The sequence below is a fragment of the Giraffa tippelskirchi genome, chromosome 12 (assembly GCF_054371585.1).
Source record: "Giraffa tippelskirchi isolate mGirTip1 chromosome 12, T2T-mGirTip1v1.2.pri, whole genome shotgun sequence".
NCBI classification, from domain to species: Eukaryota; Metazoa; Chordata; class Mammalia; order Artiodactyla; family Giraffidae; genus Giraffa; species Giraffa tippelskirchi.
In genome coordinates this window covers 39542786-39603733 of record NC_137286.1, presented here as the reverse complement: position 1 = coordinate 39603733, position 60948 = coordinate 39542786, and the positions used below count along the sequence as shown (strand labels likewise).

General features: G+C 51.4%; 3 long non-coding RNA genes across 3 annotated transcripts in view; 2 read left to right on the top strand and 1 right to left on the bottom strand.

Annotated features, from left to right (window-relative positions):
• The first annotated feature begins 9396 nt into the window (after positions 1–9396).
• On the top strand, positions 9397–52081 carry LOC145528361 (uncharacterized). Its single transcript, XR_014070340.1, has 3 exons — positions 9397–9675; positions 10573–10629; positions 49067–52081. It is a non-coding gene; the product is annotated as an uncharacterized LOC145528361 (long non-coding RNA).
• Positions 52082–55312: 3231 nt separating this feature from the next.
• LOC145528359 (uncharacterized) lies at positions 55313–60181 on the bottom strand. The gene is made up of 2 exons (XR_014070338.1): positions 56108–60181; positions 55313–55463 (listed from the first exon to the last, which is right to left on the bottom strand). It is a non-coding gene; the product is annotated as an uncharacterized LOC145528359 (long non-coding RNA).
• Positions 60182–60935: 754 nt separating this feature from the next.
• LOC145528360 (uncharacterized) overlaps positions 60936–60948 on the top strand; it is a 2105-nt gene continuing 2092 nt past the window's right edge. Inside the window, exon 1 of the long non-coding RNA XR_014070339.1 lies at positions 60936–60948. This exon is cut by the window's right edge and continues 188 nt beyond it. This is a non-coding gene — a long non-coding RNA (uncharacterized LOC145528360).

The following is a 60948-nucleotide window of genomic DNA, read 5'->3' as shown; positions in this document are numbered from 1 at the left end:
TTAAGTCAGCAGTGTGTCCCTTGGCTTGTCAGGACTCAGGAAGTCTTCTCTGGCTTGGGGCCAAAGAGGGAAAATGTCTTCTCATGGCAGCACCCAAAGGATGGTCAAGGCTGCGAGTCTGGCAAGACAGCTCCTCCCAGGTGGCAGCAGGCTGGGAATGGCCGGGAAACCTGCTACTAACACAGAGCCTGGGAGAGTCCATGTCCTTACATGTGCTGGGAGACACCTGTGCTTTCCGAGATCTCCAGACCCTAAAGAGTGGAAAGAATTAACTTCCCTCTAAGCCCAAATGTTATTACTCCTGCCCCATTCACCAGGCTTAAGCATCCTGCATTGGGGTGCGTCCTAAATCGGGATTAAAGGCAAGAGTGCAGGGCCAGGCGAAGCTGAGACCCTAAACCGAAGCCCAGATGATCACCTGTATTGAGAGTGCAGCCCAGGACGGCGGGGTGACTTTTGTCCTCCCTGTGGCCCATCTGGCCACCCTCCTGCCCATGTGTCACAGTAAAGACAGGTGGCTCTGCCCTCTGCCAAAGCCTGCCTGCTTCTCGACAGAAGACCTGGCAGCTGTGAGGCTTTGGGAATGTTTATTTCCCAAGCGGGAAAAGCCCCAGCAGTTCCCAGTCCCTTGTAAGTGGCAGAATGCTCCACCATGCAGGGCCTGAGTTCTGGCTGCTGTGATGGGGTTTTTAGGGTGACAAGTGGGGACCATAATCACCCATAAACACAGCCTCCTTCACTCTGCTGTTTTCAATGTCTATTTGTTGAGCATCTGAAATCTGCAAAGGACTGAGCACATTTGCTGGTTATGGGTAGAAAGCAGAGAGGAAGAACAAGGTGAATTTTAAAGTGTCCCCAAAGCCAATGACAATATGGTGTGGACAGGGCTGACGTTTATGAACAAGACAGGGAAAGATCAGCCAAGGAGTCTGGGGGACCCCGGGGAGCAGCAGAGGTGAAGCTGCAGACAGAACTCTGCGTTGGGGTTCTGTCCTCTGTTGGGCCCATGAGGTTACTGTGATGTATCTTTCTGTTGGGAAGGGGATGCTGCCCAAGGGGCCGGTGGTGCAGAACCAACAGACGAGGCCCCTGGATGGCTTCAGTTACAGGCCGGGAGAGGGGGGCGGGGCGGGGTGGAGTAGGGGGTGGCCCAATGTGTCAAGAGATCATCCAGGAACTAGAATTATCTGCTATGGCCGAGTATACTATACTATAGTATAGTTGTGGGGAAAGGCTGAGCAGCCTGGAGAGACATCCAGAGTTCAAGGTCTGTATGAATTCCTTAACTGACAAATTCCAAGATGATCATCGGACTTACTTCTGGGAGGTGGAGTCGATGGTAGAAATTTCTCTTTTGTATCCTGATATGCTTCTGCATGGGCTTCCCTGGTGGCTCAGTGGTAAAGAATCTGCTTGCAGTGCAGGAGACTCGGGTTTGATCCCTAGTTTGGGAAGATTTCCCAGAGGAGGGCATGGCATCCCACTCCAGTTTTCTTGCCTGGAGAATCTCTTGGACAGAGGAGACTGGTGGGCTACAGTCCATGGGGTCACAACGAGTTGGACACAACTGAAGCGACTTAGCACACATGCACGCATGCTTCTAAATGTTTACAATAAATGTGTGTGTTTTTTTAAAGTAAAAACAACTCATAAACATGATAAACGATCAAACATCAAGGAAGGATTTAAATTGGAAAGCACCCCTCCCCCGAGGCACCCACTATGCCTGTCTGTGCGTGAATCCTTCGGGAAATGTTTGCCGCTTATGCAAGCTTCTTGTTTGTAGAGCTGCCTGGACGGGATTATGAGCTTCCAGGTGAAGCCAGCTTTCTTCACTTATCCAGATTGTTCTGACATCTTCATCCTGTCAATCAACATAATTGTGCAATTCTCTTTAATTACATGTGCAATGATATTTTTGCAATTTTCACACTTTGGTGGCCTTTTTCACTGTGCTGTTTGAAAGAATGTTTAAACTACTGCACTATTGCACTCATCTCACACACTAGCAAAGTAATGCTCAAAATTCTCCAAGCTAGGCTTCAACACCTGGCTATATGAACCGTGAACTTCCAGGGGTTCAAGCTGATTTTAGAAAAGCCAGAAGAACCTGAGATCAAATTGCCAACATCTGTTGGATCATCGAAAAACCAAGCGAGTTCCAAAAAAACATCTATTTATGCTTTATTGACTATGCCAAAATCTTTGACTGTGTGGATCACAGAAGACTGTAGAAAATTCTTAAATAGATGGGATTACCAGACCACCAGACCTGCCTCCTGAGAAATCTGTATGCAGGTCAAGAAGCAACAGTTAGAACTGGACATGGAACAACAGACTGGTTCCAAATCGGGAAAGGAGTTCGTCAAGGCTGTATATTGTCACCCTGCTTATTTAACTTATATGAAGAGCACATCATGTGAAATGCCGGGCTGGATGAAGCATAAGCTGGAATCAAGATTGCTGGGAGAAATATCAATAACCTCAGATATGCAGATGATACCACCCTTATGGCAGAAAGTGAAGAACTAAAGAGCCTCTTGATGAAAGTGAAAGAGAAGAATGAAGAAGTTGGCTTAAAACTCGACATTCAGAAAATTAAGATGATGGCATCCGGTCCCATCAATTCATGGCAAATAGATGGGGAAACAACGGAAACAGTGACAGACTTTATCTTGGGGGGCTCCAAAATCACTGCCGATGGTGACTGCAGCCGTGAAATTAAAAGACACTTGCTCCTTGGAAGAAAAGCTATGACCAAACTAGACAGCATATTTAAAAGCAGAGACATTACTTTGCCAACAAAGGTCCGTCTAGTCAAAGCTATGGTTTTTCCAGTAGTCATGTACGGATGTGAGAGTTGGACCATAAAGAAGTTTGAGTGCCGAAGAATTGATGCTTTTGAGCTGTAGTGTTGGAGAAGCCTCTTGAGAGTCCCTTGGACTGCAAGGAGATCCAGCCAGTCAATCCTAAAGGAAATCAGACCTGAATATTCATTGGAAGGACTGATGCTGAAGCTGACGCTCCAATACTCTTCCCACCTGATGGGAAGAACTGACTCAATGGAAAAGACCCTGATGCTGGGAAAGATTAAAGGTGGGAGGAGAAGGCGACGACAGAGGATGAGTTGGTTGGATGGTATCACTGACTTGACGGACATGAATATGAGTAAGCTCCAGGAGTTGGTGATGGTCAGGGAAGCCTGGTGTGCTCCAGTCCCTGGGGTCACAAAGAGTCGGACGTGACTGAGCAACTAAACTGAACTGAACTTCAAAAGAGTTCACCAGTTCACTGCTGCTGCTGCTGCTGCTAAGCCCGACTCTGTGCGACCCCATAGACGGCAGTCCACCAGGCTCCGCCGTCCCCGGGATTCTCCAGGCAAGAACGCTGGAGTGGGTTGCCATTTCCTTCTTCAGTGCATGAAAGGGAAAAGTGAAAGTGAAGTCGCTCAGTCGTGTCCAACTCTTAGCGACCCCATGGACTGTAGCCTACCAGACTCCTCCATCCATGGGATTTTCCAGGCAAGAGTACTGGAGTGGAGTGCCATTGCCTTCTCCAGTTCACAGGGACCAACATATTCTTGTCTAAAGAGATAAGTTGTTGTTGCTGCTGTGTTGTTTCAGTTGCTAAGTCATGTCCAACTCTTTGGGACCCCGTGGACTGTAGCCCACCAGGCGCCTCTGTCCATGGCATTTCCCAGGCAAGAATACTGGAGTGGGTTGCCATTTCCTTCTCCAGAGGATCTTCCTGATGAGGTCTGCCAGTTTCTTTCTCAGGAGCTTGTAGTCTTGCTCCCTCTGGTGCCTGCTTGTAGTACTGCAAGTTCTCTGAAAACAGTGTCGAGCTGCTGAGCTTTCTCCGGCCCCCGGTATCTGAGCTCTGCTAGTTCCATCACTGCTCTGAGTCAGCAAAGACAGAAACCAGTCTCTTGGGCAGCCCCCTGAAAAGTTGAAACATTGGACGTATGTTCTGCTCTCTTCCTCTCAAAGGAGAAGCTGGGAGTTGCACTTTCTCCTGATAGCAAGCTGTGCCTGCTTGGGGAAAGGGTTGACGTGGTTTAAATGAAATGGATGTTTGTTCCTTGTTTCAGTGCAGCTCTTCTTAGCTTTCAGCTTCCTGGGATGTTATGACTTCCTAAGTGGCTTATGGAGTTCTCCGAAACACTTTTTTGAACTATTATTATTGTTAACCTCTGTACTTGTGTCTTCCTATTACACCATCTTGCTGTCACTTCCTGGGTTGGCACCTATTTACGTAAAGTGTTATTGGAACATAGTCATGTTGCTTTGTACATCATCTAAGACAGCTTCCATGCTGCAGCGGCAGGGTTGAGTAGTCGTGACAAACATAGCCTATGGCCATGAAACCTGATGCATTTACTGATAGATCTTTTACAGGAGAAGTTAGCTGATCTCTGTGCTATATAAAAGAGATCATCTTTTAGGGCTTCCCTGATGGCTCAGATAGTAAAGAGTCTGCCTGCAGTGTGGGAGACCCGGGTTTGATCTCTGGGTTGGGAAGATCCCCTGGAGAAGGAAATGGCAACCCACTCCAGTATTCTTGCCTGGGGAATTCCATGGACCGAGGAGCCTGACAGGCTTATAGTCCACAGGGTCACAAAGAGTCGGACACGACTTCACTTTCACTTTCTAATCATCTTTTAAACACTTTATAAAAATATATGACAAAAGAACGGCCATATAAGAAAGTCTAGCCAAAAATGTACAAAAACAAGTACTATATAATTATGTCAGGAAGTTAATTTTTTTAATGTTATGTTATATTTCTGGATTTACAGTGTTTGGGGCATTTTTCAGCACTTTAAAGTTTCTGATTTGTTGTGATTTATTTTCTCATTCTAAATATTCCCTTTTATACCTGATTTGGTTTTTGCAACATCTAATTCTTATAGGAGTCTCACAAGTCTATTATCTTCAGACCTCACAGAATCCAGATCCACCCTGTCTAAATGGCTCTTAAGACCTAAGAATGTGCAGTTACATTTTAGAGAATAAAACCTATATTACATCAGGGAAAATTGTGTATTTCAACTGATCTTGCTTGTAAGGACTTGAGTGTCTTATTACTGCACTTATGACAACACCTGAGAGATTTAAAGTTGGTGAAATGTGAAAGTAGCTGCTCAAGTGACAATGAATGACAATAAAGCCATAGTGGGGTGTAGCTGCTCAGACCCAAGCCAAAAGTCCTCAGAACTGTTACAACTGCCTGTCATTTCTTGAGAACTCCATCCCCTCTGCTACTGACAAAATAAGCAATCTTTGGGTTTGTAGAATATTTTTAATAACAGAGATATATTTTATGCTATGAGTGCACACAGTCATAAAAAACTTAATAGCAGTTACACACAAACAATACTCCATTTTATTCTGTTTTCCACTGTGGCTGCACCGTATTATTCATCAGTTCTGCACAAAAGTTCCCATTTCTTCACATTTATGTGAAAATGGGGGAACTCTGGATATCGTCCATATCAAAGATTTGTAGTCAGTTTGGTAGGCTTTTATAACAGAATTGTGGTTATATGAAAAAGGCAGAGGGCTTAGGTTTTAGGAGTATATCCTTATGGTAGATTGCTGCAGTAACAGCCCCCAGTGAATTACTTCCCCTGTTTCTCCCTCCTTCTACATCTCTCTTCCCCTCCCATGTTGATTCTGGACAGGGCTACACAAGACGTGTTTTGGCAAATGGGACTTTAGCAAACATGACACAAGCAGCAGGCTTGGAAAGTAACTTCCCATTGAGGTTTGTCTTCTCTTGCCACTGGAAACTCATGGAATGCCACCACCATGACAGCAAGCCCGAGCTAGCCTAACTGGAGGGGCCACGTGGACAATGGAGGCACCCAGGCCAGCTGTCAGACGCATAAAGCCATCACAGACTGTCTGGCCACAACCAAGACACCAGCTAACTGCTTTTATATAAGAGAACCAGGCAGAATCAACAGAGGAACAGTCCAGTTGGTCCCAGGCAAAACTGTCAAGCCACAGCATCTTAATCTAATAGAGTAGTGCTGTTTCAAGCAACCAGATTGCAGTGATAAATCAGATAATCCTGAAACATGTATAGATGAAATTACTGATGTTTAGGGATTTGCTTCCCAATAAGCTGGGGGGTATGGAAGTCCGAATGGTTCATAGGTAAAGAACCGGCCTACCAATGCAGGAGACGTGGGCTCAAATCCTGGGTTGGGAAGATCCCCTGGAAGAAGAAATGGCAACCCACCCCAGTATTCTTGTTTGGAGAATCCCATGGGCAGAAGAGCCTGGCAGGCTACCATCCATGGAGTAGTAAAGAGTCAGACATGACTCAGTGACTGAACAGACATGCACCAGCTGGGGATAGGGGGTTGAGTGGAGTAAAGATGAAACAAGATGGGTTCTATGATGGTCACTGTTGAAGCTGGTGAGGGGGTACATGACGGCTTACTATTTCCTCACTGTTCTCTCTACAATTGGTTATGTTTGAAATGAAAAGTTTCCATAATGAAAAATCACAGGAGGACTTCCCCCATGCTCCAGTGGTTGGGAATCCTCCTGACAGTGAAAGGGATACAGGTTCAATTTTTGGTCTGGGAAGATCCCACATGCCGAGGGGCAACTAAGCCCACGTGCTGCAACTACTGAGCCTGCATGCCCTAGAACCTGGGCTCCACAACAAGAGAAGCCAATGCAATGAGAAGCCCAAGCACTATAACAAGAGAGTAGCCCCCACTCACTAGAGAAAGTTTGTGCAGCAATGACAAGGACCCAGTGCAGCCAAGAAAACCCAGAAACAAACAAACCAACCCCCCAAAACTGGAAAACAAGGAAGGGGAGGGAAGTGAAGGAGGGAAGGAGAAAGAGAGGGAGGAAGGGAGCTTACTCTCCTGTCTATTAACATATAATGCAATTGAGACCAGAGAAGGACAGTGATTTCTGCAATGTAACACAGCCAGCTCACAGCCAAATTCATCACTGAACAGACTCCTGACTCCTCGGCCAGGCTCTTTCCATTCTCCTCACAGAGTCAGAGGCAGGAAAGTTCCATAGGAGAAGCAGTACAGGTAGGCATATTTTCTCCTTTTACTTGAGAAAAAAGCCTTGTGGCAGGTCCAAGACATTAGTCACACTGAGATCTTTAATGACAAAGGATCCTCATTTATGGTTTATGTTGTTTATCTAGTGTTTGAGGAAGAAATATGTCCTGCTGTTGTGTGTAAAGTTACATATAAGGCAGGCTGGGAATACCTCCCTCCACACCCCATCCTACGTCTGGCACCAAAAATCTATTCTGTTTTCAAAGATATATAGTAACCGTTGCAGGGGCAACCCACACTGTATCACACTCTCAGGACAACAACACCAACAAGTTTTCAAATCCAAATACTAACATTGTCTCTTTCCCACACATACAAAATGAGCAAAGCTTTCCTTAATCATCACATGGGAAAACAAAGCACTGCAATTATGTGTCTCTAGCCCCGGGATATGCTGGGCATTTAATCAGACGTTGCTACGTGGAGCCAGAGATGGAGTCCGGCAGTAAACAGACATGAAAGGAGGGTTACTTCATGAAAAAAAAAAAAAAACCCTTCCAAGTTTTATTAACCAGTGTCTGTTCCCTTGAGAATTTCAGAGCCTCAGAACTCAGCAGGAGTTGATGGGAAGGAAGATCCTCGACGGTGATAACCTGCCCGTGACCAAAGCGGTGAATAAAAACAAAACTAAACTGAATCCAAATGTTTCCTAACTGAGTGGGAAAGGCCCAGCCTGGCTTTTTCTGAGCGCTGTTTACCAAGCAATCCACAGGGCTCTGGGTTTGTGTCTGGTGATTTGTCTGAAGGTGGCGCAGTGGTAAAGAACCTGCCTAACAATGCAGCAGACAGAGGTTCCATCCCTGGGTCTGGAAGATGCCCTGGAGAAGGAAATAGCAACCCACTCCAGGATTCTTGCCTGGAGAATCCCATGGACAGAGGAGCCTGGCGGGCTACAGTCCTTGGGGTCGAAAAGAGTCTGACATGACTGAGGACGCCAGGCAAAGTCTTTCCAACCTGGAGCTCTGTGGGGCGGGGGGTGGAGGGTGGGGGGTAAAGGTGGGGGGTTGGACTCTGGCAGCCTCTGACTGGGGCATGCCTCCTGCTTCCTATATGAGAAGCTCATCTTGCTGGGGTTCACAGACACCAGCCTCCCTGACGGGCCAGCACTCAGCCTGGTCACTGACAGATGCAAACTGTGGATCCTGGGAACCAGGGCAGGAAGCAGCATTCTGGCAAGAGGGTTTGGAATGGTTCTGGGCTAAGGTGGCCCACTGGTCAGGTGAACAAGGGGTAGGGCTTTCCAGGATCAGGCTTACGTCCAGGAGGAATCCCAAAGCCTAGGCTGGAGAGAGTTCACAATCAGTGTACTAGGAGGCTGTAGAGCTGCGATGCCCACCCGAGAAGTCCCAGGGCAGTACAGGAGTCAGCGAGGCCCAGGGTGGGAGACTGCTACGGAGAGACCCCAGGGCTGATGCCTGGGAGGCCTTGTCACCTCCATGGTCCCATAACTGGTCCCTGTCACAGGGCAATGACCTGGATCTGCAACGGGACTTAGGGATGCTGGGCTAGGGTGCGGCTGGACAGCGCTCAGCCGGGCTACAGGCGGGAGCACCACCCGGGGTAGAGGCGAGAGGGCCGCTTGGGGGCCCCGCACACCTGGGCAGAAGGGCTGGGGTCTGGGGGCATCAGACAGACGCTCACAGGGGCGTGCTCCAGGGCTGGGCTCCAGGCTAAGCAGTCCGGGGACTGACACTAAGGGGCAGGGAGGGGTAGCGGGAACCACGTCCTGGAGGGGAGACCCTCCGACCCGCCAGATGAAGTGCGGGCGCGCTGGGCGCAGCGGCCGGGGCATCGCGGAGGGAGGCAGCATCGCGGAGGGAGGCAGCCTCCCCACGGGCTGGGGGGGCAGGAGGGGCCAGCGGGCCCTCATCCTCGGCTACGCAAGCGACCGCCTCCTGCTCCCGCCCCGGCAGAGGCCCCGGGTCCCCGGGCTGCTCCCAAGCACAGGCGCAGCGGCTCCGCGTTGACCCACATTCACTCTAGCCGGCGGTGCCCGGGGCGGGGAATCCACGCGGCCGCGGAGCAGGTGCGAGCGCAGGGCGGGGCCCGAGCCCGGGGCCGCCCAGCCCGCCCGCCTCTGCCTGGGGGAGGCGGTGGGGGGTGGGCGGACAGGAGAGGGAGGAGGATAAAAGATAAAGGCGAAGGAGGGTCGGGGAGAGGAGAGGGAGGGGGGTTGGGAGGGACAAGAAAGGGGAGAAGAAGCAAGGGGACGGGAGCGGGGAGTGGGGAGGAGGAGAAAGGAATTTGAAGGGAAAGGAGAGGGAGGGAGGGTTGGAAAGGGCAGGAGGGGGAGGGGAGGGGAGGGGAGGGGAGGGGAGGGGAGGGGCGGGAGGAAGAAGGAGGCAAGAGGCCGCACCCCTGCCTCTTCCCGGGGCCCTAGGCCAGCCCTGCAGGAAAGTATGAAATGAGTGAACGGTGTACCTGCCTTCCAGGTCTAAGGGGTGCAGGGTACAGGCTGTACTACCTGCCTCGTGCCTTGACCCCCGTCCCCCGCCTGGGGTCAGCCAGCACCAGTCCCCAACAGTGCCTACACCGCTTCTCCCACTAAGCTGGGACCCTGGACCTTCAGGAAGGCTGTGAGTTTTCCGATGAGATCACTGCCCACTCACTGACTGTGTCCACTGGGGGGACTTGAGCCCTGGGACCTGGTGGATCGAAGAGCGGAGCAGAAAGGAGAGTGGCGGATGATGAATGTCATGGCCTGGCTCTGTGCAGTGCCCCTTCTCCAGGGTCCACCCCCAGCTACCCGCCCCCCCCCCCAATTCCTGGGTGCCTCTCAGGGACCTAGAGAGGTCTCAGGGCTCTGCCTGCGTTGTCCTGTTACATCCATTTGAGTACCTGTCACCTGTATACTTACTTGCCTACCTACAGGAGTTAGTACTTTTCAGAGGAAATTGAAAGGATTTATCCATAGACCGTACTCTTGCCTGGAAAATCCCATGGATGGTGAAGCCTGGTAGGCTACAGTCCATGGGGTCGCTGAGAGTCGGACATGACTGAGCGACTTCACTTTCACTTTTCACTTTCACGCATTGGAGAAGGAAATGGCAACCCACTCCAGTGTTCTTGCCTGGAGAATCCCAGGGACGGAGGAGCCTGGTGGGCTTCCGTCTATGGGGTCGCACAGAGTCGGCCACGACTGCAGCGACTTAGCAGCAGCAGCAGCATCCATAGACCATAGACCAACAGACACCATATTGACCCCCTTCCTCCCTCCTCACCCCCACTTCCAGGTAACCGCTGTTCATGGCCAATGATGTACAGCTGGATCAATCAGCATTGATGTGTTTTAATGTGCTTGGTGTAGAAATGAGATCAGGATAGTATAAGACCTACTGGGCAGTGACTGGTCCCCAAATGCCAAGCATTGCTCTGAGCGTTTTGCATGCAGTAACTCATTTGATCCTGTAGACTTAAAAAATATTCACAACGTAAAGTTTGAGAGTTATGTTTTATTTGGTGGGAATTTTTAGGACTTCAAGCCAGGGAGGCCGCATTTCAAGTGACCCCGAGAGAACTGCTTCGAGGAGGTGAGTGGGGGAGGAGTCAGGTTATATAGAAGTTTTGCAACAAAGGGCAGGTGGTCTGAACATCAAAAGTGAAAGTAGCTCGGTCATATCTTGCGACCCCATGGACTGTAGAATTCTCCAGGCTAGAATACTGGAGTGGGTAGCCTTTCCCTTTTCCAGCATATCTTCCCAACCCAGGAATCAAGAACCAGGGTCTCCTGCATTGCAGGTGGATTCTTTACCAGTTGAGCTACCAGGGAAGCCCTGAACATCAAAAGATGATTGTTAATTAAAGAAAACCAGATATCCCAAGTTAAGGAATTCGGTGCTTTTCTGTGTATGGGAAGATATGCAAGAGTCTGGGCTCACTGAAATCATTCCTTTGATGTCCACCTTAGCTACCTGGGGCCAGCATCCTGTGTTTTCTTTTTCTGGGGGGGAGGGGCGGACCTATAGAGTATTTATCGGGGGTGGAGAGGGCTAGGAGAGGAGCTACCCTTCCTTTCTGGCTGCATCCCCCACCCCTAAGGGCCACGCCTTGAGGTAGCCTGTTGGGGCTGTGGATCTAGGCTGTGGATCTCCCACAGAACCTGCTCTCAGACCAACACATGGGAGCCAGAATGCTGGGAGGGGGCCACTTTGAAGAGACAAATCCTCAAACCTTTTGTTCCCAGGCTGAGAAGGCCTCTGACGCAGGGACATTCTGCCTCTCATTTTGCTACAGTTAAGGGACAGTGGCCCTGCTCCCTCTCTGGAGTGCCCTTTGCAGCCCCCTGTCCTGTTGTAAAGCTGTCTTCTTTTTTTATTACTATTGACTTTTGGCTGCGCTGGGTCTTCATTGTTGCTTGGGCTTTTCTCTAGTTGTGGCGAGCTGGGGCTACTGTTCATTGTGATGCTTGGTCTCGTTGTGATGGGCTTATTGCTGAGCATGGGCTCTAGGCACAGGCTTCAGTAGTTGCAGCATGCAAGCTCAATAGTTGTGGCACACAGGCGTAGTTGCCTTGCAGCTTGTGGAATCTTCCCAGACCAGGGATTAAGCCTCTGTTCACCCCCATTGATAGACTTCCCTCCAGGGAAATCTCTAAAGCTGTCTTCTGACTTTATCCCTCAGGCAAACAGGAAACCAGCTCAGCTGCCTGGGTGGCCCTTCAGGTAACTCTCCCTGTAGATGTCCATGGCCCTGCACCTCTTCTCACTTTCAGAAGGTGGTCCAGCCTTGTGGGTCCTCAGGGATGTTAGGTTTCACCACTAATCTAACATCTTCTGCTTTTTCTCTTCTGCAAATTCTCCCATGTTCTGGTCTACCAGTGGCACTTTTTCTAGTTTTCCAAGGCATCTGGGTGTTTTTTTTTTTCTTATTTTTATTGGAGTGCAGTTGCTTTACAATGTTGTATCAGTTTCTGCTGTACACTAGAATGAATCAGCTATATGCATACATGTATCTCTTTTTTGGATTTCCTTCCCATTCAGGTCACCACAGAGCAGTGAGTAGAATTCCCTGTGCTATGCTGTAGGTTCTCCTTAATTATCTACTTTACACATAGTAGTGTATACATGTCAATCCTAATCTCCCCGTTCATCCCACCCCTTTCCCCCTTTGGTGTCCATGTTTGTTCTGTACCCCTTGTATCTCTATTTCTGTTTTGTAAATAAGATCATCTATACGAAGGATTTGTTTTTATACTTATCCTGCTATTTCAGAGGGTCTGAGGAGGGAGAGTTGGATGTTGAATGAGTCATCTTGAGCCCAGTGCATGAATGAATGAATGAGCAAGGGCTCCTGGAGGAGTGGGAGGGTCAGGAAGGGCCAGGGTCTGTGCAGACACTCCTCTGAGGCAGGGATGTCATGAGGGTCAGAGGGCATGTGGTTTGGATAGGAAATCCCACCTGTGTAAGAGCACCTGTACCTCAGGTGAGGCCAGGGTGTGCCCTGACCCTGTTGTCATCCAGGAGCTCAGCGATTGGTGGAAATGCTACAGGTCCCTGTGGGGGGGGGGGGGCGGGGGCGTCAGCACACTGAATGCTATACAGACGGCCCCTCCCTTTGGGCTTAATTTAAAAGATGTGTTTAAGCCAGGGGAAGGCAGACAGAAATAATCGCTAGAAGACAAGAAAAGGTGATTCCCACAGGAGATGGTGAAGAACAGGAAAGCCTGGCGTGCTACAGTCCACGGGGTGGCAGAGTTGGACATGACTGAGTGACTGAACAGGAACACCCTGGTTTTGGTCCAGACTCTTCAGGAAAGGTCCGGCTGTGTCTCTTGGGCGCCAGGCCCAACATGAAGAGGGAGGAACGAGAAAGCTGGGGGCAGGTCAGAGACCCATCTGACCACATTCGGGGGATGCTGAGTGGAGGCTGGGAGCAGCCCCTCCCCCCACATACACACACACACACACACACACACACACACGCACGCACGCTTACACACTTGCCCTGGGCCTGATTGCTTGTTAACACCCAGTAGGTCCCAGCTGCCTCCTCAGGAAAAACAAACCTTTAAAGATGTGGTCCCGGCAGCTGCAGGGGGCCGGCGTGGCCACGGAGCAGATCAGGGAAGGAACCTTAGATTGGCTCATGTTTTATTTCAAACAAAACCCTTTTCTCCTGAAGCTGGAGTGCTCTGTGCCTCGGCAAACTCATAAAACCAAAGCTAACGCTGTGAGGCTTCATGGGGGACTCTGGCCACACCCTCCGGATACGGGAAAGACTTTCTTCTCTATTTCAAATGACCTTGTTTTGCCACTTTTAGATGCAAATGTTTATTTGGTCTGACTTTGAAATACCTCGGTGCAGCTGAAATAATTCGAGGCAGCCCTGTGAAAAGGACCACTGCCTGATCTCCTAAATACAGACTCTTTGCAGGGACCACAGAGGGGCAGGCGAGACACCAGAGGGGCGGCACCAGCCCCCTCCCATCCCGTCTCTCAGCAAACACAGCGGTCAATGAGTGGCTTATGCAGTTGGGCTCTCCTGCAGGCAAGCAGTTTCAGTCCCAAGGGAGTCAGCATTTGTCAGGCACCTGATACACTTGTGCATGTCACCACCTCTAGGAAATGGGCAAGGGATTCACCTTTCTGGTGGTGAACAGGTGCAATTTGACTTTTACCCCTAGTCCTAGAGCATCCTCCAGGAGAAGGGGCACTTGGTTCCTGGTGGCCCAGGTAAATCGTGGAGGTTCAGTTGTCGTTCAGTTTCAGTCGTGTTCGACTCTTTTCGACCCCGTGGGCTGCAGCACGCCAGGCTCCTCTGTCCTTCACCATTTCCCAGAGTTTGCTCAAACTCATGCCCATTGAGTTGGTGATGCCATCCAACCATCTCATCCTCTGTCGCCCCCTTCTCCTCTTGCCCTCAGTCTTTCCCAGCATAGATGGTAGCTGTGCTGAAATCTGTGATGGAGAGTTTCTCCATTTGCAGAGAAAATGTGATCCTGGATGAGTGTGTGTGGGAGGGGTGTACACGACTGGGCTGGTAAGTGGGCTCAGCTCCGCCCTCCATCTACACTCACTGAACAGTGCTCACAGATCCGAGGATTCACGTGGGTCACTCCTCACCCATCTCAGGGGTTGCCATAGCATTACACGCTCTTTGTAGATGAGAAAACTGAGCATCAGCATTAAGTCAGAACCAGAGGCTGAGCTGCCAGCCTGCAGAGCCTGGCTGGTCCCCAAAGGCATTGGGGTCGTTGGGGTCCTGGATGGGCACTGCCTTCCGGGGTGGTGGGGCATCCTTGCTGGTCTTGCCTGGGGGTGTGGGGTGCCTCCAGCTTGGTTTGGTTGGGGGGTGTTGACCCTCTGGGGTCTCTGCAGTGTGTCCCCGTGGGGAGCAGCTCGGGCTCTGGTCCCCGGGTCTGGCCTCATCTGCTGCCACCTGCCTCCTGTCAGCTTTCCCTCCCAGATTCCGGGCAGCGCTCAGTGCAAGCCGCTGCTTCCCCCAGCTAAGCAGGGCCCTAACCCGGTGCCGGGAGCCTGTCTTCCGTGGACCACCAGTCTCCACAGTGCAATCATCCCAGCCCCCAGGGCATGCCCTGACACAAAGAAGCGGCTCACTACAGTGTTTGGCGGTGTCCCGTGGGGAAGGGTAAAGAATGCTGGGCAGGAAAGGCCAGGGACAAGCAGCTGGGGTGGCCGCGGCACTTCCAGCCTTGGTGGAGAGTGTGTGGGACCCACCCACCTGGCCTCCCACCCCTCCCTCCGCCTTGGGCCTTTCTTCCTCAGCTGCAGGGGTGCTTGAAGCTGGCCTGGGCCCCTGCTCTGAGACAGTCACACCCATGACCGGAGAAGGTGGGGATGCTTCCATATGGATCAGACACTTTTCTATGTGGCAACTTTCCCATCTTAGGGACACCACTTCACAGGGATACATTGGCCACCGCCATGTCTTGAAAGGGGCTTCTGGGCTTGGAGGCTTGTATTACAAAACCCTAGGCCATAAATCACATCATTGATACCAGATAAGAGCCAGATATTTCTGCCTGGCAGAAAACATGTGATTAAAGTAGAAAGGCAACTTTCAACTAAGAATAAAATGATGGGTCATCCCTAAAATGAAATTATCATGCAGTCATTAAATGAACAAAGTATATTTATGTCCGTAATATGAAAACAGTATCATCTGCATAATAATATATGCAATTTATGTCACAAGTACGGGACTGCTATAAATCAATACAAAAACAAAACCCAGGGACAGAATTGAAAAATGGATAGAAATCCCTCACAGGAAGGGAAAAGGCTTCTAAACCTTTGAAGAGGCTTAATCTCGTGGTAAAAGAGTGCAAACTGAAACACCTGGGAACCTTACTCTAGACCTAAATCAAATTGGCCAAGCTCCAGAAACTGATAACCGCAACGCCAGAGGGACAGGACCTGGAAAGTTTGGGCCCTTATGTCAGAACCACCGGCCCAGCAAGCTCGCTTTCAGACTTTGTCCTGTATGTGTTCTCAAGTACGTTTGCAAGGATGTTGATCACAGGCTCATGGAAGCATTGCTTATGATTGTAAAAGGTTATGGTTCATTCGCTCAGTCATGTCCGACTCTTTACATCCACATGGACTGCAGCACGCCAGGCTTCCCTATGCTTCACTATCTCCCGGAGTTTGTTCAAACTCATATCCATTGAGTTGGTGATGCTATCTAACCATCTCATCCTCCTCATTTAGGAAAGAACCTAAATACTAGCAATAGTAATATTAATGAAATTATGGCACATCCATAGTATGGAATTATCAGTTTTTTTGTTGTTTTTTTTTAAGGTGTGTATATAGCCTAGCCTGCTGCTGTCTGTGGGGTCACAAAGAGTTAGACACGACTTAGCAACTAAACAACAGCAAATATATAGGTCTGTGATATGGACCAGTCTTCAAAGCATATAAAAGTATACTCATGAAAAAGAGGAAGCTAGAGAGAGTGTGTGTAGAATCTTTTCATGTGTGTGTATGTGTGTGTAGAAGCATAGAAATTAATTCCTGGAAGGATACATAAAACATGGACACTGGCATCATGGGTTTCTCTGATATCTTGGGCTAACTGTTTTTGCCCCACTCTCCCATTCATATACTGAAATCCTAACTCACCAGTGTGAAAGTGAAAGGGTTAGTCACTCAGTAGCGTCCAGCTTTTTGTGACCCCATGGACTGTAGCCCTCCAGGCTCCTCTGTCCATGGGGATTCTCCAGGTAAGAATACTGGAGTGGGTTGCCATGCTCTCCTCTAGGGAATCTTTCCGACCCAGGGATCAAACCCAAGTCTCCTGCATTGGCAGGCAGGTTCTTTACCACTGAGCCACCAGGAAACCTCCTGCCTTAGGAGGAGGGCATCACAACTAACAAATGCTTTTCTTCTATCAGCTGATGTAGGTTAAGTTTGTATTTTCCTAAATTAGCCTCTGACAATGTCCAGGTCATCAAACGAATGACCGCAAAGCCTAATGACTTTCCTGAAATACACATGTGCACTGTGACCATATACTAGGGAACAAGACGAGCTTGTCCATGTGTCTGGCCAGGCCTCTGGGCATCAAAGGCTCCAAGCAAGGCTTCCTGCCTCAACAGCCCTTGCCAGCGACGGGAGGCCGGCCACCCTGGGTCACAGGAGCAGACCCAACCTGAAACACCCTGTGTCATCACCCCCTAGTGCCCGTGCTCTGCCAGGAGCCGGCTGCTGCAGACAGGTTAGATGCCCACAGAACAGAACTTGGACTGCTCTGCGAGCTTGCCTTGCCCTGCAAGGGAGAGACACACATCTTTCCCACTCTGGCAATCATTCTTCCTAAAGTCAGACACCATTTCGAAGGTGGGTGAAGGTAATTTGAGGAGTAGGTGGGCAGATGGCACAGAGCCGGCTCATCCTTCTTTCAGATTGTCATTAGCCGTGCAGGTCTCAGCTGCCAGCTCACGTTCTTTTCATGGTGACTTTGCACTTGTGCACATTTCTGTCTGTGGGTGTGGAGGGAGGGGGCTGAAAGGAGGCTCTGGGGAGGCCGTGAAACAGCCAACACGGTGTCACTGGGTAGCACACTTGGCTGGGGGCTGGACCTGCGTGGATGGGTGGGGGTGGGGGCGCGTGGAAGGGGCAGTTTTCTTGGCTCTGTGCTTCCTATGGTCCCTACATGTGGCTCCTCTTCCTGGGCCTGTGTGGGAGAAACAGAATGTGTGCCAGGGACAGAGCTCACCCGAGGGGCTGCCTTCATGGTCATGGTGTTTGTAGGAAGGGGAACCCCTTCCAGGGCCTGAGAGGGGGCTCTTGGCTTTCACTCAGAAATGAATTGTCCAAGGAGACACACGTGCTGACTAAGCAAGAGACTTTATTGGAAAGGGTGGAGAGCAGCAGGGTAAGAGAACCCCGGAGGACTGCTCTGCCATGTTGCCCACAGTCTCAGTTTTACGGCGATGGGGTGAGTTTCCAGGTTGTCTCTGGCCAGTCATATGACTCAGGGTCCTTGCTGGTGCTGCGTGCATCACTCAGCCAAGATGGATGCCAGCGAGGAGGATTCTGGGAGGCGGTAGGACACATGGCGTCTCCTTTTGACCTTCCCCAAATTCTTCCGATTGGTGGTGGCCTGTTAGTTCCTCATTCTTTACCAGGACCTCCTGTTGTAAAATAACTCACGCAAACGGTTACTATGGTGCCTGGCCAGGGTGGGCTGTTTCAATCAGTCTGCTTCCCCTAACAGTGGCACCATGGTGACCTCATTTCTGCCTTGCAACAGCATTGGGGAGGGATCCATAGCTGCCTCTGCTTTCCCGATGAGCAGGCTGAAATGTGAGGGGGTAGGATGGAGAGGAGGTAAGCTAAGATGCGAGAGGGTAGGATGGAGAAGAGGAAGTCAGGACCTAAGGATCTGTGGGGGTAGGGTGGAGTCCACTGCCAAGGATCAGGTCTGTCCACTCTGGAACCCAGGAGCCTGGGCAGTGGGTAGCAGCTGGCATCACAAGAGGTGGATGATGTAAGGGTGGTCAAGGCAAGAAAAAAAGGGAGGGGTTGATTCAGACTTTGTCCAGGAAGCGGGTGGGACTCCAGGTTTCCTCCTCTGCAGTCTCCAGACAAGCCTGAAGTTTTGCTCTTTGGAGAAGGTGAAGAGGGGTGGCTCTGATCTCAGGGACTCCAGGGACAGAAGGAGGTGAGGGTGGGATTCTGGACTGAGAAGGGCGAGGGTAGAAGAAGAAAGACTTCACACTAACAGAACCCACAAAGCACCTTCCCAGCTCTGCACCCAGGAAGATGGCAGCAGGACCTCCATGCCTCAGGGAGAGCACACGTCCCTAGAGAAGAGATCTGGAAACGCTCACCTATAAGGTTACCCCACAAGAAATCTGCTCTTCCCACCAGCGTAAAGCCCCCTCCCCCGAAGAAATCTTCAGAGAGCACTTTAATGCTACTCTCTTGACTCTGAACAGATTGCCCAGAATCCCTGACCTCGTGAATGAATGTGCCAGTCTGGAACCAAACAGAAAACAGGCATCAGAGGACTTAGAGAGAAAGGAGCAGAAGAGAAGCTCTAATGAAACTGTCATTAATATTCTCAGGGATGTGAGAGAGGATATTGCATCCAAGAGACAAGGAAGAGGTCATCCAAGCACTTGGATTCCTAATAGATGAGGTTGAAGGCAAGGTGGAGGAAACGTCTAGAAAAAGAGATTGACAGAGAGAAAAGACAACTAGAAGGTTGGTCCAGACGATTCAGTATCCTACTCTTTGGAGTTGCAAAAGGAGAGAACAGGGAAAGGAGAGACGTTTGCAAAGAAATAAGATGACAAAATTGCTGGCAGAAGAGTGGAAGCCTCCAACTGGAGAGGACTCATCAAGTGCCCACCAAGGAGCTCTGAAAATTCCACTCTAAGCTGTGCTCCCAGGGGCAGCAGTCCTGGCCTGGGCAGCCGGTGGGAATTCTTCCCTTGTCTTTTCTGCAGGGACTCTCAGCAAATGATGGCAGTTGATAGTGGAATATAGCTTCCTGAGGAATACTGGTCTCTGGTGCTGGGACACAGGGAAGAGATCAGGACTGAACCAGGAAAGTGATGGTCCTCAGGCAGTTTGGAAAAGGAAGTGGCTGCTTGGGTCCTCTGCAGTGGGATCAGCAGGATGGAGGGGAAGAGATTTCGGTGTCGGGAAGAATTAAATAAGCCATGTGGGCGGAGGGGAGATCCAACCAGTCAACCCTAAAGGAAATCAGTCCTGAATATTCATGGGAAGGACTGATGTTGAAGTTGAAACTCCAACACTTTGGCCACCTGATGTGAAGAACTGACTCATTTGAAAAGACCATGATGCTAGGAAAGATTGAAGGCAGATGGAGGAGGGGACGACAGAGAATGAGATGGTTGGATGGCATCACTGATTCAATGGACATGAGTTTGAGTAAACTCTGGGAGTTGGTGATGGACAGGGAGGCCTGGTGTGCTGCAATCTATGGGGTTGCAAAGAGTCGGACACAACTGAGTGACTGAACTGAACTGATACCACTTTTCTATATTCGACACATATGCATTAATACACAATATTTGTTTTTCTCTTTCTGACGTACTTTATTCTATGTGACAGACTCAAGGTCCATCCATATCTCTGCAAATGGTACACTTTCATCTTTTTCTTGATTGAGTAATATTCCATTGTATTCCATATGTGCCACGTCTCTTTTATCCATTCCTCTGTCAGTGGATATTTAGTACAGTGCCTTTTATGACCTTTTCCTGGAAATGTCATACCCTCACTTCTGCTGTGTTCTGTTGGTCCTGGCACAGTGCAGATGGATCCCACATGAGGGTGTGGCCACCAGGGAAAGGATCCTGAGGGCCATCTCAGAGGCTGCTCCCATGGGCAGTCATGGGCACCTACTGTACAGGAGACCCTGAGCTTCGGGCTGTGGCTATGACCAGGTCTTGAAGGGTCCACCAGCTCCCAGGAAACTGACACTGTTAGTTTCTGATTCCCTCTCTCCCCTGCCCCAACCCTAGTTTCAATAGTAGGATCACCAGCTCATATCACCTTCTCCCTTTTCAGGCTTACCTCATTCACATCCCATACTAAAGTCTTATGATGCTTCTCCCACAAGCTGGTTGGATTTGTAAATTGCTTGTCACTGCACAGAGAGGACTTCCCAGGTGGTGCTAGTGGTAAAGAACACAACTGCCAATGCAGGAGACATAAGAGATACAGGTTTGATCCCTAGGTCAGGAAGATCCCCTGGAGGAGAGCATGGCAACCCACTCCAGTATTCGTGCCTGGAGAATCCCATGGACAGAGGAGCCTGGTGGATTACAGTCCGTAGGGTTGCAAAGAGTCAGACACGACTGAAGTGGCTTAGCACACACACATGCACTCACAGAGATGTCCATGCAGTGAGCCTGTAGATGGGGGACAGTGAGCACAGCTGGGGGCTGTGGGTTCCCCACACACCTGACTCTGATGGTGGCATTTCACTGATGTCACCATCGTAGGCTCTGGGGACAGGGCAGAGAGCTACAGTCCTTTCCAAATGGAGTTTATGGTCCAGCAGAGGAACAGACATTAGTCCAAGTGCCTCAGAGATAAATTCGAGGTCACAAATGACAAACACTGATATGAGAGAGACTTCGGGGTGGAAGGAGGTAAGGAGCTGGGCTTGGCTGGGGGCCCAGGAAGTACCTCTGAGGAGGAGGGCGGGCTGTGAGGGATAATTCCCAGTTGTCAGCAGGATCGCAGAACAAAAGAGGGCCCAACCCTCTCATTTATGCTCTGGCTAATATTAGCCTGAGAGACAGGCAAATGATTTACCTTTTCTCAGAAATGCTGTGAATCCTTAAGGGTAAAGAGTAAAAGATGGAGCCCCCAGTTGAACAATAAAGACAACTCTCAGGGCTGTGTTTCTGCAGCAGGCGAGATGTCTTCTCATGGGAAGAGCAGAATCACCCAGAAACAAGCATCTAATTATAGCAATGCCTTCTGCAGCACCAAAATAGGGGCGATCATCAACACTATCTTTCAGGGTTTTCACTAAGTCAGAACAATTTGCTAAAAATAGTCTGTACTGTATCCGCAACGCCCCCAAACAGTGTGTGTTTTCCCATCACTGCCGCCGGCCCACTGCTCCTGGCCCACTGTTCCCCAAGGACCGGGGCCCAGGGATGGGAGATGCTGCCAGCAGCCCTGTCCTTTGATTGGCTGGCTTTTGCCCCAGGCGTGGCCACTGGGGCAGTGGATGCCGGGGTGGATGGGGTGGACGGAAGTTAAAACTGGGTCACAACCAGCAAGGGAGAGTCACTCAGACACTAGGATTGCAGGAGGACTTGGCAGGAGGGAGCCTGTGCATCTCCCGAGGGCCTGCGGGGGCTTCAGGGCCTAGGATCAGTCCTCAGTTCCTGGAATCTTACTGGGTCCAGGGAGGCCGACCCCCTCCCCCAACACACACACTTAAGGGCTACAAGTATAGTGAGTAGTGAAAGTAGCTCAGTCGTGTCCGACTCTTTGCCACCCCATGGACTGTAGCCTGCCAGGCTCCTCTGTCCATGGGATTCTCCAGGCAAGAATACTGCAGTGGGTTGCCATGCCCTCCTCCAGGGGATCTTCCCAACCCAGGGATTGAACTCAGGTCTCCTGCACTGCAGGCAAACTCTTCACCATCTGAGCCACCAGGTAAGAGCCCAAGGGATGTAAGTCAGACACCAATTCACTTGTCCATGGGGAGGTTCCCTTCTACATCTCCGTGCCTCTTCCAGATCTCCTTGCTCCTGGTCCATCCAATCACCTCCTACCACCAGCCCTGGCCGCCCTTCTGATGACAGCCACCACCCAGCTTCTTAACTAGGCCAGTGCCTCCTCTCTTGCCATGAATTCCTTACCATCTCGGCAAGTATCCTCCAGACCTTCTGAGGAGCAGAGTCAGATGCTGGGTTTTCCAGTCTTGTAGAGCAGACCAATTCTTTTTTCTTTTTATTAAAGCATAATTGATTTACAATGTTGTATTAGTTTCAGGCATTCAGCAAAGTGATTCAGTTACACACACATGCAAATATATATATATATGTATATATATATTCTTTTTCAGATTCTTTTTCATTATAGGTTATAGTTCCCTGTGCTGTAGAGTAGATCCTTGTTGTTTATCTGTTTTATATATAGTAGTGTATATCTGTTAATCCAAAACTACCCCCCTCCCCGCCCCCCTCTGCCTCTTTGGTGACCGCAAGATTGTTTTCTGTGTTTGTGAGTCCTACAGGCTGCTTCTCTGAGGCACTGATGTTTCCTCCACAGTCTGCTTTGCAAGTTCTGGCATTCCTTTACCATTGCCATTCTCTTAAAAACTAGGCCATTCACTGATTTTTTTCAAGCTTCCAAGAGCCACCCAAGAAGGAATCCTCCTAGGACATGTTCCAAGATGCTGCATTCTGTGTGAGGACCGAATACCCACATATCAACAGGTCTCTCTTACCTGCCTACGTGTCTATCCCCCTTGGCTGAAGCCCTAGGCAGGTCCAATGGCAACTTGGGCGTGGAATTTCTCTCCTTCCTGCGCAAGCCGGAAAACCTCAAGGCCCAGATCAAGAAGGGTGGCCTAGGATGGAGAGATTGGGACTTGAGAGCTTTGAGCCCCAGGACCCCTGAGCCCTTCCAGGGCTCCCTCAGGTTTCACTCCCTCTCACTGAAGACAGAGCCCCCATCCACTGCTTGAAGACTGCCTGCACCTCGCAAGTGCCTTCTAAGAATAGGCCGGCTTCCTGGAGACCAGCCCCATCTCCCGTCCTGGGCATCAGACAAATAGAGAGCCTGGCAGCAGGCAACACAGACCAGCTAGGATGACTCAGCAGAAAGGGCCTTAACTTGAAGGACACTAGGCAGCAGAGCCAAGCTTGGAAACCACCCAGGAGCCAAGAGGGCACAGGGCAGGCACACGTGTGTGGCTGAACCTCCAGCACCAGCCAGTCAGGGACCTGCCACTGCTCTAAGTTCGGGGCAGCCACTGCCCTCCCAGGTGGGAGATCTAGCCGTTCCTTCTCACTGCCTCCTCTCACAGGAGCCCAGGAGCATCCGTCAGGTCACAGGCCCATGCTGGGTGGGTGGACTGCTGAGGAAGGACAGTCTTGGTACTTTAGCTTCAAAAGCCATCTCCCACCAAACTCCCACCATGGTGGTTCCCTGCCAGTGCAGGAGATTTGGGTCGTGATTAGGTAAAAACAGATGTCCCTTACCAAAGTTTAGGTGTATGCATCTTCCCATACATAGAAAATCGATAAATTCCTTACTTGAACTATCCGGTTTTCTCTAATTAGCGGTAATCTTTTGATAAAGAAAATGAAGAAAATCTGAGCGCCAAAGAATTGATGCTTTTGAACTGTGGTGTTGGAGAAGACTCTTGAGAGTCCCTTGGACTGCAAGGAGATCCAACCAGTCCATCCTAAAGGAAATCAGTCCTGAATATTCATTGGAAGGACTGATGCTGAAGCTGAAACTCCAATACTTTGGCCACCTGATACGAAAAACTGTCTCATTTGAAAAGACCCTGATTCTGGGGAAGATTGAAGGCAGGAGAAGGGGACGACAGAGGATGAGATGGTTGGATGGCATCACCGACTCTATGGACATGAGTTTGAGTAAGCTCCAGGAGTTGGTAATGGACAAGGAAGCCTGGCATGCTGCAGTCCATGGGGTTGCAAAGAGTCAGACACAACTGAGCAACTGAACTGAACTGACTGAATCTTTTGATGTTCTGACTACCTGATCTTTTTAAAAAATATTTTATTTGTTATTTTATTTTTGGCTACATTGCTATATGAGAGCTCTCTCTAGTTGAAGTGAACAGGGGCTACTCTTCGTGTCGGTGCGCGGGCTTTTTATTGCGGTGGCTTCTCTTGTTGTGGGGCACAGGCTCTCTTCTAGGGAGCACAGGCTTCAGTAGTTTAGGCACACAGGCTCAGTAGTTGTAGCACACAGGAATGTGGAATCTTCCCAGACCAGGGATCAAACCTGTGTCCCCTGCATTGGCAGGCAGATTCTTATCCACTGTGCTACCAGGAAAGTCCCTGACTACCTGATGTTTGTTGCAAAAACTCTGCTATATCCTGGCTCCACCCCCACCCCACCCTTGCATCTCAGGAGGATCCCCTCAGAGCTGTCAGAGATGCTATGTCCTAGGCTTAAATCCTCAGTTTTGTCTGCCGAATGACACAGTACTTTTAAGTCATGAATACAATTTTAATCGACAGCACTAAAGTATTCTCAGCACCTGGAATCACCCCACAGTTGGGAGTGGGGCGGGGACTCCTTACCCTCTTTGAGCTTGAGGCTGGTCCCTCTGGACACCTTGCTATTGGGTTAGATGTAAGCAGACACACACCGCCCTTGGGGGCTCCCGTAGCTGGGGGTTTAAGAACACTTCTATGTGGGGTGTCCAGATGCACCCCCTTTGCTTTTGGTGTCAGATGAAATCAGCCAGGTGTCAGCACAGAGTAGGCTGGAGACTGGAGCTCTATACTGGGTGGATAGGCACTTTTCTCTAGGTTAGTAAAGTGGAAGTGACAACATCACTGAAATTTAGGAGAGTGTCTGCCTTCAAGACACCACCAACCCCAAGCACTGTGGGCTTTGCTGGGGAAGCATCAACAGGGCGGCAGTTCCTGCATCCTAGAGGAACACTGGATTCTCTCTGTGAAATCTCCTCCCTGCACAACCGACAGATCTGCACTAAGGCTGCTCCAGGCTCTCTCGGAGAGTCACTGAGGAGAAGACAGGCCGAGAGCGCACGTCCTCTGACTCCCTCCAGAGCCTGTGTCCGCCTCACCACGCTGAGAAGGAGAAGGTGACTTTCACTCTGTCCAGTGCTTTGTACGGTTGGCTGGCGTCACCGACTCAATGGACATGAGTTTGAGCAAGCTCTGGGAGATGGTGGAAGACAGGGAAGACTGGCGTGCTGCAGTCCATGGAGGCACAAAGAGTTGGATATGACTGAGTGACTGAACAACAACAACACTTAATTTAAACTTATAACTATGTTAATAATCCAAACAACACACCCTGCCTGCAGCACGCTGAGCCTGCCAGGATCTCGCTGAACTTGATGGTCCGCGACATGCGACATGGCCTCCTCTGCAGAGCCCATGGATGGGCGCCTGCATGATCTTGCCTGCTTGGATCAGGTTTCCCCTCCACCTTTTCCCTAATAAAGGGACTGAATGCAGCACCACTAGGCTGGCAGAAGGGAGACTGGTGCCCAGAAGGCTGCCTGATGCCTGCTTTGTGGGAGCCAGGGGTGTGCTTGTTCAGTGAGTGTCTGGGGCACCCACTAAGGCTTCAGCTGGGAGGCAGGGGGTGTGCTCTGCTGGGGAAGTTGGCAAAGAGAGGTCCTCAGAGGAGAAATGAAGAAAGTGGAGTGCATGAGGCCTCTGTGCCCTGGGGGCACCCCCAGCTGTCCCCTCCTCATCTGCTGCTTAGTTGCTCTGCCAAATTTCTAAGGGAGGCCTTTCTCCCTACTCCTTCATCACTACCCCTCCTTCCCCTTGCCTGTTCCTACCCCAAGCACTCCAGCGTGCATGCTCAGACACTTCAGTCATGTCTGACTCTGTGTGATCCCGTGGACTGCAGCTCACCAGGCTCCTCTGTCCATGGGATTCTCCAGGCAAGAATACTGGAGCAGGTTGCCATGCCCTCCTCCAGGGGCTCTTAACAACTCAGGAACTGAACTCTCATCTTTTGTGTCTCCTGCATTGGCAGGCAGGCTCTTTATCACTAGTGCCACCTGGGAAGCCCCTCCTCCCCTGAGCACTCCAAGCAAAGCACCGAACAGTGTGCTGAGTAGAGAAGCTTCTGGAATGCCTCACCTGCCCTTGACCATTCCAAATTGACCTTGCATGCCCAGACAGAGGCACAGGCTGGCTGCACCTGGGCTGCTCTTGTGTAGCCCCTATAGTCTATAAATTAGCTAGAAATCAGACGTTTCCATATTGAAGAAAATTGACTTTCTAGGCTGTCTAGAAAAACTGGAAAATTTGGTGTTCCCTTGGGCAGCCACTGGCAGAAACCCCAGAACAGAAGTCCCAGATTCACCAGCAGAGTAAGTGATATTTTGAATTTTATGCAGTTGTTTTGAGGTGGTTTATTATGTGGTGATAAATAAATGTTACAACCACCAAAGCTGTCTAGAACTATCTTCCCCCAATTTCTTGGCAGGTCAGTGGTGATCCCTCAAATTGCTCTATTCATGTTGGGGTCTGCCCAGCTCCCCATGCAGCAAAGAAGCAAGGACAGCGTCTACCTTGTGATCTACTGGCCTAGACAGAAGGAGATTAGGGCATGCGGTCCCCAAGCAGAGTCCCAGCTACTGCTGGGCTTCTAACTGGGCATGGGTCCCTGTCCTCCCATGTGCGGGCTCTGGCGGTCAGTAACCCGGGACCACCTACACCCTTTCTCTCCCCCTCCCCCCAAGCCTGCTTTGCCAGTTCCCAACGGGGCTCCTGTGTTTGATCCAGTTCCAGGAACTGGCAGGCACTCTCCTGTCTCTCCTTCTCGTCTGTGATCCCTTCTCTAGCAGCACCATCAAGCCCTGCAACCCAAACCGTTGGCGGTTTCCCGGCCCTAAATTGATCTTAAGAGGATTTGGTCCAAAGATGTGTCCACCTTTAGGCTTTGCTGTACTGCCCCCTGCTGGAGGGTCTTACGTGGCCAGCCCACCAGCTGAAGGAATGTGGAGGTGAAAAGCAGCAGAGCCCAGTGTGTGGGTCCTGAGGTCCGAATGCTGGACCCATTGGGCCTTATTTGGACCGGTGCTTCTTGCCCTCTGATTCTAGCAAGCGCCACACCTGCGGGACTCATGGGTCTGGTGTGCATCCAGTGAGGCAGAGATTGTGCTTAGTCGCTCAGTCATGTCTGACTCTTTGCGGCCCCACAGACTGTAGCCCCCCAGGCTCCTCTGTCCATGGGATTTTCCCAGGCAAGAATACTGGAATGGGTTGCCATTTCCTTCTCCAGAGACAGAGCTTAGAGGACACCAAAAAGTGAGAACCAGTCAATGGCCTTCACTTCCCTCTTTTCCTGCAATGGCTGGAGGCAAATATTCTCCCCCAGCCCCAGCTTCTCCCCCAGCCTCAGCTTCTCCTCCAGCCCATTGAGTTGAGTGAAGCCAGCTCCTACCTTAGAGTATAGCGTGCGTGAGGCCATGCTCGTATTCAAAATCGGCAAAGTTCTTTAGTAACGGTAGTTACTTTGCAGGGAGTGGGCCTCGGCAAAGTGTCTGGGGTGCTGGTCATGTTCTGTGTCTTTTTAAAAAATTAATTTTTATTGAAATATAGTTGATTTACAGTGTTGTTAGTTACAGGAGTATGGCAAAGTAATTCAATCATACATACAAATACATTCAAAATAGATCTGTTTTCTCAGATTCTTTTACCTTTTGACAAGTTGTTATGAAATACTGAGTGTAGTTCCCTATGCTAAACCGTAGGTCCTTGTTCATTTTATATATAGTAGTGTGTATCTGTTAGTCCAGAGCTCCAAATTCATCCTTTCCTACCACGTTCTGTGTCTTGATCTGTGTGTGGATACAAAGACATCTTCACCTGTGTGCCTCTGGCTGTACACTTTGCATTTGTGTACTTTTCTGTGTTTCTGTTATAATTCAATAACAAGTTTATCAACATTTTTGAAATAGGGAAGGCAAGGGGGGAAATAGCCTATACACAGCAAATATTAATGAGAAAGAGTATGTGAGTAGATTTTCATTTCTATAACTAATCTTGAGATCTGTGGCCAATTAGGACCACCGCCAGGGCTCCGAAGCCTCCCAGATCCACATGGCAGCTGATGGGGCCCTTCACCCAGGAAGGCTTGTCTCCTGCTATGGTTGTTGTTGGACTTTCTCCCTGACTCTGTGGTTGGACAGGAGGCCCTTAGAGGTGCCCCTGTCCCAGACCAGTCCTGCCCACCTCTCTGTGTGATGGGAGTGGATGACCCCAGAGAGTAGCAAGTCCCCCCTTCCTCCCATTGTCTCAGGAGCCTGAGGAATCCAACACATTAGTTAGTGTCAGTCTCCATTTCCACTCAAGAGGACTCTGGTCCTCCACCTTGGAGGAGGTGTCCCCTCACCCCCAGGGACCAAGACTATCAAACCAATGATGATCCAAGTTGCAGGGGTGGGCAGCAGACACTTGGTAAGGTGGGTGTTTCTGGCATTACACTTTGAGGAGCCCCCCTCCCATGCCCACTCCCACTCTGAGTCCTGGACTTGGAGGAGAAGCAGGAGTATATTAATACACCAGCTGCAGGGTAACCTCAGGACAGATGTGCGCTCCTGCCGGCGCCAAAACTATGTCTTCGGCAGATTGTCACCATTCTTCCTGGCCAGCAGCTTCTGCAGTTTTCTCTGCATTTGCCTGGCACTTTCTTTCAGAAGTCATGACTCCTGGAACCCTCTCAGTCCCAGCAGACCAGATGGACAGTCAACCCAGATGCCTTCCAAGCCAGAGTCCCCCGGGGGTAAGACCAGATCTCGGTGGTCTCTGTGTGCCCCTTCGCTGGCCCAGTGAAGGCTCCCAGGCTCCATCCAGACTGCAGCAGAGCAGCTCAGCCGCAGGCTCTGAAGAGTTGGGTGGACCCGCACTGATGTGACCCCAAGAACTGGCAGCCATAACACATGTCTTTGCAGGACTCACAAAGCTGGACACCATCCATCTCTCAGGTTTCATTGTCATATTCTGTGCATTTTGCTAACTTGAGTGGCTGCTCTAACAGGGCGAGCGTGGGAGTAGGATGAATATTTGAAAGGTGATCTGCAGACTCGGCTCCGCGGTAGAGAATCTGCCTGCAATTCAGGAGACCTGGATTCGATCCCTGGGTTGAGAAGATCCCCTGGAGGAGGGCATGGCAACCCACTCCAGTATTCTTGCCTGGGAAGTCTCATGGACAGAGGAACCTGGCGGGCTACAGTCCATGGGGTCGCAAAGAGTCGGACACAACTGAAAGACTAACATTTCTTTTATAGACTTTTTAGGGCTTTCCTCGGCATTGTCTGGTTGGCTGTTACCCAGCTCTGTGAGACGAGCAGTGTTGAGGCCAAGAGTGGTGACTCAGTCTTTCCAAGGACCCCAAAGCCCCTGGTGTTGGAACATGCTCCACCCCCTTCTCCCAGCCTTGGCTCAGAGCCCTTCCCCACCTTGTGTGCCCCAGACTCCTGCACACAGACCTTCTAAATACCTTTCTGTGTACAAGTCCACCAGGGCTGCCATAACAAAGTGCCACAGGCTGGGTGGATTCACCAACAGAAATTTATTTTCTCGCAATTTTGGAGGCCAGAAGTTAAGGTTAAAGTGTCAGCAGGGTTGGTTTCCTTGGCTTCTCAGAGATGGCCCATCATCTCCCTGCGTCCTCACGTGGTCATCTGGCTGCATGTGTCTGTGTCCTAATCTCTCCTCCTCATAAAGACACTAGTCAGAGTAGATAAGGCCCACTGCGGTGACCTCATTTAACCTTAATTTCTGCTGATGGCTCAGTGGTAAAGAATCCGCCTGTCAATGCAGGAGATGCAGGAGATTCAAGTTCAATCCCCTGGGTCAGGAAGATCCCCTGGAGGAGGAAATGGCAACTGACTCCAGTATTCTTGCCTAGGAAATCCCATGGATGGAGGAGCCTGATGGGCTACAGACCATAGGATTGCTGAGTCAGACACATCTGAGTTACCGAGCACACACAATCCTGTTAAAAGTCCCTGTTCTCAAATACAGTCATGTCCTGAGGTCCTGGGGGTTGGGACTTCAACTTCAACAGATGAATTGGGAGGGCACATAATTCAGCCCATCACAACTCGTTTGTCCTATAACAGGTCTGGGTACCAGGCAAGCTCAGAGGAATTAGGCATAGCTGGAGTGGCAGAAGGGGAAGGGCCTTCTGGGAAGAGGAAAGACAAGGCATAGGGTCTTAGGGGGAGTTCATCTTGGGGTGGTGGGGAGGGATGAGCTCAGTTTAAGGGCATGTGCTGTGCAGAACTGACTCAGCTGTGAAGATAGTAGGTAGGCCCTGGACAAACAGCACAGACATGGCATCTGGGGCCCAACCTCCCTGCCTAGGCATGTGGCATGTTTGCACAGCACAATGGCTCTTGTGGGATTCCCAGGAGCTAGAGACATGGTTAGAATCAGCTAAACTGGAGGACTTGCTCGACTGTGAGAGCCTGGAGACCGTGGATGAGACCCAGGGCTTGGATCTTCCACTGGCCACCCACAATTCATGCCATTCTGGATGCAGTGCTGCAGAAAGTGAGGGCATTAGAGTCTTTTTTATTAAGTCACTAAGTTGTATCTGACTTATTTGAGACCCTGTGGACTATAGCCCTGTCCATGGGATTTCCCAGGCAAGTATACTAGAGTGGGTTGCCATGCCCTCCTCCAGGGTATCTTCCCAACCCAGGGATCAAGCCTGCATCTCCTGCATTGGCAGGCAGATTCTTTACCACTGAGCCACCAGGGAAATCTGTTAGAGTCTTAGGCATCTGGTTTAAATGTCCTGCTCAGCAGTCTACCAGCTGTGTGACCTTGGGGACTTGACCAGCTCCAGGCTCTGGCCTCTTGGTTCATAAAGATGCTGATTATTATAGGGATTCTTTGGTTAATGTAAGTGAGCTGACACATACCAGAAGCACTGGTCCCATTTGCCTTCTTTTCCTTTTGCTTCTCTGTAAGTTGTTTCCTCAGTAAAACTGCTGGGACGTAAGAAGACCTGCATGGGCCAGAGGTAGTGGGAAACCAGGGGGACTGTGGTCTGTGCAGCTGGCCCAGGGAGGGGTGAGCTCTGGGCCCCCAACCTGCATGGGTCCAGGCAGAAGGAGGCTTCTGGCAGGGGCAGGACTGGAGGTGCTGTGAGCTATCATGGTGGGCATGCCCTTGACCCCAGTCATCACCAGCCCTTCCATGTGCCTCCCAGAGCTGCCATTTCCAAGCTCCTGCTCCTGGTACTTAAGATCCTTGCAGACCCCAGGGAGGCTGGGGTGCATCCTGGGACCCAGGAGACATGTGTTGTTGAGAAAGAGGTGGTAGCAGCTGGGGCAAGAGGGAGGAAAAGCTCTCATGGGAACAGGAAGACCTGTTTATTTCTCAAACGGGCTCTGAAGGTTTATTCAGGATTCATGGAGGGAAGGAGGAGTGCATGGTGGACCCTGGACTCCTAGGGACCATCTGCCTGCTGTTTCCAAGCATGCCCCTGGCATATTTAGAGTTTCAGGTTAGCATTTTGTTTCAGGGATGAAAATAGTTCTGCTGTGAGGACAGTAACATCCCCTACTGTATAGCACAGGGAACTATGCTCAATGTTATGCGGCAGCCTGGATGGGAGGGGAGTTTGGGGGAGAATGGATACATGTATATGTATGGCTGAGTCCCTTTGCTGTCCACCTGAAACTATCACAGCATTGTTAATCGGCCATACCCCAATACAAAATAAAAAGCTAGAACAACAACAACAAAAAGACAGTAATATCCCCAGGGTGACTTTGTCCCCACACCAGCCATACTGATTGGCCTGGGGACAGGCGCCAGACCCAAGCCAGGACCACCAAAGCCCCCTCTTTGGGACGATGGAGCCGGCCTCGGGGGACCACAGCATGATTTGCAGAAATGTAGACATGAAGGTGGTCATTTTCCGTGGTGGGGTGTGGGCAGGCCAGACCGATGCAAAGAGATCCCAGAAGGGATAAGGGGACCCTGTACCACGCGATGCCCCAGACCCCAGTCCAGAGCCCACCATACCCTGCCCTCGGGCTCTTGAAAACTCCAGTGCAGATTTCCTGCTCTGAATTCCTCTTTTTTTGTGTGTAAAGCCAGATAGAATTGGTTGTTTGCAAAAGATCTAAATCGAGCACAGACTTTTTTGCAGAATTTCTCTTGCTCTGGAAAACCTGGCCTAAGCACAAAGACCTCGGGGCTGTGGAAATGTTTACCCTGCAGCACGTTCTAGAGTGTCGGCTATATCCCTTACCCAGTGATCGTGAAAGCCTAGGACTGCGTTCCTACCTCTCTATTAGCCGACTATCCTCCCTGGATCTCTTCATGCAGCTCCACACTGACTCCACACTGACTCCACCACTCAGAAGGGCCATGTGAATCCCCCTGGAAGGCAATCCCACCTTCAGCTCCCTGCTTCCATGTGCTGGCTACTGTAAACACGGCTGCCGTGAACGTAGGGGGCATGTTTCTGAGAGAGTCCCTTTGTACATAATGCTCAGACTCCTGCCCTGCGCTCTCTGAGCTGCAGCCCGGCCTGCCCCACCCTCTGTACTCCCTCCATTCCCTCCCAAGGCCTCGGCTCCCAGAAGCTCCCTGTGCCCTCAGCTTCCAGCTGACGGGTGGCACACTGGGGATCCAGGGAACCACCACATCCCAGCAGCATCCGGCTCCTGTTCCTCTTGGCACCTCCCCAGGGTGAGTGCTGTCCTGACACGGAGCCGGGGTTCCCTAAATGCTGGCTGAACTGAAACTCCACTGCGGTTGCTGGTTCCAACTCCCTGTCATGGGTAGGGGCAGAGGGTGCCCAGCCTCCCTTGATGGTGGCCCAGGTGGAGTCCTCCCAAAGGGGTCCATCTGGGCAGCCCTCTCTTGGCCCACTCCCATGGCTGTCTTAGGAACCATGCATGCGGCCTGAAGCTTAAATTCTGTTGTGGGCTTAGGATCACAGGAAGAACCCTGAGGGAAGGACCCAGAACACTTGGCTTTGAAAAGGAGGGTGGGCGTGGCTTGGGGGGGGCCACCTAGGGAGGGAGGGGCCACCTAGGGAGGGAGTGGCATGACTTCAGGAAGCCCCTCTCAGTGTCCCCAGCCTCCAACAGGGGCGCCCCACCCTGGATGGAGCACGTGGTGGGGCCTCTGAGTGCTGCAGTGCAGCGAGAAGCCTCTGGTGACCCTGTGTGACCCTGGGGGAGGGAAACCGTTCAGGAAGTGCCCCGCACCGTGCTGTGCGGCGCTTAGTCTCTCAGTCATGTCCGACTCTTTGTGACCCCATGGACTGTAGCCCACCGGGCTTCTCTGTTGATGGGATTCTCCAGGCAGAAATACTGGAGTGGATTGCCAAGCCCTTCTCCAGGGGATCTTCCCAATCCAGAAATGGAACCTAGGTCTCCCGCATTGCAGTGGCTTCTTTACCAGCTGAGCTCCCAGGGAAGCCCACCCCGTGCTGTGGCTGGTTACCAGTAACCAATCCTGAAAACTCCAGCCCCTTTGACTGCTGCAGACCCACCAGAAGCCCAGATCCTACCTATTCTCATCCTTACTTTGTAGACTCTGGGCCAGAGGGGTTGACAGGGAGTGGGTGGCAAAGGGGCTGTCAGAGGCCCGCACAGGCTCAGAGAAGACCCCGCTCAGATCACAGCTGGTGGGCTGTTCACACCCTCAGGAGGGAAGTGCATTCTTGAGGCCGTGGGAGCAGGGGAGCGGAGTCAGAGGACCCAGGCCCCCTACTCTGCACTCCTGGGGCTCTGAGTAGTCAGCACAGCATCACCTGCAGGGACAGATGACCAGGCGGAGGCTGAAGGAAGCTGTTTACCTCGTAAAAGGAGGCAGAGGCAGGCACCATGGTGGTGGTCCAGGCTTCCAGTTTCTGAGCATCCCCGGGCCTTCCTCGCCCACCAGTGAGGGCTCCAGAACAGGCTCCCAATTGAGGAGTAATGGAGGGGTCAGGGCTGGTCAGCTTCAGGGCTCTGGTTCTATCAGGAGAGCAAAAGACCACAGAGTCCGGGCTTAGGGTCCCAGGGCCACGCACTGTAGGGGAGGCTGGGAAACTGGAACCAATCTGAGCATGGCTACCCTCAAACAATGCCTGGCCAAGGGCCAGGATGCGGGGGGCACAGCCAGGCAGGGAGGGGTCTAGTCGTGGAGCTGGAGGACCTAGAGAGCCCTAGGGACCTGCGGTGGGGGATGGGGGGACTAGGGCAGCCTCAGGGAGCCTGTATGAAGGCTGGGTCAAGGTCAGGAGATGCCGCTTGGGCTAAGGGGCACATTCTCCTGGTGTGGGGTGCAGGAGTCCAGGGCCATCCTCAGACGATGCCAGGACGCTCATCAGACCTGGGCAACGGTCCGTCTTCACAGCTTCCCGTCACCCTGCAGTGACCTCCTCAGGCTCAGAAATGAGTCCACAGGTTGGGGGAGCATCTGGCACCTGGAGGGCCTCCCTGAGGACCCTCAAGGAGGGGGTGGGGTGAAGGATGGGAAGAGGAATGGGGCGGCGCCGACTTCCAGGAAACCAGGATGGGGCCCTGGGCAACCCAGCCAGGCTGGAGGAGAGGGGCTGCCCACTAAGAGCTCAGGGACCTTCTTTCATCAAGGTGCTGGTCTCTCCCAGGAGCGCTGGCACTGTGTTTGGCATTCACTGTGTCCTAATCTTTCTAGAACACGCCTTCAGCAGCCTCTCCCTCCACTCAGAGGCTTCGAAGGACACTGAGGGAGGGTCTCTTATTCCTTCACTGTGAACAGGCTCAGAGAAGCCCAGAAACCCAAGGGCTGGTGTGGAGCCCCTCCCCCCTCCCCATCAGACTGTGTTGATAATGCAGAGAGAGAGGCCCTGGTCGGTTGTTGTGCTGAGAAATGAAACATTGCTTAACCCCGAGGAGAAACCACAAGAAGAGAAAAACACCTCTCAGTTGCAGCTGGGCCTGAGGCTTCAGCCTTCATCTTGCTTACTGCCTGCACAGCGGGTTTGTTTACATTACAGGCCAGGAGGGAAGGTTTGCCAGAGTGGGACTGCCTTGCAAGTCCCCAAAGACCCCCTCTGACAGAGAGGAATGTGGTTTAGGGACGGTGGCTGGGCCAACACCTGTGCTGAAGCCAGAGGTGGGTGAGGGGCAGAGCAACCCCCGGGGCGGGCTGCTGCCGTTTCACCACAGGGCTTATGGGTGCACTGGGGACCCAAGGCTGCTGTTCTTGAGGGCAGACCAGGGCTCCCAAGAGACAGGAGAGACCCCGCTGGTGGAGAGGTGGGTGAGGTGACTGCAGAGGGAGCTCCAGAATTCAGGGGGTCTCAGAAGGAGCTGCTGGTACTTCCGCAGAGGTGCCTGTTTTGTGTTTGTCATTTGTCGTGGGGAGCCCCCACGATGAGTACTCGTTACATTGTCTTAAACAATATCTACCATCAGTGATTAGTTCCTCTTATAAAATACTGTTCTCTTTCTAAAGGCATAGTGATGGAGGCACATTCTGGGGACTGGGGCTGCTTGACACAGCAGGCCAAGACAGCAAACACAGTACCATGGACAAGCACTGACATGGGTAGGACACTGCAGAATGCCAGTTTCTGAAATGGCCCCCAACATTCCTGAGCCTTTCCTGTCTTTTACCCTGGAGGTCCATAGGTTTCCTGCCTTTTACCCTGGAGGTCCGTAGGTTTCCACTGTTGGGGTCAGTGGGCCAGGCCACCTATCACAGGCTCGGGTCTGGCTCCCCTTCCTCTAGGAGGAGGCCTTCTGGTCCACCCTCCTGCCCACTACCACCCTCCACCCCAGACGTGGAACCACTCTTGTTCTCCGCAGGAGGCAATGTTTCAGGTAGCAGGGGCACTGGTGGGGTGGGTGCTGCAGGTGTGCTGAGGGCCCGCCTCTGCCAGAATCAGGAGGTCAGCCCCAGCCTCTCAGAGAGGAGTGGGACCTCTAGAAGGGCCATGCCCCCAGGGCTCCTCACGTCCCCCTCCGACCTCTCAGAGATGTCAGAGCAGCTGTCCCCATTCCCACGGCCCTGTCTGCGGATATCACTCCTCTCTCAGCCTCACCCAGATCCCTGAGACCAGCAGCCACCTGCCAGGCAGAAGCTACCCAGCCCCCCACGTGAATGTCCACGTAACTGCACACACAGGCACACACACGCCAACATGTATACACCCAATATGCACACACATGTCTGCACATACCACACCAGGGCTTTCCCTCCCCAGAGCTATCTGTGCCCACCCCACAGGAGATGGGGCTGCACCCTTGCTTCCATAGTGAGCATCTCGTGTCCACAGTCACTTAAGATCACAGTCCCTGAGAGTGGTGGCCACCAGGTCCCCACCCAAGTTTGATCGGATTGACCCCCTGCTCTCGGCCCCAGGTCCCATCTCCACTGGGCATCTTCAGGCTGAAGCCCAGGAAGTGGGGCTGGGGGCAGTGAGGACCTGTCTATTCAGGTCTTGGACATCCTGGCCCCAAGTCCAGCTGCCTTGCGTATATGAAGGTGGCCCTGGCCTAAACCCATGCCTTGAGCGACAGGCCTGGGAAAACCACACGAGTTCAGGAGAATCTGGTCAAATGTCTGCTCCATGACCGTTTTGTGCCTAGAGGGGTGGAGTCCAGTCCTAAAGAATGTTTCCCTCGGCAAAAAAAAATGTCAAAGGAAGAGTTGCATTTTAGTTTCAGAAGCATTTTGCAAGAGTACAAGGGTCCCGCGCGGTCTGAGCCTCACTGCACTTCCTTGGGCTGTGCCGGGGAAGCTCAGTTCTGTGAAACCACGCCGATGACAAAGCAGAGTTCTATGTGTCACCAACCCATGTGCAGAGGTTCCGTAAAGATGAGCCCAAGGGACACCCTTAGAACATGTGCAAAAAACAGTGTGAGCAAGAACCCAGCCCTAGCATCCAGCAAAGATAAACGAAGCCAGAGACCAGCTGAAGTCTAGGCGTGGATAGACTGTATTCAGGAGTAACTATTGCTAGAACTTCCCTGGTGGTCCAGTGGTTAAGGATTTGCACTTCCAATGCAGGGAGTGTAGGTTCAATCTCTGGTTGGGGAACTAAGATCCCACATGCCACACTGCAAGGCCAAAAATAAAAATAAAAAAGGAATAACCGTTGCAGAAGACAAGAGGACTCAGTGCAAATTCAACTCAACTTTGAAGAGACACAGGCAGGAGACTGTGTAAAGGCTGGAGGGTGCTGGCGGGAGGGCTCAGGCCACTGGGTTTGTCAGTTGGTGCTTCTGTGAGCAGGAAAGGATCTCTTGTGTCTTCAGGAGGAAGAGGCAGTTAGAGGAAGGTGACCACCCACTGCCCTTACCCTCCTGGGGTGGGGGACCTGGCCGGGTGAGGAGACTCCCAGAATGCTTGCATTTCCAAGAGACAGCTCCCAGGTCCTGGAGGGTACAGTCCTAAGTGGTGGGTGATAGACATCTCAAAGAGCAGAGGATGTTCTGAAGTAACTGGTCTCACAGAGTTCAGGGTCTTTCTGCCTGTCACCAGGGTTTGACCTGGAGAGACAGATTCTCCCAGGGACGCTGAGCGAAAGCTGGAACTTGAGACCTCATCTTAGGGTTGCAGCCTTGAGCTGTTAGGAACTAGCTGAGGTTTAGTCAAGACTTCCTCTCTCTCTCTTTTTTAAAAACATATTTATTTATTTATTTGGCTCTGCCAGGCCTTAGTTGCAGCACACGGGATGTTAGATGTTCGTTGCACCATGTGGGATCTTTAGCTGAGGCATACAGAGTCTTGTGTTGGGACATGAACTTGCTGCGGGCTGAAAGCTGGTTTAGCCCTCCCAGAAGACACTAAAACCATTTAAGTCATGGGAGTCGATCTTCAGAAATAGAGTATATTTAAGAACTCAAAACTGAAGCTGAAGCTCCAATATTTTGGCCACCTGATGCCAACAGCCAACTCATTGGAAAAGACACTGGTGCTGGGAAAGATTGAAGGCAGAAGAAGAGGGTGACAGAGGGTGAGATGGTTGGATGGCATCACCAACTCAATGCACATGAACTTGGGCAAACTCCGGGAGATAGTGAGGGACAGGGAAGCCTGGCATGCTACAGTTGATGGGGTTGCAACGAGTCGGACGTGACTGAGTGACTAAACAACAACAAAGAATTCTAAGGTCCTTAATTTTGGGGAGAGTAGGCTGCTGAGAAAACGAACGAGTGATCTGGGCAAGGCCGAGGCATGGCTCAGGTGGACGGTTGAGCACCACACAAGGCTGTCCCCAGATCAAAGGCAGCAGGTAGCTGTCTGGGGTGTCCTGCTGGGCAGGGCTGGTGCTGATGCTGGCTTTAGGGTCTTGGAAAAGAGGCAGGCAAGCTGGTTCTTGACAGGACCAGATGCTTCATCCACCAGGGCTGTCCAGGGCTGTCCAGGGCTGAGGCCTGCATGCTTTCCTCCTGTTGATGGTCTGATTCACGGGTATTAAAGCACTGCCGCTTGCATGGCCCTGGCATCTACCCTAAGGCAGGGGTGGGGGTAAAGGTAACCTCTCCAGAACACCTGGCTCCAGTCTGGAGGTCCAGATGTGGCCGGGCTGGCCCAAGAACAAGGGGACGGTGGACTGCTCACCTGCTCCACCCGCCCAGGTTTCAATCCAGCTCTGGTGTTCCTAGTTTCTTGCTTCACTGTCTCTTGCTCTGTTCCCAAAAGAAATCGATAGAAATATGTTTATTATCCTCATATCTGGCACTGGAATTCCCCACTGGAAGATGCAAAGACTGGATAAGCCCCAGGCTGCAAGGTGGGGGCTGGGCCAGGCTCTTGGGTGCTCTGAGCCACCTGCAGAGTGCTTGTGTTGGGGAGGGTGGGTGAAGGAGAGGCTGTCCCCCCACCCCATCCCAAAGGCCCAGGACACAGACAGGTGGGGCTAGGAGGCTGGGAGCCTGGGCAGAGGTGGGGCAGAAGTGCTGGGCAGGTCTATCACACCACCCTACCTGGGGCTGTCAGGTGAGCGCTTGCAGAGCAGAGGGGCTACAGTGACAAGACAGCAGAGACAAGGCTGGGCTGTCGGCAGAGGCCCCTCAGAACAGGGGCCAAGAATCTCAGGAATGTCTCAGAGTCAGCAGCAAGTTCTAGGCCATGCCCTTGTGTGGGGGCTCCTGGCGTGGATCCTGGGAGCCACTGTACTAGTTGAATCCTACAGGGAGTCTGCCTGTGGGGTCTGTGCTCTGAGATCAGGCCCTGGGTGCGGGGCTCCGTCCAGATATCATGTTCAAGGCTTCCCCACACAGACCTGTCTGCAGATCCCCCAGACTCTACCCAGCAGGTGTGCAAAGTGATTCCACCTGTGCCCAGGCCTGGACCAGCGCCTGCCTGCTCCCTAGCCCTGCCCATCACAGATGCCCTGTCTTCAGACCCTGGCCTGGGGATCCTCTCCAGTCCCGCCATCAACCCCACCCCACCCAATCCCACCCTCCCAACCTGTGTTCTCTCTCCCAACCTGGGGCTACTTTCCTGTCGCCACCTCCAGCAAGCAGGCCACCTGGACCCCCTCTCCCTTTCTGCAGTCTCAGCATGCCTCCCCTCTCTGCCAGCTCCCACCCACCTCGGAGCATGAGTGATTCTTATCTGTTTTTTAGATTAGCCAAGAATGACCAAGTCTGTGACCAACCTGGAAGACAAGTCGTTTGCAGGAAGAACTTAATGTATATGGATTGTCTGTTCATGACCAGACAGTCCAGGCCTCTTTGAATAAATGTGTGATGCTGTGGTGGAGCTAATGGTAGAGAACCTGCCAAAGCAGGAGCCATAAGAGACATGGGTTCAATCCCTGGGTTGGAAAGATCCCCTGGATGAGGGCATGGAGATCCACTCCAGTATTCTTGCCTGGAGAATCCCATGGACAGAGGAGCCTGGTGGGCTACAGCCCCTGTGGTTGCAAAGAGTCAGACACGTCTGAAGTGACCGAGCACACATACACACACACTGTCCACCCAACACGAATGCAAACTGCTTCTAAGCGCCCTCATGCAGCGATGGAAAGGACCACCTTCCAGGTACTTGAACCATGTCAGTCTGCTCTATATGAGACGGGGCGTCTGACCTGCCACTGCTTAAAGAAGTCGGTGTGGTACACTACTCCAGCTGCCCTAACAGAGTGGCATAGACTCTTGGCTTAAACAAGAGCAATGTGTGGTCTCACATTCCGGAGGCTGAAAGTCCAAGATCAAGGTGCTGCCGGGTTGGTTTCCCCTGAGGTTCTTGGGCTTGCAGGTGGCTCCTGGCATCATTGACTCAATGCAGGAGTCTGAGCAAACTCCAGGGGATAGTGGAGGACAGGGAAGTGTGGCCATACCATAGTCCATAGGATCGCAAAGAGTTGGACACAATAGAGCTACTGAACAACAGCAACAACCCTTCTCACTGGGCCTTCCCAGGTGGTGAAGTGTAAAGAACCTGCCTACCAATGCAGGTTCCATCCCTGGGTTGGGAAGATCCCCTGGAGGAGGGCATGGCAACCCACTCCAGTATTCTTGCCTGGAGAATTCCATGGACAGAGGAACCTGGCAGGCTACAATACATGGGGTCACAAGAGTCAGACATGAATGAGCGACTGAACATACACAGATGTGCATCTTCTCACTCAGTCCCACAAGGCCCTGCTCTGAGCACAGGCAGAGACAGAGAAACCACCGGTGTCTCTTCTTATAAAAATACCAGCCCTCGTTCAACCTCAACTCCCTTCTTAAAGGGCCCTCTCCAAGCAGTCACATGGGTGGTTAGGGCTTCTATATATGAAGTTGGGTGGGGGGACACAATTTAGTCCTTAATATGGCAATAATCTACCATCAGATCTAGTTTTCCTAGGCTCAAGGTCTATGAACTAATGGGTATATGACGACACCCCCACCCCTGGGTTACTGGATGACTCATCTCTGCCATCCCCTTAGGATGGGGTGTTGTTTTTGATCTCGTATCCTGACCAGGGAAGGGCAAGGGCCAGACACTTCCCCTTGGCTCTCTCCTCTCTCGTAGCTCTTTCCCAAGAGGTTAAGGAGCCCATGTGGAGGTTCTGCTGATAGCCAAGAGGCTCCATCCCAGTGACCCCATTGGAAAGTGGAACACGGGTCACTGACACGGGGGCCATACCTAAGCCCTGATCCCATCTGCTCCTCCCCCCTAGGGGGCTGTGGTGACCCCTGGGTTCCACTTATTGGTATCAATTCAGAGACTGTGTCCAGTAGTCCTGAAGTCTCCGTGTTCCCCTCCCCTGTATGGAGTCCCCCAGTGAAAGGCCGAGCTTCCTTCCAGGAGACCTACACCCACCATGGGGTGGCCAGGCTTCCCATTCAGAGCTGGTATCTTGAGTCTGACCGCTGGCTCAGTTATCATGATGTGGCTACTCCAAGCTTCTTGATCTTCTGCCCCCAGTGTTATTTACTCTAGAAATGAATCAGGACCCTTGCTGACTGCCCATCTTGCTGGCCTCAATGGATCCAGGTCCCAGGAGCCGTCTACTCGACAGATAGGCCCCCAGCTGCCACTCAGATCTTGGAATCACTGAGATCACTGCCTTCCCCTTGCTCTGACCCCACCATCTGTCTTCAGTTCCACGGAGACCCTGCTGTTCCCATTGCTATAAGGTCCCGTAGCAGCCTCTACCACCAACCCTGACCTGCCAGGAACACGCACAGAAATGCACTGTGCCCCTTGCCAGCTGTGTCATGTGGGTAAGCAGGGCTCCGCCAGCCCTTCCTGGGTTTTCCAGCCTCTATCTGAGCCTTTGATCCCTCTGTCGTTTTCCCTCCCTCCCTGCCTTGTAAGAGCCAGACCAAGGGCACAATGTAGCACCGGTCTTCTGGATGGTCCCCCCAGGACGTGAAATGTGAATCACAGACAGTATGCTCGAGTGGATGGCTCTCCTTATCCGAGTTCCGCCTCCTCACTCCCGCATCCTGAGGACCCAGCCCTGCCAGGTCCCACCTGAGCCCAACTTTGGCAGAAAGCCCCTTCTGCCCGTTCTGACACCTGCTCCAAATCAGGTGAATCTGGAAGACCTCATGCTTAGCAGAGATAAGCCAGGCACGAACAGACAAACAGCGGCCGCTTCCACTTTATGCGAGGTCCCTAGAGCAGTCTAATTTATAGCAGAGAGTAGCGGGTGGTTTCCAGGGGCCAAGGGCGGGGGCGGGGAGCTGGTGTTTGATGGGGGCAGGGTTTTTGGTTTTGCAAGATGAAAAGTGTTCTGGAGAGGGCGGTGGTGACGGTTTCACAACAGTGTGAACCTACATCACATGGCTGAATTACACGCTTAAGGATGGTTCAGATGGTAACTTTGTGCTGTGTGTGTTTTACCACAATAAAAAACAACAATTTAAAAGCTCTCCCCTCCCTCAGTGGGTCCACGCCTCCCCAGCTGGCTGTGCTGGGATTTAAAGCCAGTCAGGCTGCCAGAGGGAGGGAGGGAGGGTGGAGGGTGGAGGTGGGTCCCCAGGGAGCCACTGTCTGGTCAGACACCTGCCACGCAGTGTGAGCCTCAAGCAGGATGCAGGTGGGGGACCACTAGAGCCTGTAAGGGGAGCAGTCATCCACACAGTCCTTCAAGTTCACGGGATCTGAAGTTCCAAGTTCTCATCTGCATCTACCCAGACCTCCCCCAGGCCCCTCACCAGGATCCCACCCTTTCAGGGCCCTGACCTTGTGGAAGTCTCTCTCCAAGGTCGAGAGCTCCACCACTCCTAGGAAAAAAAACCCAGCCTCATTTACGCCTCCTTTATCCTCCAAACCTCACCACCCACCAGAGATCAGGGTTCCTGAGATGCCCCAGGGAGGCCTGCTGGCCTTCATGTCTTGGGCTGAATTTGTCTGTCATGTCTCTCTTCCACAACCAGCAATCTCAGAGCAGCCAGCCCCCACCCCAATCCCAGGTCCCTGACACCTCCCCCAGGCAGTCGCCAGGTCCCTGTCTATCCACTGTGTCTGGGCTCAACCTGGTGAAAAGGCTGAGCCCCCCTCGGCTATGTCACGCTCCACCTACTGCCTGTGCTCAGACCCTCTGTGCCAGCCAGTGGCAAGTGATTCCGTGCAGGAGACGCACCCCAAAAGTGTCAGAAAGGGAAGAGGGCAGGACAGGGCAGAGGGGGGAGGGACCCAGGATGTCACTGCCTCTGAGGCCTCGGCTAGCCCTATAGGTGCCCCAGGGCCTCTGGAGCCGCCCTAGAACAGAAGGGTGCCAGCTTCTGTACCCATGTGGCAGCAGGTCTTTGGCGGGATGGGGGGGCACACATGGTCTTGGGTGGTCTTTTTCACAGGGGATGGGTGGAGGTGGGGGCTCTCCAGAAGGGATCTGAACAGAACTCTCTGCTGTCTGTTTCCAGGTCAGCACCTCTTTCCCTCTGCCTTGAACTTGACTCTCCCTGCTGGTGTGGCTGTCTCGGGCTGCCTGGGGTGAAGGCTTGACCCAGACCCCCCTAGTTCTGCAATGGCTCCCCAGGCAGGGTGCCCAGCACTCTTAGTCTTAGAAAGGCCCCAGTAGACATAGCCAGTTGGGTGTGTGCCACCCCTGCATGGGCCCAGAGCTCAGAAGGGGCCACACTTGGGGTGCAAGTTTCTGCAGTCATCTTCTTGAAATTCTTGAAGTTTTATTCTTGAATTTGTGTTTTGTGAGTGAAGTCAGTGGAGGATGTCAGATGCTCATGCCCTGGGGGGCCCAGGCGGGGTGTGGGAAGGGTGAGGCACACACACCCCACACATAGATGTGCAGAGTCAGGGCACCTATGAGGGTCTGCACTCCCCCTACAAGTGCAAGGTCCGAGGGAGACCAATATTAAAGAGAAAACGCTTAACCATGACAAATTGACAGAGAGACTGTGGAAGAAAGGAAAACATATTTTCCACTGCTTTTTTTTTTTTTTTTTTTCCACTGCTTTTTGAACAAAGGGCCTGCACTTGGAGATGGCGGTTATTTTTGTGTGTGTTTTGTCCTTTTTTTTTTAACGTCTCCACCTAGGTACCAATTACTTATTAGGTCAATACATTTTTGTTTTTAATTGGAGTATAGGTGCTTTACAATGTCTTGTTGGTTTCTGTTGTACAAGGAAGTGAATCAGCTATACATATACGTATATACCCTCCCTCCCTCCCTCCCATCCTCCCATCCCACCCTTTTGGGTCATCACAGAGCACCAAGCTGAGCTCCCTGTGTTATACAGCAGCTTCCCACTAGCCATCTATTTTATACATGGTACTGCATGTATGTCAATCCTAATCTCCCAATTCATCCCACTCTCACATACCCACACCATATCCATACGTCCATTCTCAGGACCTGCACTTTGATTTCTCGCTGGCCCCTGCTCTGAGCTCTGCACCCAGGTCTGGAAGCCCACACAGCCTTCCTCACCACCCAGGCTCGGTCTGCAAGCTACCAGAGGCAGCCAGCACAGCCCCCACACCTGGCCAGAGAATCTTACCTTCTTTCCAGGATGTTCTCTTATTCATCCAGAAAATGTATGGAGCATGTTTATCCTCTGAGCCCCAAACTTACAAAAATGATTCCAGGACCCCATGCTCTTCACCTGGGCAGAGTGGGGCTTAACTTGGGCTCACCAAGGATTTCTGAGCTTTTCTGATATTAATAGTACAGATGACTGATCTGAGAAGACTTGCAGGAACCCAGCCACATCCCACCCCGCCAGTCACATTCCTGCAGCTTCAACGGTGACCAGATCGACCAGATCATCGTTGATGCACACAGGTGCATCAACACTCATGTGCAAACTCCACCCCCACCCCAGCCCAGAAGTGCTGTCAGGGCCGTGAGTGCCAGCTCACAAAAGGTCTATCGTTGGCTGCCTGTTCTTGGAACGGTGTGTTTGGAGTTCATTGACTGTAGCTTTTCCTTCAGGGTGTGACAAATGAGATGTGGCCCCCAGTACCAGAAGTCAAAACAGGGTTGGACTGGGGGCTTAGGGTGTCCTGAGGATGCCCCACCCTCTTCCCCATGTACTCAGAGCCCCTGGGGCCCCATGTTTGTTTGGGTGAGAGTTCTGTGTCTGTCAGGCAGTGCAACAGCTCTGAGCAGAGAAGGCGGTGCCAAGCGGGTAGCCAGCAACAGCTGGACACACGCTCCAGATGACACATGCCAGGCGGGCGTGGGGGCGGGAAGCCCTCCCCCGCTGCCGTCCTGTCCTGGGGGAGCTGCCTCCCTGATAATCCCTCCTGCAGCTCCCCCGGGAGGTGGGAGAACACAGGACGATTGTCACAGATCATGTGCTGGGGAGAGAGCCACGCAGACCTGAGGCGGGGGAAAGGGGGTGATGAAAACAGCCTTTGTCCTGTGCCCGTTCCCTGCACACTGGGCTTGTGTTTCTTGCTTTATGACAATTGGGTGAAACATTAGACCCAGGCATCAATTATTCAGATTTCACCGCGAGGTCAGAACAGCAGCCCTGTCCTGCCCCTTACTCAGAGCAATGAGATGGGAAAGCACAGGCAGTTGGTTCCAGGAGGGAGGCTGTGGGGCTTCAGATAGACTCAGGTTGAGGGCCTGAGCCCCTGCACCCCCAGGTCTCAGCCGGCCACCCCTATCCCCTCTAACCCTCCTCTGCCGACTCCAGTCAAACTGCCGGTCAGGCTTTTCTAGGCATTTGGGTGGCAGTGAACTCCAGAAAGCATGACTCCATCCTCAGATGCCAGGGGCTCAGGCCCCACCCCCGCCCACCAGCAGGCACCGGCTCACCTATCTGGCTCCTCCATTTGCTCAGGACCCTCCGTATCGAACCCCTCACTCTGCCCATCCTGTGTCATCCTTACTCTCTCCCAAAGTTTCAGGAATACAGGTGTCACCCACCCATCTCCTTTCTTTTTTTTTTAACTTTTTAATTTAATTTTTTTTGGCTGTGCCTTTTGACAAGTGGGATTTTAGTTCCCCAACCAGAGGCTGAACCCTCGCCCCCTGCAGTGGAGGCGTGGAGTCTTAACCACTGGACCACCGGGGAAGTCCCCACCTGTCTCCTTTCTATTTATCTGTCTCCTAAGATTTCTGATAGGTTGTGTTTTCACTATCACGCTATCCAAATGACTTTTTAATCCTCTTCTTATTTCTTCTTTTTCCAGTGGAAATGTTAGGAGTGTCCTGTGAAACTTTCAAATTTTGAAACTATCCAGACCCTTTCAAGTCATTGATTTCTAGTTGAATTCCACTGTGGTCAGAGTACTGTTGTACTACCTTACTATTTTCAGCTGTTTTAAATGTACTGAGATCTGGTTCATGACCCAAAACACCATCTCTTTTGGTGAATGTCCCAGGCGCACACAAAAATAATGTGCCTTCTCCAGTCAAATGATTAAATGTCAATTAGGTCAAGTAGGTCGATAGCGCTGTTCCAGTGTTCTGTATCTTTAATGCTTTTCTGTGCAGGTGGTGATGAAATCTCCCACGAATAAGAGATTTGTCTGTCTCTTTTCAGTTCTATCTGTGTTTGCCTAGTATAGTTTGAGTCACTCAGTGTGTTGAAGTCTGCCTTAGTCTGCTGGGGCTACATCACAAAAAGCACAGACTTGGTGCTTTAAACAACAGACATTAAATCTGGAGGCTGGAAAGGCCAAGATCAAACTTCACCAGGGTTTGGTTTCTGGCAAAGACTCTCTCTGCTCAGTCGTGTCCAACTCCTTGTGACCCCATGGTCTGTAGCCTGTCAGGCTCCTCTGTCCATGGGATTTCCCAGGCAGGGATCTGAAGTGGGTTACCATTTCCCTTCTCCAGGCTGACCCAGGAATCGAACTCACGTCTCCTGCAAATTTCCTGCATTGCAGGAGGATTCTTTACTGCTGAGCTTCTGGGGAAGCCCAAAGACTGTATCCTAGGTAGTCTTCCCTCTGGGCACATGAAGATAGAGAAAGAGAGAGAGTCCTGGTCTCCTTCTCTTCTTACAAGGTCCTATGGGGTCAGGGCCTCATGGTTATGACCTCACTGAAACTTTTTTTAAGGACTTTTTTGATGTCAACAATTTTTAAGGTCTTTATTAAATTTATATTATTGTTTTTGCTTTATATTTTGATTTTTTGGCCACAAGGCATATGAAATCTTAACTCCCCAACCAGGGATCGAACCCTCAGTCCCTGCATTAGAAGGAGAAGTTTTAACCACTGGACTGCCAGAGAAGTCCCACGACCTCATTGAAATTGAATTGCCTCCTAAAGACAATCTCCAGATACAGTCACACTGGGGATTAAGGCTTTGATTTATCTATAGTAGATGATTACATCATTTTGGTGAATGGATATTTTTATTAACGTGAAATGCTCTTCCTTATTTCTAGTACTATTTTTTTGTATTCCACTTTATCTCATATTAAGGAAGCAATTCAAATTATCTATGATCAGTGTTTGCATAATACATATCTTTTCATGCTTTGACTGTTTGCCTTTCTGGGATTTATATTAAAAGTCTATCTTTTATAGATAACACATTATTTGGGTGTTTTTAAAAATTTGATACAATGTTCTCTGCCTTTTAACTTAGTTCATTTATTTTTTTAATTACTGATATGGCTGGCTTTAAATTTTTCATCTTGCCATTTGCTTTCTTTTTGTCTACCTGTTCAGGTTTTTTTTTTCTCCTTTTTTAGATTTGTATTTCTAAATATTCTATTTAATCTTCTGTGTTGGCTCATTGTTGTGGTGGTTTTATTGTTGTTTAGTCGTATGACTCTTTTGCAACTCCATGGACTGTAGCTCAGCAGGCTCCTCTGTCCACGGGATTTCCCAGGCAACAGTGCTAGAGTGGGTGGCCATTTCCTTCTCCAGGGGATCTCCCCACCCAGGGATCGAGCCCATGTCTCCTGCATTGCAGGCAGATTCTTTACCACTGAGCCACCAGGGAAGCCCTTGTTGGCCAATTAGCTATGCCTATTATCTTTATCCTTTTACTGGTTGCTTTAGATTTATAGTGTCCACTGCTAACTTTCAAGTAACATTCTACTTGCTCAAATAAGATGTAAACCTTAAGGACTTCCCTGGTGGCCCAGTAGTTAAGACTCCATCCTTCCAGTGCAGGAAAAGCAGGTTTGATCTCTGGTCAGGAAACTAAGATCCCATGTGCTGTGAGGCTAAGCAAAAAGTAAAGAGAGAGAGATAAAACTAAAAATCACAGACTTTCATCTCCCTCTTCCACCCTTTGTTATCAGATATATTACATTTACATAAGTAACAAATCCCATAATACACTGATATTATTGTTAATTGTCAACTTCTTCTGAAGAAATTTTTTCTATGTTCCCTGGCCCCCAGCACTTTGGAGACATTCATTTGACTGTCCTCTACTGTGCCTTTATTCTGATGGGCATTGTTCACTTTGTTCTCCATACATGGTGTGTCTTTTATTCGTTGTTGATTTTAAGATTTTCTCATGACAGGTTTTTAGTGATTTGAATAAAATGAGCTTTGCTGTGACTGTCTTTGCACTGACTCTTCTCGTTTTCATAGCACCCTTTAGATCTGTGTGTTTATAGCCCCCTTCAGCGTCCTCTTGCCGTCCCCGACCTGCCCACCCTCCTCGTGGGGTGGTGCCTGTCCATCGATGAGCAGGGAGCACGTGCAGGTGTCCAAGTTTCTTTTCTGCCTGGATCCCTCTGACTCAGACCTCTGCCCCACAAATTCCAGCTTCCTCAGCCTCCCCAAACTCCAACCTTTGTCTCCTCAGCTCAATGGAACTGCTGTTCTCTGCTAGGGTCCCCTTTCTGCCCTCCTGTCCAGTAAATGCCTATAGGCAAAAAGCCAGGTAGATTATGTGACTCGTTTTATTTGTTTAGCTTCTCTGAGGGATCACATTTCCTCTCTGCTTGTTGTCCAATGTCTGCAAACACTGGTTTTATATGGTTTTTTTCCCAGTTTTCACCTTGTTTGTAGCAGGAGGGCTAGCCTGCTGCCACATGCTCTGTCATATCTAGAAGCGAAAGTCTATTTATTTCTAGTGGAATGATGGAATTATCTCACTGCTTTGATGCCATGTAGACAAAGCTCTCAACAGTTTTTTATTTTTTTTTAATATTTTATTTGTTCATTTTTGGCTGTGCTGGGTCTTATATCACTGTGCATGGACTTTCTCTAGCTGCAGAAATCTGGGGCTACTCTTCACTGACTACACCAAAGCCTTTGACCATGTGGATCATAACAAACTGTGTAAAATTCTTAAAGAGATGGGAGTACCAGACCACCTTATCTGCCACCTGAGAAATCTATATGCAGATCAAGAAGCAATAGTTAGAACTGGACATGGAACAATGAACGGACTGGTTCTAAATTGGGAAAGGAATACGACAAGGCTGTATATTTAACTTGTTTATTTAACTTATATGCAGAGTACATCACATGAAATGCCAGACTGGATGAAGCACAAACAGGAATCAAGATTGCTGAGAAATATCAATAACCTCAGATATGCAGATGACACCACCCTTACCGCAGAAAGTGAAGAGGAACGAAAGAGCCTCTTGATGAAAGTGGAAGAGGAGAAAAAGCTGGCTTAAAACTCAACAATCAAAAAACTAAGATTATGGCATCCGGTCCCATCACTTCATGGCAAATAGATGGGGAAACAATGGGAACAGTGAGAGACTTTATTTTCCTGGGCTCCAAAATCACTGCAGATGGTGACTGCAGCCATGAAATTAAAAGACACTTGCTCCTTGGAAGGAAAGCTATGACCAACCTAGACAACCTATTAAAAAGCAGAGACATTACTTTGCCAACAAAGGTCTGTCTAGTCAAAGCTATCGTTTTTTCCAGTAGTCATGTATGGATGTGAGAGTTGGACTATAAAGAAAGCTGAGCGTCGAAGAATTGATGCTTTTGAACTGTGGTGTTGGAGAAGACTCTTGACAGTCCCTTGGACTGCAAGGAGATCCAACCAGTCAATCCTAAAGGAGATCAGTCCTGAATGTTCATCAGTCCTTGGAAGGACTGATGCTAAAGCTGAAGCTCCAATACTTTAGCCACCTGATGCAAAGAGCTGACTCATTAGAAAAGACCCCGATGCTGGGAAAGATTGAAGGCAGGAGGAGAAGGGGATGACAGAGGTTGAGATGGTTGGATGGCATCACCAACTCAATGAACACGATTTGAGCAAGCTCTGGGAGTGAGTGATGGGCAGGGAAGCCTGGCATGCTGCAGTCCATGGGGTTGCAAAGAGTTTGACATGACTGAGTGACTGAACTGAACTGAACTGAACTGAGGGTTACTCTCTAGTCGTGGTACATGGGCTTCTCGTTATGGTGACTTCTCTTGCTGAGGAGCAGTGGCTTGAAGCACGTGGGCTCAGTAGTTGTGACATATGGGCTTACTTGCCCCGTGGCATGAGAGATATTCCTGGATCAGGGATCAAACCCATGTCTCTTGCATTGCAAGGTAGATTCTCAACTACTGGGATACCAGGGGAGCCCCCTCAACAGCTCTTTTAAATGTTACCCAATGAAGGAGACAGTGTCAGAAATTTAACTGAAGTAATTTTTGTACAGTTGGGTTCCACTCTAAGAGAAATTTCTGGCTTATCCACATGGAAGTGTCTTATGAAGACCCAGTGAAGCTTTTGGTTAGAAAAAGGTTGCCATGCCCTAAGCAAGTGCTCTGTAATAATATTTGCAAAGGGGATGAAGAAAAAACTTGTATTCCTTATTGTTATTACAAAAGTAATACTTGTTCATCTCAGAAAATGTAATGGTAATCAAAAAATAAAAGAATCAGGACTTCTCTGATGGTGCAGTGGATAAGAATCTACCTGCCAATGCAGGGGATGTGAGTTCAATCCCTGGTCTGGGAAGATTCCACATGCCTAGGAACAACAAAGCTTGTGTGCCACAACTACTGAGTCCACACTCTAGAGCCAAGGGCTGAAGCCCACTGCTGAAGCCATGTGCCCTAGAGCCCATGATCCCCAACAAGAGAAGCCACCACAATGAGAAGCCCCAAACGGGAGAGTAGTCGCTGCTCTCTGCAACTAGAGAAGCCCATACGCAGCAAGAAAGACCCTGCACAGGCAAAAATAAATACAATTTTAAAAATAACAAAATAAAAGACTCATTCATAGTCCTCATCATTTAGCAGCTGTCACCCTATTGTAACGAACAAGCATGTGTACTCTGTCATGTATATACCCATACAAATAGGTTTTTGAGGTTTTTTTGGCCACACTGTACATCATGTGGGATCTAGTCCCTGCTGCTGCTGCTGCTGCTGCTTAGTCACTTCAGTCGTGTCCGACTCTGTGCGACCCCATAGACGGCAGCCTACAGGGCTCCCCCATCCCTGGGATTCTCCAGGCAAGAATACTGGAGTGGGCTGCCATTTCCTTCTCCAATGCATGAAAGTGAAAAGTGAAAGTGAAGCCGCTCAGTCGTGTCCGACCCCTAGCGACCCCATAGACTGCAGCCTACTAGGCTCCTCCGTCCATGGGATTTTCCAGGCAAGAGTACTGGAGTGGGGTGCCATTGCCTTCTCCTCTAGTCCCTGAGCAGAGATCAAACCCACTCCCGCTTGCACTGGAAGGCAGAGTTTTAACTGGACTGCCAGGGAAATCCCATCCACACAAATAGTTTTATATTAAAGTTGACTTCCTTTGTATGAATTGTGCAAATATTTTTGAGGTCTTCTAGCAAGATGGATCTGATGGAAGAACTGGGGAGAAGTTTGTCAGCAATGCCAATTTGCCAGCAAGTTATCGCACTGACTTGAAGCTGGCTGGGCCTGCATCTGGGTGGTGGCTGGATGCTTGTCAAGAGTGGATGAATTGACTGAAAAGCCACTAGGACGGAGGTCACCGAGGTGGCAGGGAGTGTCTCTCCTGGGCGTGGGGCAAGGCACAGAGACACAATCCTTAATCATGTCAGCCCCACCCCTGTCCCCACCCACCAGGAGGCAGGAGGGCAGATGGGGACACTTAGGGACCATCTGTCCCAGCAGTCTCTAGAACCCTCTGGATTCACTCATTTGTGATAAGTTTATACTCATTTTGCCTAAATAACAATGATGTGAAGCAGGTGAAATTCAAATCAAAGACACAAATTCAAGAAAGCTATAGGGCACAGATAATTTTTTAAAAGCAAGTTGTAAGAAGACATAAGGAAATAGCAACTCACTCATGTTCTTGCCTGGGAAATCCCATGGACAGAGGAGCCTGGCAGGCTTGAGTCCATGAGGTCACAAAAGAATCAGACACTGACTGAGCAATTGAGCACATGCACATAAGAAGACAGGATAATTCTACTCAGAAACTTTACACAAAGACTAGCTGCTGTGAACAAGTATAATCACTTAAACCTGACCTTCTTGGCAGTCAGGGCAAAAAAAAAGGAAAATAAAGCATATTACAAAGTTCCTGCTATTTATCACAGTTCCACTGCTGCTTATCAGAAGGGTTGGGGGAGAAGGCTTTTCTGAATTCAGAATATGTGAATTTTCAACCGGGAATAACATGCATATGCTCTATGTTAAGTTACACCCTTACAAGATTTAGGACAGCAATCCATTATCAAGTGCATTTCTTTATCTGTGGTGAAATGGGTAAATTCTCACTCTAAGTTCCCACTCTTATACCTGACCAGGGCAGGTTTTCCCACCAAATGAGTTGGCCACTAATTTATGAAGAAAGTCTTGATTTTCAGAAGTATTTAGACTTTGGAACTATGTGTAAGAGACTTTGGGCCTGTGATAGAAGCTGTTAATTAATCTCTACAGAGAGAGAGGAATGTTTTCCTAGCTCAGAATTCTAATTCTGCGTGGATGTCAAGGATGTTACCCAACAAAACATGCAGGTTCACCATGGGTGTTTTACAAGAAATGCATCCTTCCAGCAAACTCTACTGAACACCTTGGAGGTGTTTGGTCTGCAGCCTGCACTTGGGGGGCAGGGGTAGGGGAGGGCAGGGTGTGGAACAAGTAAGAGATGACCTCTGACCTAAGGGATGCATTGGGGAGGGGGTGGGGCTGATCCTGGGATGGGGCAGAGCTACCTGCAGAGTGTGCCTGGGTTGCAAGTGAACAAGTCCCAGGCTCAAGCTGGACAAAGCAGCCGAAGATGGACCATTTCATGGCAAGAGGTACAGGGAGAGGCAGGGGTAGCAATGACCACCTTATGCCAGGCCCGGTCCTCGTCTGGGTGCAGCTTCAGCCTCAGTTGGTAAGAGATGTAACATCCTGATATGGCAAGTTCTGTGAGGCTATTTTAGCAGAGAAGAAGCCTTCCCTGAGGACCCCCAGGAGACCTGTGCTCCTATCTCGCTGGCAGGACAGAAAGGGGCTGAAGGTAGGATGGCTGCCATGACCCTCAGGGCTGACCCCCAGGTCACCGGGGAGAGGAGGGGGACCCAGATCAAAACTGGCCTCAACTGGATGGTAGGCAATCCCTGTGCTCTCAAGGGTTGGAAAGGACCAAGAAGGAGATCACTTCTAAAATCTGAGAATGGTGTGCAAAGGCCTGGGGTTAATGTGCCTGGACAGCATGAGGCAGGTATGTGGGCCGGTGCCAGGCCCTGGGGCTCCAGGCTGGAGCTGCTCCATCCAAGTGCAGAAGGAGCCAGATCTGGCCTCAGTGTCAGCACCTGGGGAGGAGGGCTGGGGAGTGCAGCCCACAGTTCAGGCAGCAATGCCCAGGGAGGGGATGGGCTAAGATCCAGGCAGAGATCCTAGCTAAGCCTGCCTGCTCTGCATCCTAACGTGGACAGTGACCGGTCACTGTCAATTTTTCAATTGTTTGGCCACTGGAATCTTAGTTCCCTGACCAAGGATAGAACCTGGGCCCCCTGCCATGGAAGCTCAGTTTTAACCACTGGACCACCAGGGAAGTCCCTAGACACACTGTTGATGAAAAACCTTCTACCCACTCACCTTGACATAAAACTGCCTGGATGGCCAGGCCCAAAGGGAGTACCCTGGACACCCAGCTCAGCCCGAGGAAGCAGCCTGGCCTGGCCACACCTGCTTCTGATGGCCTGGGAAGCAGGTGGGGATGTCTGGCAGGGAACTTGAAGGTCCCTGGTGCTGATTTCAAGGGGTGCAGGCTCTGGGTGGGTGTGACCACCGCAGAGAGGGGCCTAGCTGGGGAAGAACTCAGCAACAGCGTCCTCTTGGGGCTCTGGGGGTGTAGGGCACTGACCTCCATACAGTGTGTGATAGAGCAAAGAACAAGGGGAGGGGGGGTGGGGGGCAGAGGAGGATGCACCAGGCCAGGAGAAGGGCAATAGCCTCTTCACCAAGATGGGGTCTTCAAAGACATAGCTGGGGGTGTATGCTTTTCACATTGGTTTGTATTTGTTTGTAAGTGCTTTTTCAACAGTGCAGTATTCCACGGTGAGAAGAGGTTTCAATACACCAACTGTCCCCTCGTCATTCCAGAGTCTGGAAAGGGAAGGGCTGCCGTGGTGGGTGTACACACCCTGGACTCTGGAGGAGCCTCTGCCTTTTGGTTGGGGTATTTGGGGTTGGCTTGCTTTGCAGATAGTGACCACCCCAAGCAGATCTGGGGGCTCCCTGCAGGGGTCAGCAGACACAAGCAGAACTGTCTTGCTCTTTTCTGTTGTGTGGAAATCTCATTCCTCGGGGTGTTACCTCTGAGGGGGCCCTGAGTTCAGGGGGTCTGTTTCCTTCCTGTCTGCTGAACATGGCACAGGCTGGAGGCCCCAGGTCAGAAACCCTGTGCCCTGGGAATGGACAGGCTTGTACCCACAATGGACCCTTGGTGATCCCCAGCCCTGCTCTGTGCCTCAGGTCAAGGCTCTGAGGGTGCTAGACTCAGAGTCCCTCTCATGGAGAAGGTGTCAGGGTCAGAGGCCAAAGGACAAGGCCCAGATGAAGTCCAGGTCCAGGTCTTGGGCACACCGCAGGAAGAACCCTCGTTCAAAGACTCTGGACAGAGGCCCTTCCACGGGCACAACAACTCTGGGTTTTCCCCTGTTCCCACGGCCCCCCAACCCAGCTTGGCCAGGCTCCTGCCTCGTGGGGTCAGATGCAAGGAATCAGGGCTCGGACCTGGAGGAAGGCCATGGGGCACAGCCGGAGGGCCCACCGCCCACCCTCCACTATCACGTGCTCGCCCACCAGGCAGACGCCCACAATGAGGCTTTGTGTAGCAGCTGGCTCAGTGCACAGACCGCGTGTCTGGGGCAGCACTGGCCAGCAGGCGGTGCCAACCCTGAAGGCCAGAGATGCCAGGCTGGGGAGGGAGGGTGTCTCCTGCTCAGTCCTCCAGGGTCCCAGGCCAGGTGCCATCCAGAAAACACCTGGGCTGGCCTCGCTGCTTCCCCGGACCCCTGGGATCCTGGGACCCCAGGGCAGGGGGGCAGGGTGCGAGGTTGCTTCCAAGGAGTGGGCAACCACAGCAGAAGCCTGGCCATCAGTCCCGCTACTGTCAGGGCCTGAAGGACGCCCTGGCACCACTAGGCCAGCTCAGCCTGCCTTGGGGGCTCCCGACAGAGCCTCCTGGTCTTAAGGGAAGAGAAAACCAGGGCAGCTTGGTCAATTTTTATAAAGCTAAATGTATCTATTAAAAAAAAATTTTTTTTGTTAGATATAAGAACATTCTTTTTTAATAAAATCATCACGGTAAGTAGAGGCTGTTTTTGTCACAATAACTTTAATTGACAACATAAGAAGTTGGCAAGGACTTCCCTAGCGGTCCAGTGGTTAAGACTCTGCACTTTCACTGCCGAGGGCATGGGTTCGATCCCTAGTCAGGGAACTAAGATCCCACAGGCTGTGCAATGCAGCCTAAAAGAAGAAGAAGAAAAAGAAACTGGTGACTGTTTTCATGCCTTAAAAAAAATAATTTGGTTCATGGAGGCCCCAAATGCTGACCCCACAGCACTGGCCAGACCTGGGTCTCCAGAACTGGTACTGGGGCAGAGGTGGGGGTCTCCTGGGGCCCCCACTTTTCTCCCCTCTTGACCAGGGAGAGAGTTGACTGTTGGGGTTCCTCAGTGACGACTGAATCTCTGAGCAGGGCTGGGTGTAGACAAAATGTGTGCCCGGGGGTACAGTGCCCGCTCTGCTCCCGTCCCTGCCCTCACCGGCCTCCATCCTGTGTAGGGCAAGTCTGGGAGCCGGTCAGAGCCAGGGCCTAGATGTCCAGCCAGCCCAGCTCTCAGGAACACCCTGGGCAGGGGGACCCCTTCTCAGTTCTTCCCTTAGAGGACAAAGGCAATACTGGTGGGCTGCTCACATTGTTCCCCCTCCCCTGACTTGCCTGACTTCCTCTTTAAGTGGAGCAGGGTTGAGGGGGCAACGGGGAGATGCCTCAAGGCTGAGAAATAGCATGGATCAGAGAAAAACAGCTGTCCCTCCTCTAGTGGGCCCCAACTGTTCCCCTGCCTGCTGGGTCTGAGTTTTCAGGGACTTAATAGGACCAAACTCACCGCCGGAGACCCTATCAGAGCCAGAGAGGGTCCCACTGAAGCAGGCCTTCTGGAGGGATGGTCCAGAGCGCAGGGTTCTCCGTAGAAGGCCTGGCAGAAAAACGGCTTTTCATTCACTGAAATGTTCAGGAAAGAAATGCAGGGGCACGTCTGTTCTGGTTCCACCTCTCAAATGACATACTCATAAGAAGGAATACTCTCAGATGTTATTGGATTGGCTTTGCAGCAAGCTTTTTAAAAAATGCAAAAAAGGTCTTTCCACCTGGGCCTGAGTCTCCCAGAGATCTGAACTCATTTCAGGTCTGTGGATGCTTAGAAGGGGACTGGCTGCTGAGACAGACTTCCCCAGCCCTGAGGGCCCCTCCCCACAACATACATACACAGCACAGCGTAGCAACCCCCCTAGTCAGGGTGAGATAAGTGGAGAGGTACCTCTAGGTTTGAGAAACCCATCCCCCACCCAGTCCAGACCATTCTGTGTGCCTGGCGAGGGGTTGGGGGCACTGTGGGGCCGAGGGAGCTGCCACGAACCCTGGGCTGGGACCCCATGTCCAGCCCAGATCCCAGGAAGTCACAGCCTGGGAGGAAACCTGGGGAGCAAATGAACAGAAGACGCCCCAGCTGAAAGTTACGGCGAGAGGAGTGGCAGAGAAGGCCCCAGAGAAGAAAAATATGCCCAGGTGTGCCATCCTTCCAGGCCAGGAGGAGGATCCCTCATCCCTCACTGACCCAGCCAGGCTCCAACTCCCACGGACTAGCCTCTGCAGTGCGGGGTTTGCTGGCTCCTCCCCGGGTGTGGAGAACCTGGGAAGGGGGTGTAGCCAGCAGGTCAGAAGCAGCCAGGGGTCCTCTCTCTGAGTCAGTGTTCTCCTCTGTGCCATGGAGACTCCTGGAAGCAGTCACTGGGGTCTCCACTGGGAGGGAGGGGAGACATGTCATGCCCTCGGGACCTGGGTGGGAGTGAGGGGCAGGGGAGAAGAGGAGAAATGAAGGAGATTCTCCCAGCCTGGGTGGAAGAGATGGACCTCCAGTGCCTAGCTGAGCTGGGGTCCGAGCCCACTCTCTGGAATCTCAGATAGGGACCAGTGTGGCCCAGAGAGACGGAACACTCTTCCCAAAGCTGCATAGGGTCACACAGCCTCGTGGCATTTAGAATGAAAGGAATATAATCTTTAAACAGGTTCAGCTTAAAATAGAGTCTTATCTCTAAATGACAGATGCTTCAATACTTACAGTGTCTCTGTCATTCACTTGCAGCAGATAGTCTCCGTTTGTTCAAGACCACGGGGATGTTTTGTGATTGTCCAGTGTAAAGGAAATCAATCCTGAATATTCACTGGAGGGACTGATGCTGAGGGTGAAACTCCAATGCTTTGGCCATCGCATGCAAAGAGCCAACTCATTGGAAAAGACTCTGATGCTGGGAAAGATTGAAGGCAGGAGGAGAAGGAGGTGACAGAGGATGAGATGGTTGGATGGCATCACTGATTCAATGGACATGAGTTTGAGCAAACTCCGAGAGATGGTGAAGGAGACAAGGAAGCCTGGCACGCTGCAGTCCTTGGGGGTCACAAAGAGTCAAACACGATTGAGCGACTGAACAACAACAGTATAAAGGAACCACACCTGAAACATGACTGTGGGCAACCCTGGCCTGAAGTCAAGCCCATGGGAATCACCCTCACTCCGGGAGTGTGTTAGGCCAACAGCCCAGAGCCCTGTGCCTCACCAGGGCCCACCTGGCTAGGAGAAGGGCGTCCGGGTCTGACCCCACCTGGGGGAGGGTGCAGATTGGGGGACCTCAGGCTGCCCCAAAGCCTGGCCATTCAAACTACTCTCCAGGCCATAAACCCCTTTGAGAAGATGAAATTTTCCTGCAGTGATTAGGGATCATGCACTAGTACAGGTGTCTGTGAAAGACAGAGAAGCATCATGTCCCACCTTGGAGGCAGGACGGGGAGGGGCAGCAAGGAGACTGTTCTTCAAACCCATCCCCCACCAAGGGCATCCTGCAAAGCCACCCACACAAGGACAGTGTGGATTTTCCCTATTTCTCATAATCACTGTAAGAGCTGTTGTTGCACACCGGGTGTGGCCCACCCTCCCACTACCCTGAAATAGAGCTGGAGATCTAAGCCCTCACGTAATTCCAGCCCTGATGCCTGTGTGAGTGAAGCACGGTGGGGAGGAGGGTGGGCACGGGGCGTGGTAGGGAGTATGAAGGCAGAGAGTCTTGATAGGCTGATGGGCAGGCTGTAGGGTGAGACAGCCGTGAAGAAGAGGGACTGGGAGACGATGTCTGCAGCCAGCCTGCTCCAACCAAGCAGGGGTGGAGGGGACAAGGCACCCCCCCAGAGACGGAAAAGTTGCATTAGGAGGGAAGTAGACAGGATATCCCCCAAATCCTTGCCTGCTCCTGCCCCCTGTGTCGATCTACAGGGCTTCTCCATGGGGAAAGAAACTTGTGTGTCCTGGAGACAAAGGAGAGGCTGCCCACTGGACTGGGGTCACCATGCCCAGGGGTCAGAGATCCCCTGCAGCTCTTCCCAATAGGGTCAGGCCTGGGAGATGCTGAAAACCAGAATCAGACCCCAATCCCCACCCCCCCATGTGGCTCGTGATGTACCAGGGGAGGTTGACTTCAGACCATGAAGCTAGACAGGAGTGGAGGTGGGGGAAGGGTCACCTCCTGGGGAACCAGGGGTGGGGAGGGGGGTGAGGTGGTAGGATGACTTTGCAAATAGGTTCAAAACTGAAAGGACTAGGGTAGGGGTGGAAGCAAGAGGCTTGGGTTCAGGCAGCAGCCCCTGTGGGCAGCAGGACCAGGAAGCCCCTGTCCAAAGCTGTCTGCCTTCTTCTTCCTCTCTAGTCCTTATTTATCTGGAAGAGGCTCTGGGGAAGGAACTCAGGGCTGCACACAGTCCTCTTTCACGAGGGCGACGGGGGACAGAGTGTGGCTGAGCCGTCCCTCTGGGCCTGCAGTGGGAGGCTGACAGCCCTTGCATCCATGGAGCCCTGCATCTGCTCTCACGCCCACTCCCAGCGTTTCCCGAGGTGCAGAGGCCTCGTTTTACAGATGGAGAGTCACACCGCTGCGGCCACATGCACATCCAGGGTAACCCAGAGGCAGCCCTGCTGGGGCCTGCAGCCTCTTCCTGGGCTCAGGGCCTGCTCACCTTCTGAAAATTACAACTGCCCACTGTTGCCATGGTGACTGGTTGCATCAGCCTAGCACTGAGGAGCTGGGTGCGCCACCTTGCCCCCAAAACAGTTTATTTCTGCAGGAGAGACTCTCAACCTCCGTGTGTGTGTGTGTGTGTGTGTGTGTGTGTGTGTGCACGTGCCTGTGTGTCCACTGTCCTGGCCCTACACGCCACCCTTCCTGGCTCAGCTGCCCAGCTCCCTGAGCCAGTGGACCCTGGACCCCCGGTGACGCTGGGCCCCCTCCTTTCCTAGGGCGCTGACTTTGCTGTGCAGGGCGAGTGCTTGTACCAGCACACAAACGCATCCCAGTTCCTATTTCAACTGAAAGAAAGTGAAAGTGAAAGTCGCTTAGTCATGTACAACTCTTTGCAACCCCATGGACTATACAGTCCTTGGAATTCTCCAGGCCAGAATACTAGAGTGGGTAGCCTTTCCCTTCTCCAGGGGATCTTCCCGACCCAGGGATCAAACCCAGTTCTCTCACATTGCAGGCGGATTCTTTACCAGCTGAGCCACAAGGGAAGCCCAAGAATACTGGAATTGAAAGGGATTCTTACAGGACTTCCCTGGTGACCCACTGGTTAGGACTTGCCACTTTCACTGCCCGAGCCCAGGTTTAATCCGTGATGGGAAACTAAGATCCGATAGCCATGCCCTGGCCCATCCTCATCAAAAGAGGACTGTTACATGAGTGGATAGATCATAATCCATGTGACCAACCCCTGGAGGTGGACACTTGGGTAATTTCCATTCTCTGGCTGCTGCAAACAAATCTGCAAAGAACACTCTTGAATATGAGTCATTTTGTATACATGAGGACAATTGCAGGATAAATTCCTAGAAGTAGTATTACAGGGAAATGGGTGCTTGCACCCCTAAGTTTGATAAATATTGCCACGTCTGTCCATCATTATCAGCCACTGCATGCCTGTTGCATGCTGGGCAATGAACTCAATATTTCATCTGGATTGTCCAATTTCATTTCACCAGGATCCTGTGATAGAAGCTATTCCTATCCTCATACAACAGGCTCAGAGAAATCTGGAAATTTGTGAACTCACCCTTCAGGCTAGTGTGTGGTGGGGCCAGAGGGTCCCCTGACAGTGTTGACCTGGGGTTCAGGCCCTTCCCTTCGGGCATGCAACCCCAGGGGTAGGGAACCGGCCCTCCTCTCACCAGCCAGTCTCCTCCTAGGACTGGCCATCCCACATCAGGACCTTGTCACATGCTGTACCTCTGCCCACAAGGCCGTCCACTCCAGATGCTGTCTGAAGGCTGGCCAGTGTGGCCTGAGCCCTGCCTGCACAGAGGAGCCTGGTCTGGTATTTCTGGCCAGTTGTGCGGTTCCCCTGACTCCACTTCTTTTCTCTGGTCCTGGCACCTCCTGGCTGAACCCAGAGTCCCTGAGAACCAGGGCCCGGGTGGCTCAGGGCCCTGCTGGACAGTGGTCACTAAGCCTGGCCGGGAGAGTGGGGGGGAAGGGCAGGAACAACCTGCCGAGCGCTGGAGGCCTTGCTCAATCTGCATCACAAAGGGGCAGGGGCGGGGGAGGAGAGGGAGTATGTGCTCCCCGCCCCCCCACCGCCACATATGCATCACAAAAGTGGGGCCCGAAGTGCCCAGCGGCTTTGTTGAGA